At 58.8% G+C, this 65,044-nt stretch overlaps 1 protein-coding gene across 1 annotated transcript; it reads left to right on the top strand.

Moving 5' to 3' along the window:
* Window positions 1-32,642: 32,642 nt before the first annotated feature.
* On the top strand, window positions 32,643-58,278 carry SLC39A4 (solute carrier family 39 member 4). Its single transcript, XM_077810646.1, has 12 exons — window positions 32,643-32,852; window positions 36,490-36,774; window positions 48,711-48,915; window positions 49,740-49,990; window positions 52,085-52,256; window positions 52,648-52,820; window positions 54,025-54,186; window positions 54,833-54,940; window positions 55,341-55,395; window positions 56,456-56,608; window positions 56,903-57,090; window positions 58,147-58,278. The coding sequence occupies exons 1-12, from the start codon at window positions 32,643-32,645 to the stop codon at window positions 58,276-58,278; spliced, it is 2,094 nt and encodes a 697-aa protein (XP_077666772.1).
* Window positions 58,279-65,044: the final 6,766 nt, after the last annotated feature.

Genomic DNA, 65,044 nt, shown 5'->3' with positions numbered 1-65,044 from the left:
GCAGTGGATCTAATTTACTTAGATTTTAGTAAGGCGTTTGATACGGTGCCACATGGGGAATTATTAGTTAAATTGGATAAGATGGGCATCAATAGGAATATTGAAAGGTGGATAGGGAATTGGTTAAAGGGGAGACTACAACGGGTCCTACTGAAAGGTGAACTGTCAAGTTGGAGGGAGGTTACCAGTGGAGTTCCTCAGGGATCGGTTTTGGGACCAATCTTATTTAATCTTTTTATTACTGACCTGGGCACAAAAAGTGGGAGTGTGCTACTAAAGTTTGCAGATGATACAAAGCTGGGAGGTATTGCTAATTTAGAGAAGGACAGGGATACCCTACAGGAGGATCTGGATGACCTTGTAAACTGGAGTAATAGGAATAGGATGAAATTTAATAGTGAGAAGTGTAAGGTCATGCATTTAGGGATTAATAACAAGAATTTTAGTTATAAGCTAGGGACGCATCAACTAGAAGTAACGGAGGAGGAAAAGGACCTTGGAGTATTGGTTGATCATAGGATGACTATGAGCTGCCAATGTGATATGGCTGTGAAAAAAGCTAATGTCGTCTTGGGATGCATCAGGAGAGGTATTTCCAGTAGGGATAAGGAGGTTTTAGTACCGTTATATAAGGCACTGGTGAGACCTCACCTGGAGTACTGTGTGCAGTTCTGGTCTCCCATGTTTAAGAAGGATGAATTCAAACTGGAACAGGTACAGAGAAGGGCTACTAGGATGATCCGAGGAATGGAAAACTTGTCTTATGAAAGGAGACTCAGGGAGCTTGGCTTGTTTAGCCTAACTAAAAGAAGGCTGAGGGGAGATATGATTGCTCTCTATAAATATATCAGAGGGATAAATACCAGAGAGGGAGAGGAATTATTTAAACTCAGTACCAATGTGGACACAAGAACAAATGGATATAAACTGGCCACTAGGAAATTTAGATTAGAAATTAGACGAAGGTTTCTAACCATCAGAGGAGTGAAGTTTTGGAATAGCCTTCCGAGGGAAGTAGTGGGGGCAAAAGATCTATCTTGCTTTAAGATTAAACTCGATAAGTTTATGGAGGAGATGGTATGATGGGATAACATGGTTTTGGTAATTAAATATTCACGGTAAATAGGCCCAATGGCCTGTGATGGGTTTTAGATGGGGTAAGATCCAAGTTACCTGGGAAAGAATTTTCTGGGAAAGAATTTTCTGTAGTATCTGGCTGATGAATCTTGCCCATATGCTCAGGGTTTAGCTGATCGCCATATTTGGGGTCGGGAAGGAATTTTCCTCCAGGGCAGATTGGAAGAGGCCCTGGAGGTTTTTCGCCTTCCTCTGTAGCATGGGGCACGGGTCACTTGCTGGAGGATTCTCTGCTCCTTGAGGTCTTTAAACTACAATTTGAGGACTTCAATAGCACAGATATAGGTGTGAGGTTTTTTTTTTTGTAGGAGTGGTGGGTGAAATTCTGTGGCCTGCGTTGTGCAGGAGGTCAGACTAGATGATCATAATGGTCCCTTCTGACCTAAATATCTATGAATCTATGAATCTATGAATAGCACCTTCTTTCAATGTGAGGAGGTGACCGGTCGCTTCCCAGGTCATGGCTGCCTCTGCTGCTTAGCCAAAGATCTTAGCCTAAGCACAGGGCCTCAGACTGTCACAGGGAGAGGAGGCCCTTATACCAGCAGACAGTGATTTTGCTTCTTTCTTTTATACCTCTATGACTAGCCAAGTGATAAGAATACACCTAAATTCTTCAAGTACAGGCCTTTACCAACAGGCCTGAATATCTATATCCTAACAACATGAATTGCCCAGCCCCAGCGCGGGGCCCAGGAGCAGTTTGGAGAATGAGGGTTACCCCTGGGGCAAACTGGTACCCCCACCATGCCGCTAGCAACAGCCCCAGGTCACTGCTGCGAGGGGTGCTGTGGGTCCTCGCTGGGGTGCTGCTGGCTGGGCTAGCGGGGCTCGCTAGCCGTGCTGGAGTTGGGGAGCGACACGCTCTGGCATGGGCCCTGGGGGGAAAATGTCTTGTGCTGGGGAGGGGTGTAGGAAGGGCACTGAAGTGCTGCTGGGCTGTTTTGGGGTCACGAGGGTGCGGTTGCGCTTTATACCCTCCGGTCTGTGTTTCATGGACCCCGCGCAGCCGGATCCACAGGAGATGAGGCAGCTGCAGCTCACCCGTTGTATCATTAGCACCAGAGGGCCCATGTTCAATGCCTGCTATGGGTCTGACTCCATGCCCCCTACACTCAGGCTTCCCTGCCCCCACGGGGCTAACAGCAGCAGGGGTGGTGTGCGATGTGGGGGTGCAGCATTCTGGCAATCAGAGGTGCTCACTCCAGAAGCCGAGGGGCCCCGTGCAGCCCTAGTCTCATGTAAACCAAGCGTCAATTACAGCCTGCCTTGTTAGCATGTATCCAGGCAGTGCAGACGAGCCCACGGGTAACTGTACCATCCTGGCTGTCGGACGGTGGGGTGGATGCTGTGTTGTGGGGCAGCATCTTGCCAGGGCAGAGGCTAGATCCCCCTAACCTTCTCCCAGTCGCACAGCGAGCAGCCCCTGTCCCCCGCCCTTTCCCAGCTGCTCTGCGTAGCTGAATCCTGCTTGTTCCTCTGGCCTGGGCCAGAGATCAGCAGGGAGGGCAGGGCAGCCACCTGACGGTGCCATGCTGGCAGGGCATCTGGGTTTATGAGCCTCCCTCTCGGTCCCGGGGAGAGTGCAGATGTCAGCTGGTCTCTAACAGCAGCTGATGGGAGCGGGCAAAGGGCAGGTGGGGCGGGGTGGCACGGGCGGGGTGAGTTGGTGGCAGAGAGCCACCTGGGGCACAGGCATGTGTGGGGGAGGCTGCGGGCTCCCGCTGCCCTCGGTAATGGCTGGGAGAACACAGTGGGTCACGCTCCAGCCCCTGGCCTTGCTGTGGGTCTATGGGGGTGCAGTGAACATCGATCCCCAGGGAGCACAGGGCTGGCTCGCTGCTGCCTCACAGAGCAGCAGGAAGGAGCTCGTTTCCTGGTGATGGGGGCATTGGGGGAGCATATACCCAGGTGGGATTGGGAACGTGCATATCCGGGCCCAGAGATGCACACACGAGGCACACAGCGGTGAGCTGTCAGCCAGCTGTGGCTGGCGTTCTAAGGCAGCTCAGATGCCAAGGTGATGGGCCCCGTCCCAGCGTGACTGGCCCTGTCAGGTGGCATGGTGCTCAGCCCCCACCCCCCTGTGATGCAGCCCACTCACCTCCCGAGGTGGGGAAATGATGGTCATGTGCCGGATCAGGCACCTCTGGGGTAGACAAGGGTGAGGGGTAAGCAGGGGGCTGAGCTGGGAGCAGGAAGGGGCCTGAAGGGGCACTGGCGTTGCCTGGCCTGGTGTCCTGTCCCAGCCCCGGCTGGCGCACTGCACCCAGCAGAGGAGCCTGGGACCATGGGCTGCTGTCAGGGAGGTTTGGTTTTGTGTTCCAACACAGGTGGAACTGTGTGTGTGGGGGGGGGGCAGCTCAAAGGGAGGCACCAGGCACCAGCCCCTTCACCAAGAGGGAAGGGTTTGTACTGGGGGCTGGGGTTGGGGGCTGAAAACTGTGCAAAGTTCCATCAGTTAGACCAGGACGGAAATCTCGCTTTCAATAGTCTGGAAAGTGACGGGCAGCCCAGGAACGCTGTGAGGGTGGGAGTGCACTACAGTCCCCTAGCAATGCCCGGGGAGCAGGTGACATGCCCTGGGCAGGGGAACTCGCTGGCTCAGCCACAGGGGATAGTAACAAAGATTAGGAACCACAGCACCTGTGGGAGACGGGTAGGTGGCTGTCATCTGTCTGGCATGGCCCTCTGGCTGTGCTGGGCTGCTGAGTGCCCGGCTGCTAACAGGCTGGCCCCTCCAGCACCACGATCCATGGCTGAGTGGCGGCTCAGGGACCAGTCACAACACAGGAGACTGAGCAACATCCAGTGTTGTGATTTCACAAGGGCTGGGGCTGTGTGTTGTCTGCATCATTACTGGGTGTTAGCTCCTGATGGGTCCCAGTAGCTCTCAGCTGTGGGGTTAACAGCTGGGCTTGTCCCATGCGGAGAAGAGGCCTCCTCTTGCTTTTCCTTCCCCCTCCACCCCCCGTGACTGCAGAGGTGTTAACAGGCTACGTCCCTTGAAAGGTGTGTTAACTCCTTATGCTCAGTGATCTGTTCCACCGTGTATTTAGCTGTTGGCACGTCTACACTGAAACCAGGGCGTTGGCGCAGCTGGGGCACTTTAATGAAGATGCTCTGCCAACGGGGGAGAGGGTCTCCCATCAGCGTACTGAACCCGCTGCCCTGAGAGGCAGCAGCTGTGTGACTGGGCGACGTTCTCTGGCTGACAGCGCTGTCTACACGGGGAGGTTGGTGTGACTGCGTCGCTCCAGGGCGTGGATTTTTCACACCCCTGAGCAATGGAGTCATACTGACATAGGTCTGTAGTGTAGACCCGACCTGTGACACCCTGAGCACCTTTCCCAGACCTGGAGAAAAGCTCTGTGTGGCTCGAAAGCGGGTCCCTCTCCCCAACAGACCTTTGTCCAATAAAAGCTATTCCCTTCCCCACCTTGTCTCTCTACTATCCTGGGACCGACACGGCGACACCTCTGCACGTCTGGCAGCACCCGTGACACCAGCACCAGCGTATTCCCACTCGGTGTGTCAGTTGCTGGGAAAAGATCCCAGTTGCCGGTGTGTTTGTACTCACTGGGGAGAGCTGGGATGCCGTACAGTGATGTGCTTCCTGCCCCAAAACCAGTGGGCAAAAATCCGGCCCAATGAATCCATCCCATTGACATGGGAACCACCCTGTTGGCTTATTCCTTCAGCCACTTACTTCCCGGGTCCTTCTCTCATGAACAGAGAGCAACAATACCTGAAGTCCAAAGGTGCAAACAATTCGATGTTTATTGGGGTGAACTTCCAGAAAGCATGATTCCAGTTTCCTTCCTTCGTGTCCCCCTTCCTAGCTCTGACCCCACAGAGCCTTACACCTGTGTCCCTGTTCCCATTCCTGCCCTTAGCCAAACATGATTCCAATTTCCCCACCCCCATTTCCTGCCCCGCCTCACTCCCCCACTTCCTGATTGATTGCAAACTATATAGTAAAACTTGAGTTTGGCTTTGCTATACCTTAACCAATCATTTTCCTGAAATTTAACTAACCAATCCTAACATATTGTAACATGATTATGTAACCAAGTATATCCCACCACCTTAATTAGTTTACACCCAGCAAACTTAATTATACAGCAGACAGGACCAATCACAGAACCAGACAAAGATTATACAGACAAACAATTGGGAAATGGGGACTACAGTGATAGAACAAACACAGAAATGAGGATTTCACATCCCAGCTATTGATAAATGAGTTCTTGCCAGACAGGATGCTGTCAAATTAAGTTTCCTTTTACATCTTCTAGGCACTTCCCTTTCTCTGGAGGCGACAGGCACTATCAGGCCAGGATTGTATCCTAACAGCCCAATAGCACCTTCTTTCAATGTGAGGAGGTGACCGGTCGCTTCCCAGCCTATGGCTGCCTCTGCTGCTTAGCCAGAGGCCTTAGCCTAAGAACAGGGCCTCAGACTGTCACGGTGAGAGAAGGCTCTTACAGCGGCAGACAGTGATTTTGATTTTTTCTTTTATACCTCTATAACTAGCCAAGTGATAAGAATACACCTAAATTCCTAGAGTATAGGCCTTTACAGACAGGCCTGAATATCTATATCCTAACATACCCCACCAGGTGCCACTGATGCTCGAGGCCTCTGCCATGGCAGGGAACTGATTAGCTGAGACTTGCCCAGTGGATCCCCCAAGGTCCCTGCCAAGATGACCTGGAGGAAAATTCCTTCCTAATCCCAAATCTGGCCTGAGTGTGCAAGCAAGGTCCACCAGCCAGGTGTGCAAAACACAGGAGTCCCAGTCTGATCGCAGAGCACCAGTCCCTTCCCTCCCCCCCACCCCACTCACAGGAACCCTGTCTCTGGCTGGGGCAGATCTCTGGGTCTTCAGAGAAATCCAGAAAACTCCAGAGTGTGCATTGGTGACAAAATTCCCTTTTGCCCCCAGCAGGCACTTGGCTGAAGCCCTGGACCATGAGATGACCAGGACTTATGACACAGCGTTGCAAGTGTTACACGCAGGGGAGGGTGATGCAGGCATGCCTGGGCTCCCCAGGGCCCAGAAAGGAAGCAACTGACCCCGGGGGTATTTAGATATACATATTCAAGCCTGTCTGTAAAGGCCTATACTCTAGGAATTTAGGTGTATTCTTATCACTTGGCTAGTCATAGAGGTATAAAAGAGAGAATCAAAATCACTGTCTGCTGGTGTAAGGGCCTTCTCTCACTGTGACAGTCTGAGGCCCTGTGCTTAGGCTAAGGCCTTTGGCTAAGCAACAGAGGCAGCCATAAGCTGGGAAGGGACCGGTCACATCCTCACATTGAAAGAAGGTGCTATTGGGCTGTTAGGATACAATCCTGTCCTGATAATGCCTGTCGCCTCCAGAGAAAGGGAAGTGCCTAGAAGATGTAAAAGGAAACTTAGTTTGATAGCATCCTGTCTGGCAAGAACTCACTTCTCAATAGCTGGGATGTGAAATCCTCACTTCTGTATTGCTTTTTCATTATAGTTCCCACTTTGCTATTGTTTGTCTGTATCATCTCTGTCTGGTTCTGTGATTGTTCCTGTCTGCTGTATAATTAATTTGCTGGATGTAAACTAATTAAGGTGGTGGGATATAATTGGTTACAAAATCATGTTACAATATGTTCAGATTGGTTAGTTAAATTTCAGGAACATGATTGGTTAAGGTATAGCGAAGCCGAACTCAAGTTTTACTAAAAAGAAAAGGAGTACTTGTGGCACCTTAGAGACTAACCAATTTATTTGAGCATGAGCTTTCGTGAGCTACAGCTCACTTCATCAGATGCATACTGTGGAAACTGCAGCAGACTTTATATATACACAGAGAATATGAAACAATACCTCCTCCCACCCCACTGTCCTGCTGGTAATAGCTTATCTAAAGTAATCGTCAGGTTAGGCCATTTCCAGCACAAATCCAGGTTTTCTCACCCTCCACCCCCCCACACAAATTCACTCTCCTGCTGGTGATAGCCCATCCAAAGTGACAACTCTTTACACAATGTGCATGATAATGAAGTTAGGCCATTTCCTGCACAAATCCAGGTTCTCTCACTCCCTCACCCCCCTCCAAAAACCCACCCCCATACACACACAGACTCACTCTCCTGCTGGTAATAGCTCGTCCAAACTGACCACTCTCCAAGTTTAAATCCAAGTTAAACCAGAACATCTGGGGGGGGGGGGTAGGAAAAAACAAGAGGAAATAGGCTACCTTGCATAATGACTTAGCCACTCCCAGTCTCTATTTAAGCCTAAATTAATAGTATCCAATTTGCAAATGAATTCCAATTCAGCAGTTTCTCGCTGGAGTCTGGATTTGAAGTTTTTTTGTTTTAAGATAGCGACCTTCATGTCTGTGATTGCGTGACCAGAGAGATTGAAGTGTTCTCCGACTGGTTTATGAATGTTATAATTCTTGACATCTGATTTGTGTCCATTTATTCTTTTACGTAGAGACTGTCCAGTTTGACCAATGTACATGGCAGAGGGGCATTGCTGGCACATGATGGCATAAATCACATTGGTGGATGTGCAGGTGAACGAGCCTCTGATAGTGTGGCTGATGTTATTAGGCCCTGTGATGGTGTCCCCTGAATAGATATGTGGGCACAATTGGCAACGGGCTTTGTTGCAAGGATAAGTTCCTGGGTTAGTGGTTCTGTTGTGTGGTATGTGGTTGTTGGTGAGTATTTGCTTCAGGTTGCGGGGCTGTCTGTAGGCAAGGACTGGCCTGTCTCCCAAGATTTGTGAGAGTGTTGGGTCATCCTTTAGGATAGGTTGTAGATCCTTAATAATGCGTTGGAGGGGTTTTAGTTGGGGGCTGAAGGTGACGGCTAGTGGCGTTCTGTTATTTTCTTTGTTAGGCCTGTCCTGTAGTAGGTAACTTCTGGGAACTCTTCTGGCTCTATCAATCTGTTTCTTTACTTCCGCAGGTGGGTACTGTAGTTGTAAGAAAGCTTGACAGAGATCTTGTAGGTGTTTGTCTCTGTCTGAGGGGTTGGAGCAAATGCGGTTGTATTGCAGAGCTTGGCTGTAGACGATGGATCGTGTGGTGTGGTCAGGGTGAAAGCTGGAGGCATGCAGGTAGGAATAGCGGTCAGTAGGTTTCCGGTATAGGGTGGTGTTTATGTGACCATTGTTTATTAGCACTGTAGTGTCCAGGAAGTGGATCTCTTGTGTGGACTGGACCAGGCTGAGGTTGATGGTGGGATGGAAATTGTTGAAATCATGGTGGAATTCCTCAAGGGCTTCTTTTCCATGGGTCCAGATGATGAAGATGTCATCAATATAGCGCAAGTAGAGTAGGGGCTTTAGGGGACGAGAGCTGAGGAAGCGTTGTTCTAAATCAGCCATAAAAATGTTGGCATACTGTGGAGACAGCCCCGCAACCTGAAGCAAATACTCACCAACAACCACATACCACACAACAGAACCACTAACCCAGGAACTTATCCTTGCAACAAAGCCCGTTGCCAATTGTGCCCACATATCTATTCAGGGGACACCATCACAGGGCCTAATAACATCAGCCACACTATCAGAGGCTCGTTCACCTGCACATCCACCAATGTGATTTATGCCATCATGTGCCAGCAATGCCCCTCTGCCATGTACATTGGTCAAACTGGACAGTCTCTACGTAAAAGAATAAATGGACACAAATCAGATGTCAAGAATTATAACATTCATAAACCAGTCGGAGAACACTTCAATCTCTCTGGTCACGCAATCACAGACATGAAGGTCGCTATCTTAAAACAAAAAAACTTCAAATCCAGACTCCAGCGAGAAACTGCTGAATTGGAATTCATTTGCAAATTGGATACTATTAATTTAGGCTTAAATAGAGACTGGGAGTGGCTAAGTCATTATGCAAGGTAGCCTATTTCCTCTAGTTTTTTCCTACCCCCCCCCCCCCCAAGATGTTCTGGTTTAACTTGGATTTAAACTTGGAGAGTGGTCAGTTTGGACGAGCTATTACCAGCAGGAGAGTGAGTCTGTGTGTGTATGGGGGTGGGTTTTTGGAGGGGGGTGAGGGAGTGAGAGAACCTGGATTTGTGCAGGAAATGGCCTAACTTCATTATCATGCACATTGTGTAAAGAGTTGTCACTTTGGATGGGCTATCACCAGCAGGAGAGTGAATTTGTGTGGGGGGGTGGAGGGTGAGAAAACCTGGATTTGTGCTGGAAATGGCCTAACCTGACGATTACTTTAGATAAGCTATTACCAGCAGGACAGTGGGGTGGGAGGAGGTATTGTTTCATATTCTCTGTGTATATATAAAGTCTGCTGCAGTTTCCACAGTATGCATCTGATGAAGTGAGCTGTAGCTCACGAAAGCTCATGCTCAAATAAATTGGTTAGTCTCTAAGGTGCCACAAGTACTCCTTTTCTTTTTGCGAATACAGACTAACACGGCTGTTACTCTGAAACCTGTCAAGTTTTACTGTACAGTCTGCAGTCAATCAGGAAGGGGGGTGGGATTGGAATCATGTTTTGCTAAGGGGGGGAATGGGAACAGGGACACAGGTGTAAGGCTCTGTGGTGTCAGAGCTGGGAAGGGGGACACGAAGGAAGGAAACTGGAATCATGCTTGCTGGAAGTTCACCCCAATAAACATCGAATTGTTTGCACCTTTGTACTTCGGGTATTGTTGCTCTCTGTTCATGCGAGGACTAGGGAAGTAAGCGGGTGAAGGAATAAGCCCCCTAACAGGGGGAGTCACATGTCACAGCCCCACGGCCATCCCGCCTGTCCCGCCCTGTCCCCCAGGCTGATGACTCTCGCCTGGATGCTAGATTCAAGGGGAGCGTATGGGAAGCTCTCGCACCGCACCCTCACGACTCCGTGCCAGGGTGAGTCCGCCCCCGCCAGGGAGAGCCGTTCCAGCGTTTAATGACCTCCCCAGCCAGGAAGCTGATGCTTCCTTCAAGGTTAAAGTTGTCCAGCCCCAGCTGCCAGCGTTGGACCTTGTCCTGCCTGTGTCAGCAGGCTGCAAAGTCTCCCCCTCGCTAGCCGCGCGGTCCTACGTGTGAGTGCCTAGATGCAGCCACGGGGCGCTTCATGTGAGTGCCTAGACGCAGCCACAGGGCGCTTCTCAGCCTCTTCGAGAAGCTCACTAAATTCAGCTCCCAGAGCTTCCCGCTTTTCCAGCCTGTAGCGGGGTAGTCACCCGCTCCGGCCTTAAAGGGGTTAAAAGCAGCCCCGGAGGAGGGCTGAGGTTGGGGCAGGCTGATTGCGGGGAGAAGGCCCAGCTGTGGCCACGCCCCAATCAGGGCTGCCCTGGCCCTTATAAGAGGGCAGTGGACCAGGGGCAGATACTCTCTCTCTGCCCTTAGCGGGAGAAGGGCCTGGCTGCTGGGAGTGTACCTGGGTGCCTAAGGGGAAGCAGGGCTGGGGAAAGGCCAGAGGAGCTGGGGAGCTCCAGCCTGGAAAGCCCCTAGGCTGCAGGCCTAGTGGAAGGCCAAAAAGGGTACTGGGGTTGCAGGGGGTAGCCCACGGGTAGGCAGAGGCAGCAGGTCCAAACCCCCCTTGCCTGTGATGAGTGGCTTATATACTGCAGTCTGCCCCAGTGAACGGGGGCTCGATGGTGACTGGGCAGTAGCCATATATTGAGGTGAGGTGGGGATAGGGTGTTGGGGGTTCCCCTGGGAGGGGGAGAGCCAGATCTGTGGGGGCACTGCCAGGGAGCAGCACCCCAGGGAAAGGGGCACTGGGGTCCAGGAGGGACACAGGGGCCAGCGGGAGCAAGACAGAGTGTGCTCTGGAGGCTGGAAGAGCTAATTCCCTGAGAGACCAACAGGAGGCGCCGCAGGGGTGAGTCTCGCCCCGTTACACATCCCCTCACTCGTTTTTGTGGCCCTCCTTTCATCTCTTGCCAGGATCCCAGACTCCACTTCCTGTCCCAAGCTGCTGTTAACCCCTGGCCGTAGCCCACCCAAGAGGCGTGCAAGAGGCGGTTGCATGCAGGGAGCAGTTGGTGTTTGGGGGGCACTGGGAGCCACCCAGATGTAAACGCTAGCTTGATTTGTTTCTGCAGCACCTCACCCGCTCTGGGAAGCGGCTGGGGGCAGGGGTCTGGCCTGTGCAGTTCGGGGGAACAGACTCCAGGACGTCAGGGCCGTGGGAGCGGTGAATCGACGCAGCACCAACACGCACAGCACTGCACTCCTCGCACAAGGAGTACGAGCGACTGAGATAGGGACGGCAGAGGGGTAACGACCCTCCATCGGGGGGACAGCGTGGACTGGACCCAGCCCTCCAACACCCAACGACTGACCGCTACCATTTGAGCTAAAGGGCAAGGCAGCTACTAGGACAGGTAGCAGTAGTAGGTTCTTATCCTCTATGTGGCCCAAGCAGCAAAGGCTCTGTCAGCCTGTTACAGGTGCCGGGCGGAAGGTGGGGTGAAGAGAGGTGGGGGCAACGCAGGGCAGGGTGAAGGTGGCGAGGAGGTGGGAGCCAGGAGGGAGCGGGGGGAGCCTAGAGGGCCAGGGCAAGGTGAGGGGTGACCAGGCTGGCATGTGGGGCAGCATTTTGGCTGGGTGCTGGGGGGGCTGGGACCCAGCGGGGCCCGAGCGGAGGTGGGAGGGGACGTCCAGGGCACGGCCATGCATTGAAGTTGCCAGCTCAGGCTGGATTTCCAGGACGGGGTGGGGCAGCCTGGGAGCAGGTCCCCGGGCCAGGATGACGAGAGACGGGGGGTCTCCAGGCTGGCGCGAGCGGGTGGAGAGGGGAGTGGGAAGTGCAGGGGCTGGGGAGGGGCAGGCCAGGGCTGGGGAGTCAGTGCTGAGCCCAGTTAGCATCCCAGTTTGCCAAAGGACAAGGGCCGTGGGCGGGGCAGCAGGGCAGAGCCGATGCAGCGGGCGAGGCCGGGAGGAATTTGCCCTCCTGAAGGCAGCTGAGTGCAGGGGCCTCCAGGAGAAAGGCCTGCAGGGCAGGGTCTCTGCAGAGCTGCTCTGGGACTGAGTCAGCCGGGCCCATCCTGGGAGGTGCTGAGTGGGGCTGTTCGTGTCTTGCTGCCGGGATGAGGAACCCAGAACAGTGAAGGTTCAAGGCTGAGGAGAGTAATTTACCGTTTCACCTGCCCTGGCTCCACACTGAGCCACTCCGTCCCCGCTGTTACTGGGCCAGAACAACACTGGTCTAAGCTGTGGCTCCAAACCCCTGGGATGGCACCAGCCCGGCCATGGGCGCCCAGCTGCTGCCTGGGTCCCTGTGATGCAGCAGGGAGGGGGGAGTGTTGACCAGTTGTAGGTAGGTGACCTCAGGCGTTTTACGCTAACTCCGGAACCTTTTCCGGTACATCTTGGGGGCCAGCCCAAACTGACGGAGCAGGGCCTTTTTGAACAGTTCGTAGTCCCCTGCCTCTGCCCCTGTCATTCGGCTGTACACCTCCATGGATTTGGGGTCCAGTAAGGGGGTGAGAAGCTGGAGCCTGTCTGCAGGGTCAACCCTGTGCATCTCGCAGGCATTCTCAAAGGCCGTCAGGAAGCTATCTATGTCCTCCCCCTCCTTCCGCTGGGCCAGGAAGCACTTATCAAAGCTCCTTGCAGTCTTGGGTCCCCCCTCCCTCATTGCAGCCAGGGCCCCACTGCTCCTCAGCCTGGCCAGCTCCAGTTCATGCTGTCTCTGCTTCTCTTCGTGCTACCTCTGTTTCTCCTTCTCCTCCTGCTCATGCTGACGTTGCTTTTCATGATCCTCCAGCTCCCTCATTTTCATCTCCCTCTCTCATTCCAGCCGCCTCTGCTCCAGGGATCGGGAGCTCCTCCGGGAGGATCCCTGGCTGGCTGCCGGGGTCAGAGTGCTCTCGGTATTTGCTGGGCTTCCCCCAACCCCTCCCCCAGGCATAGGTAGGAAGGGTCTCGGGATGTCCTCGGCAGCAGTCTGACCCCTCCCAGCCCGGTCAGGCCCCAGGACCCAAGCTGCATCCACCGGGCAGCTTCCTTCAGGGACAGGGATCGGGTCATCGAAGCGATCCCTCTCCTCCAACTGGGCAATCAGCTGTTCCTTGGTGGACCTCCCGATGCACAGCCCCCTCTGCCTGCACAGCTCCACCAGGTCGCTCTTAAGGCGCTTAGCGTACATCTCCCTGCTGGCCACTCGCAGGCCGGGCAGCTTTCCACGGTTTCCAGGAAAAACCCCGAGGGTGCCAGTCCTTCTTGAGGTCACCACCTCTTTGCCAGGGTTGAGCTGCAGACTCCTCCGCCCCTGGGACCGCTCACTGCAATCCCCCGGTGGACCCTGTTACTGCAAAAGTCCTTCTCTCTGGTCACACATTCCCAGGGGTCAACCGCCCCCTGAAACCATCTCTCTCTGAATCTTTAGCACGCCTGGTCCCCGTCAATCCCCCTTAGTTTTACTGTTCCCCAGTCATTTACGGCAGGAAGCACCCGTTCACGGGGTGCAGTAGATCCCACTGCTACCACCAGTTGTCACGGAGTGTGGGGAGTCCAGGCCCTGCACCCCTTTTCCTGGGATTCACTGTGACTCTCAGCCAGCCAGTAAAATGGAAGGTTTATTGGACAATAGGAACACAGTCTAAAACAGAGCTCGTGGGTACAACCAGGACCCCTCAGTCAAGCCCTTCTGGGGGAGCAAGGAGCTTAGACCCCAGCCCTGGCGTTCCCTGCGTTCCACCACGCAGCACCAAACTGAAACCAAACCACCCCCCGAGCAGACTCTCTCCTGCAGCCTTTGTCCAGTTTCCCGGGCAGGGCAGAGGTGTTACCTCCCCCTCCCCATCCTGGCTCAGGTTACAAGCTCTCAGGTATCCCATCCACAGTGAAACTCCCCTGCCACATTCCCAGGTCAAAACTCCCCACTCCCTGCTCCGGTGCTTGTGGGAGAAATGTGGGGTCCGGCACAACTGGGCCTCAGCTTATCACCCCCAGTCCAATGGGCTGGTGGAGAGGTTCAATGGGATGCTAAAGATGATGCTGAAAACCTTTATGAACCAGCACCTGCAGGATTGGGACAAGTACTTACCTCACCTGCTGTTCGCGTACAGGGAGGTGCCTCAGGAGTCGACCGGATTTTCGCCTTTCGAACTGTTATATGGCAGGAGGGTGAGGGGCCCCCTGGACCTGATGAGAGACGAGTGGGAGGTGAAGGCCACTCCCGAAGGAGAGTCAGTGGTGGAGTATGTCCTGACCTTCCAAGAGAGACTGGCTGAACTCATGGGCCTGGCCAGGGAGAATCTGGCCAGAGCCCAGAAGAAGCAGAAGGTCTGGTATGACCGCACGGCGCGGGCCCGTGCCTACGCCACCGGGGATCCGGTGTTGGTTCTCATCCCCGTGAGAAAGAACAAACTACAGGCCGCCTGGGAGGGCCCTTTCAAGGTCGTCAAGCAGCTCAATGAGGTAAACTATGTGGTGGAGCTGTCGAACCGGGCGCACCACCGCCGGGTGTACCATGTGAATAAGATGAAGCCATATTATGCCAGGGGGAATGTGGTGTTGGCCATGTGTGGACATTAGGAGGAGCAGGGAGATGACCCTTTAGTAGATCTATTCCCTGGGACCAAAGCTGGCTCCCCCTGGAAACAATTCCCCTCTCGGATCAGCTAACCCCTGCCCAGCAAGCTGAGGTCAGGGGGGTGCTGCATCCTTACCGACAGCTGTTTTCCAACCAGCCTGGACGCACTAATCTGACTGTCCACCGGGTGCAGACAGGGTCACATCTGCCGATAAGATGCTCCCCCTTCCGAGTCACAGGGAAAACTGCTCAGGACCTGGAAAGAGTGGTCTGGGACATGCTGGCTTTGGGGGTGATCCAGCCATCTGCCAGCCCTTGGGCCTCGCCGGTGGTGCTGGTCCCCAAAAAGGATGGGTCGGTCCGGTTCTGTGTGGACTATCGGAAGCTCAATGCCATCACTGTATTTGATGCCTACCCCATGCCCAGGCCTGACAAGCTCCTAGACAAATTGGGAGGAGCTCGATAACTTGCCACCATGGACCTTACAAAGGGCTACTGGCAAGTGCCGCTGAATGCAGATGCCTGGCTGAAATTGGCCTTTATCACCCCTCTGGGGCTCTGAGTTCCTGGCCCTGCCTTTCGGCCTCAAGAGAGCGCCGGCCACCTTCCAGCGCCTGGTGGACCAGCTCCTGAAGGGGATGGAGAGTTTTGCCGTGGCGTATATTGATGACATCTGTGTCTTTAGCCAGACCTGGGAGGACCATGTGTCCCCGGTTAGACAAGTGCTGGACCGACTCCAGGGGGCTGGGCTGACTGTAAAAGCGGAGAAGGGCAAGGTGGGGATGGCTGAAGTATCTTACCTGGGCCATCGGGTGGGGAGCGGCCGCCTAAAGCCGGAACCAGCCAAGGTGGAGGTGATCAGAGACTGGCCCGCTCCCCACACCAAAAAGCAGGTCCAGGCCTTTATTGGGATGGCAGGATACTACTGAAGATTTGTGCCCCACTTTAGCGCCATAGCCACCCCCATCACTGAGCTATGCAAGAAGGGGAAGCCAGACAAGGTGGTCTGGACCGAGCAGTGCCAGGAGACTTTCCGGGCGCTGAAGGAGGCTCTGGTCAGTGGCCCAGTTCTGGCAAACCCAGACTTTGACAAGCCCTTTCTGGTGTTCACCGACGCCTCTGACACGGGACTGGGGGCGGTGTTAATGCAGGAGGATGAAAAGGGGGAGAGACACCCCGTCGTGTACCTGAGCAAGAAGTTGCTACCCCGGGAGCAACACTACGCGGCCATCGAGAAGGAGTGCCTGGCCATGGTGTGGGCCCTCAAGACACTAGAGCCCTATCTCTTCGGGCGACACTTCACCGTGTACACCGACCACTCTCCCCTGACCTGGCTGCACCAGATGAAAGGAGCCAACGCCAAACTCCTGAGATGGAGCCTGCTCCTGCAGGATTACGACATGGACGTGGTCCACGTGAAGGGAAGTGCCAACCTGATAGCGGATGCGCTGTCCCGGAGAGGGGGCCCCGAACTTCCCCAGGTCACTGGTCAGCGTGACCCCGCTCAGTTCAGTCTCCAAGGGGGGAGAGATGTGAGGATGTGACGCAGCAGGGAGGGGGGAGTGTTGAGAGCCTGTCACCTGAGCCAGGAGGGGGAGGGGGAGGTAACACCTCTGCCCTGCCCGGGAAACTGGACAAAGGCTGCAGGCGGGAGCCTGCTGGGGGTGGTGGGGGTTGGTTTCAGTTTGGAGCTGGGTGGTGGAACGCAGGGAACCCCAGGGCTGGGGTCTAAGCTCCCTGCCCCCCAGAAGGACTTGTCTGAGGGGTCCTGGTTGTACCCACAAGCTCTGTTTTAGACTGTGTTCCTGTTGTCCAATAAACCTTCCATTTTACTGGCTGGCTGAGAGTCACAGTGAATCCCAGGAAGAGGGGTGCAGGGCCTGGACTCCCCCCCCCACTCCGTGACAGCTCCCTCTGGCTGGGCTGGGCCAGACTCGCTCCCTATGGCAGGCTGCTGCCCCCAGTGCTCAGATCCCAGAGCTACAGTGTGACGAAGCGGGACTGTTCTTAATGTTTCCTCTGAATAGTGTAGGGGTGCCTCAGTTTCCCCTAGGCAGTTCTTAAGTATCTAGGGGGTGGGGTAAGGGTGTATGATCGTTGCAGAGCCCCAGAGGGCAGGTGTGTGCAGGAGTCTGGACACAGAGGATGGCCGACACCCTGTTTCCTGGCAACTGATGGCCTGGCCCTTCCTCCCTGCAAGGTGAGAGCTAAAGGGTTGGAGAACAAAGGAATCCAGTGACCTCCTGGCCCAGGAAAAGGACAAAGCCCAGGGAAGGAGGGGCTGGAGAGAGTTTCAGTTTGGGGCTGGCTCGGGACATGGAGTGAAGTGCAGACGTGGTTGCCTGGCTCACTGCCCCCCAAAATGGACCCAGCTGAGGGGTCCAGTTCTCTGCACCTACAAGCTCTGTGTTAGACCATGTTCCTGTCGTCTAATAAACCTTCTGTTTTACGGGCTGGCTGAGAGTCCCGTCTGACTGCGAAGTCCTGAAGACCGGCTGCTCCCAGAAAGGAGACTTCCCCAGAGTCCTGACTGGTGTCGTAGGGAGCAGTTCCAGAGCATCGCCCAGGGACTCCATGACAGACAGGTGCTGCAAAGACACGGAGCTGAGCCCTGCAGCTCCTGGATCTCAGCCGGTTTGACCTGTTCGCCGGCCCGCTGCAGCCAGGGGGGATTAAGAACATAAGAATGGCCAGACTGGGTCAGACCAAACTCCATCCAGCCCAGTATCCTGCTACTGACAGTGGCCAATGCCAGGTGCCCCAGAGGGAGCGAACAGAAGAGGTAATGATCAAGTGACCTCTCTCCTGCCATCCGTCTCCACCCTCTGACAGACAGAGGCTAGGGACACCATTCCTTACCCATCCTGGCTAATAGCCATTAATGGACTTAGCCTCCATGAATTTATTCAGTTCTCTTTTAAACCCTGTTATAGTCCTAGCCTTCACAACCTCCTCAGGCAAGGAGTTCCACAGGTGGACTGTGCGCTGAGTGAAGAACTTCCTTTTATTTGTTTTAAACCTGCTGCCCATTAATTTCTTTTGGTGGCCCCTAGTTCTTGTGTTATGGGAACAAATAAATGACTTTTTCTTATTCACTTTCTCCACACCATTCGTGATTTTATAGACCTCTATCATATCCCCCCTTAGTCTTCTCTTTTCCAAACTGAAAAGTCCTGATCTCTTTAATCTCTCCTCATATGGGACCCGTTCCAACCCCCTCATCATTTTAGTTGCCCTTTTCTGAACCTTTTCTAATGCTAGTATATCTTTTTGAGATGGGGGGGACCACTTCTGTATGCAGTATTCAACATGTGGGTGTACCCTGGATTAACCCAGAGAAAGGCAAACAGCAACTAATGCAGGGTGCTGGCAAAGGCCTGTTCTGGGTTTCCGCTCACCCAGCCCCCAGCACAATGTGTTCCAGAGCTTTGGGGGGGCCTCGTTTTAATTGCTATAGTGGGGGGGGGTGGGCTGCGGGTTGGGATTGTGGAGTGACTGCAGAACTCAGGGGCATAGGGGGAGCCCAGGGCCGAGCAGGCCGGGGCTGAGGGCCAGCACTGAGGGGCGCTGGCAGAATGGAGGGGGCAGGACTTGGGCTAGCCGGGGGCTGTGGTTTGGGATTGAGGTGTATCAATGATTTAGTGGAGGACTGGTCCTGCTTTGAGCAGGGGATGGGACTAGATGACCTCCTGAGGTCCCTTCCAACCCTGATCTTCTATGATCAGGAGGGTAGTGTGAGAAGCTACCCCGGCTGTGAGGCCAGCCCCAGGCGGGTGAGCGGGGCAGGCAAGAGCGGGGTGAGAAGCCTGCTGCGTGCTGCTCCTTTGCTGGCCAGACGGGGTAGCTCGAGAGCAACGGGGCCCAGCCTCCCGCAGGAGCACTCCCAGCCCAGGCAGGGAGCGTCCGGCCGGCCCTAGACAGGCTGCACTCTGCCAGTGCAGACCCTGGCCCCTGGGTGGGGACCTCTGCCCCGTGCCGTGCTGCCCCCAGTCAGCCCCACCCAGGGGTCAAACGGGCTCAAGCATCTCGTGGTCCGTGTGTGGGCGGCAAACAGGAGGCAGGGATGAGCCCCAGGGTCCCTGCACTAGCCCCGCACTGGGCCAGCTCCAGCCCCGAACAGCCTCGGTCCTGCTGGAGCAGGGTGACCAGATGTCCCGATTTTATAGGGACAGTCCCGATTTTTGGGTCTTTTTCTTATATAGGCTCCTACTACCCCCCACCTCCGTCCCCATTTTTCACATTTGCTGTCTGGTCACCCAATGCTGGAGGGGCGGCTTCTCCAGTCCCAGGAGCCCCGTCTGCCTCCAGCTCCCCCCTGCCCACCCCCCGGCTGTACGCCCCCTAGTGCCTCTCTCCCAGGCCCTCGCTCTTGCCAGGGCCCCACTGCTCCGAGAGGGGCCCGCAGGCTCCAACCCCCCAGAGCTCCCCAGTGGGTCCACGTGAGATCAGCCACCGGCAGGTGCCACGGCCAGGGAGCACCTGCAGCATGGCCTGTGCACCACCTGGTGCGTCTTGGTGAGCTGAGACCGGCGCCGGAGGCCCGAGGGTCAGAGGGGATCGCCAGGCTGGAGCCAGAGCCCATGGCAGCGTCCCTTGGTGTCCGCACAGCTGGATCCGCCCTGCCGGAGTTACCTGCGGGTGTACGTGTGCGCACAGCTGTGCGGCTGGGGGTCGTATTGCAGAAGGGGGTGCTCCAGGCCGGGGTCACTGGGCAGGACATACGTGTCACGGCCGGATACTGTCAGTGTGACAGGATACAGTCAGAAGCACGCAGGCGCTGCTGAGCCAGACGCCAACACGCGCAGTGCTCACGGCCCTGTGCCCAGCACTTCCACCCTGGTGCACACCCCCCCCCCGTGCGGGCACGTCCTCCGGCAGGGTACATGCTGGACAGATCAACCAGTGGCCTTAACATCGACACGGCCGGTGGCAGGGTGGGAGGAGGGACTGCGACGCTGGGCCGGTCGTCTGTGGCCTGGAGCACGTTTTGTTCAATATCTTCATTAATGATCTGGAGGATGGCGTGGATTGCACCCTCAGCAAGTTTGCAGACGACACTAAACTGGGAGGAGAGGTAGATACGCTGGAGGGGAGGGATAGGATACAGAGGGCCCTAGACAAATTGGAGGATTGGGCCAAAAGAAATCGGATGAGGTTCAACAAGGACAAGTGCAGAGTCCTGCACTTAGGACAGAAGAATCCAATGCACCGCTACAGACTAGGGACCGAAGGGCTGGGCAGCAGTTGTCACGGAGTCCCTGGGCGATGCTCTGGAACTGCTCCCCGTGAAGCCAGTCAGGACTCTGGGAAGCCTCTTTTCTGTGAGCAGCCTGTCTTCAGGACACACAGCTCACACCGCTTCCACCTTCCTGGGTCTGACCTTAGAGCATTCAGCATCCTCTGCCCCTCCGTGCGCTTCCCACAGCGAGTCCACCCAGGCGGGGTCCTGGGGAAGCCAGAGGGTCCTGCCCCCCAACTTCGCAGTCAGATGTGACTCTTAGCCAGCCAGTAAAACAGAGGTTTATTAGATGACAGGAACATGGTCTAACACAGAGCTTGTAGGTGCAGAGAACAGGATCCCTCAGCTGGGTCCATTTTGGGGGGCAGTGAGCCAGACAACCACGTCTGCACTTCACTCCTTGTCCCCAGCCAGCCCCAAACTGACTCCCCCTCCTCCCCCCCCGACTTTTGTCCCTTTCCCCGGCCAGGAGGGCACCTGATTCCTTTGTTCTTCAACCCTTTAGCTCTCACCTCGCAGGGAGGAAGGGCCCAGGCCATCAGTGGCCAGGAAACAGGGTGTCGGCCATTCTCTGTGTCCAGACCCCTGCACACACCTGCCCTCTAGGGCTCTGCAACGATCATACACCCTTCTCCCACCCCCTAGAGACTTAAGAACTGCATAGGGGAACCTGAGGCACCCCCACACTGTTCAGAGGAAACATTAAGAACAGTCCAACTTCGTCACAGCAGTTCTGCACAAAAGGTCCTAGGGGTTACAGTGGATGAGAAGCTGGATAAGAGTCAACAGTGTGCCCTTGTTGCCAAGAAGGCCAATGTCATTTTGGGATGTATAAGTAGGGGCATAGCCAGCAGATCGAGGGACGGGATCGTTCCCCTCTATTCAACATTGGTGAGGCCTCATCTGGAGTACTGTGTCCAGTTTTGGGCCCCACACTACAAGAAGGATGCGGAAAAATTGGAAAACGTTCAGTGGAGGGCAACAAAAATGATCAGGGGACTGGAACACATGACTTACAAGGAGAGGCTGAGGGAACTGGGATTGTTTAGTCTGCGGAAGAGAAGAAAAAGATAGCTGCTTTCAACTCCCTGAAAGGGGGTTCCAAAGAGGAGGGATCTAGACTGTTCTCAGTGGTAGCAGATGACAGAAGGAGGAGTAATGGTCTCAAGTTGCAGTGGGGGAGGTTTAGGTTGGATATTAGGAAAAACTTTTTCACTAGGAGGGTGGTGAAGCACTGGAATGGGTTACCTAGGGAGGTGGTAGAATCTCCTTCCTTAGAGGCTTTTAAGGTCAGGCTTGACAAATCCCTGGCTGGGATGATTTAGTTGGGGTTGGTCCTGCTCTGAGCAAGGGGTTGGACTAGAACCTCCTGAGGTCCCTTCCAACCCTGATATTCTATGTGCAGGGCAGGACCCAGCCACGGCTGCTGCCCTGGGGAAGCTCCACTCTGGGGAAATGGCCGGCCAGGGCAGCCTATGAGTGCTGGTGTAGATGAGAGGGGCTGTGCTGTGGGCATTGCAGTGGGGATAAAGAGCTGCAGGCTGGGCTCCCCCCAGCTCAGCAGCTAAGCAGAACTGGCTGGACTGGTCCTCGGTCTGGGGAAACCCCAGAGACTGCTGGGATCAGGGCTCGGTTGGGGGCACTCTCACCTCTGGGGCAGCGCTCAGCCCAGGGAAGGGCTAGGAGCTGCAGTGTCCCAAAGAGCCCCTGGCCCTTCGGAGCCAGGAAAGCTCCCCGGGGCACTTTTAGTAGAACTCACGGTGTGAACTCCGTGTCCTGGCCAATTTCCATTTCAGGCAATTCCCTGCTGCACCCTCCCTTTGTCAGGGTATGGGCAGGGTGGGGTCTGTATTTGAGTCCCTGGGTCCAGTTATGTCTTGCTGGGACCAGTTCTGGGTTAGATCCCAGCCCGGATGGGGGCTGTCCCCTGCTCCGGTGGGTGGGGCTCAGTGCACAGGGATCGTGAGAACAGCTGATTGCTGAGTCCTGCCCGCTGAGATGGCAGACAGCACTAGCCAGTTGTGTTGTGACCTCCACCCCCCCACATGACCGAACACCGACCCAGAGCTGGATCTCAGTACTATCCCCTCCAGCCCCACTGCTCCCAAGGAACGCTCCGAACACTGCCGGCACGGGCCCGCTGAAATGCAGCTGGCCCTGGGGTGAAGGGCAGCGGGGGGAGTGAACTGTGTAACAATGGGAATTGGGAGGGAAATCCAGGCCAAGTGCCATGGGGTGTAACGGCCCCACAGAGCAGAGGGGACCCCGGCTGCCGAGTTCAGTCCCAGCCAGAGCCATCACCTGGCAAGAATTCATCTCCCTTCCTCCCCAGCTCCCGGGGAGCTGCGAATGCGGTTGATCAGTTCCTGGTTGCTCGGTGCTCTGCACGTGCTGGGGGTCCCCAGGGGCCAGCTCTCCCCAGCGCGAACCTCAGGTTTCCAAGCCGCCTCCTCTGGCTGATAGTGAGCAGTGACATGCTGGAGTTCCCAGATGCAGACTGGGCTCCGGGTCCGAATCCCCGTCTGGTTCTGGGGGAGGTGGTGGGGGGTCCAGCCCATGGCAGCGAGGGCTCTGTCTGTGCAGAACCTCCCCGGAGCTTGCGGTGTGTTGTGGTGCCTGGCTATCTATCTGTGTGGCCAGGTCACTCCGGGCCCATCCCCGGGGCGTCGGAGCTGAAAACGTAACTCTCCACAGGGGAGAGCTCACGCACTGTTCCCACCTGCACAGAGGCCTCCGGGTCAGGGCCATCCCTGGGAAGATGATGATGGTTTATTATCTGTGCGACGGGTTGGGTCACAGAAACCCCCTTGGGAACTGCCCCCTGATGTGCTGGGACTACCTCTGAGCCCATTTTCCCTGGCAGCCTGGGACTTTAGAACCCTGCCTGGTTGTGCCAGACACGCCAGCCTGCTGGAAACACAGACCCAGGTCCAAACCACGTCCCCCAAAAGCTGCAGGCTTAAAACAGCTGAAGAAGTGCTCCTGTCTCCAACACCCAGATACCCAGTTCCCAATGGGATCCAAACCCAAAATAAATCCATTTTACTCTGTATAAAGCTTATACAGGGTAAACTCATAAATTGTTCACCCTCTATAACACTGATAGCGAGATATGCACAGCTGTTTGCTCCCGCAGGAATTAATCACTTACTCTGGGTTAATCAATAAGTAAAAAGCGATTTTATTAAATATTAAAAGTAGGATTTAAGTGGTTCCAAGTAATAACAGACAGAACAAAGTAAGTTACCAAGCAAAATAAAATAAAACATGCAAGTCTAAGCCTAACAGAGTAAGAAGCTAAATGCCGGTAAATCTCACCCTCAGAGATGTTCCAATAAACCTCTTTTACAGACTAGACTCCTTCCTAGTCTGGGTCCAGCAATCACTCACACCCCTGTAGTTATTGTCTTTTGTTCCAGTTTCTTTCAGGCATCTCTTTGGGGTGGGGAGGCTATCTTTTGTGCCAGCTGAAGACAAAATGGAGGGGTTTCTGAGGGGCTTATATAGCCTCCCTCTTGTGGGTGGAGACCCCTCTCTCCCCCTGTATAGAATCACAGCTACAAGATGGAGTTTTGGAGTCACATGGGCAAGTCACATGTCCATACAAGACTCAGTTCTCTACAGGACTTTCCCAGGAAAGCTCAGATGTGGACTGGCATCTATCAAGGTCCATTGTTAGCCAAGTACTTCCATTTCTTGAATAACCCCTTCACACTATGTTGACCAAATCTGCCTTAGGTGCTTTCTACAACAAACATCTTAAATACAAGCATAGAGCCAACGCTCATAACTTCAGATATAAACATGATACATGCCTACGAATAGGACGAATACATGCAGTAGAACATAACCTTTGCAAAGATATGTTACATGACATATCTAGCATAAAACATATTCCAGTTATGTCATATTTACAGTCACAAGCATATTTCTATAAAGCATTATGAGGCGCAACGTCACAATCTGTACACCGCGGTGCCTGGGAGCCCCCCTCGCAAACCAAGCCCCGACTGGGCTCAGCACTGCACAAACACGGACTACAAAGACAATCCCTGCCCCGAAGAGCTTCCAAACGCAGGACGAGATGAGACCACAGGTGGAGCCGGCCGGCCGGATGGAGGGGGGAGTGCCAGGGCACCATGGGGGTCAGTGGGGCAGGCAGGTATCTCAGCATGGCAGCAGCCGAATACAGTAAGAATCACTGGTTTCCTAGCTGTGCTGGCAGAGGAGGGCTTGACGTCAGATACGATGAGCTGACGGGGTCCGTGCGGGCCGGTCCCGAGCAGTGTGGGGCCCCAGAGGCATTTCCTGAGCGATGCCCCCTGCGCCGTTGCCTGTGGGTCTGCAGCTGCCCCGAGGCAGAGAGGAATCAATAGCAGCTGCCCTCCTGCCATGGGGTCCAGGAGCTCCAGGGAGTCCCCTTGCCTGGTGGCTAAACGCGGCTGACGAGGGCTATGGCCATGGAGCCCAGCATGGGAGAGTCTGAGAGAGCTGCGGGGCCTCTGGACCAGTCTGGCAAGGAACGGAGTGTGCCAGTTCCCTGAACCAGACAGGCTCTAATGGGACTGGCCCAGGGACTGCCCTCTCCTGGCTGCTGGCACCTGATGGCGGCGGGCTGGAACGATGTGTCTCGTGGGGGTGCTGAGAGCCACTGAGCCAGACTGTAAACCCTGGATATGATGGAAACCACTTCAAGCCAGGGGGTGCTCCTGCACCCCCAGCACCCCTAGTTCCAGCACCTGTTCCTGATGGTCTTTCTCTTCCCCCGTCAGCCTGAGGGGTGGGGCCAGCAGGACCCAGCTCTCCGTCCCCGTGGGGGCTGCCAGACTGCTCCTTCCCAAAGGCCATCAGGCTTGGGCCTCAGGCGGGGGTCCGCGAGGGTAGGACAAGCTCCCATGTGCTATGGAGGAAGATGGGGCCAGGATGGAGGGGGAAGAACTGGGCTGGGGGCTCCGTGTTTCAGCTGTGGTCCCAGGCTGGGAGGAAGCGGAACGGCTCAGCCGCAGGGCATGAAATTCCCCCTCCCCGCCCCCTGGAGCCAGCCTAAGGCCCAGAGCCCAGCTGAGTTGCCCAAGTAGGACTTCAGTGGCCCCAGGTGGATTTCCCCAGGGAGGCTCCCGTCAGGTTGTTCCCGGAGCTGCGTGTGGGTCGAGCTGGTGTCCAGGCTGCTCCCGACCGACCTCCGCCCGTGGCTGCTAAATACCAGCCCCTCCGGGGCCAGGGCCTCCGATACCCCTTCCCCGGATATGACACGGCGTCCCGGACCTTTCACTATGAACATCAGACACAAACAACTGACGCCCTGAGCCCGGGGTCCCTCCAGCTGGACGTTACCAGAATGCAGCCGACCGGAGCCTTGGCTTTGCCCCAGACTCGGCTGGTTACGCAGCCTGGGAGCAAGGCTGGCCTGCCCCTCAGGCACTCACGGCGGGCATGGCCCATCTCTGGCGCCCTGTCCCCGAGCGCAGCAAGTGCTCTCAGAGCAGTCTGGCTCCGTCTGCGCTCTGCGGTGTTCTCCGGAGCACGGTGGGCTCTCCCCGGGTGCCGGGTCTGCTGGCTCCTAAGTGTGTCCTGTCCCTTCGGATCCCTCATCCTCTCGCACAGTCACCAGGTGTGAGCCAGGTCCCTGGCACCCCCACGACTCCATTGGGTGTCTCTGGCCGGCTCTGCATAGGAGCGCCTGTCTCCATGGCTGGCAGGTCCTTGGCTGATGCGTTGTACTCCAGGGCCAGCCATCTCCTGTCAGTGGGTCTCCATCCTGGCTGCAGCCGGTCTCCCATCGTTGGTAACAGGTAGGCAGGCCGTTCATCCAGCTGTAAACCGGACAGTCCTCTTGGGGCACCTTATGCCCCGTCCAGCACGGAGACAGAGACAGGCGTGGTTTGATCCGGTATCACACAGCAGATGCCATAGTGAGGAGCACATCGCTCTGCACCCGCCGGTGTGACCTTGCATGCACAAGGCTGTGGGGTGGGGTCATGCCGGCTGGGGTGGGCCCTTGCCATTCCCAGAAGTACCAGACCCTCCGGTAAGCTGGGAGCGCAGGAGTAGCTGCCCTTGTGAGAGGCTTGGGCCCCTCACCCCGTCAGGGCCTGTACCCGGAGACCCCGGTGAGGAGCTGGTCCTGGGGACAGCTAACCAGGGCCTGACCCAGAAGAAACAGCCTTGCGGACGAGTCTCTCAGCAGCTGTCACAGCTGATTCTGCTTCCCGTTACTCGGTGGGTGTGCCGGGCAGGTGGGCGGTGGGCAGACCCCCATTCCTCTTGAATTCTTCCCGGGCAAACTGGGGTCCATTGTCGGTGGGATGCTGTATCTGCAAAGCGGCTGCCAGTTCACCAGTCACTGCCTTGCTGCTTGTGTCGGGCAGGGCCTGGACCTCCCGAACGTTGGCACAGTCTCTAGTGCACTCAGGTACTGCTTTCCCTGGGGGGTAAGTCCACGCCCAGCTTTCCCCGTGGAGGAGCGGTGCCAGAGCCTCTTCCTGCTGGCGGTTATCACGTGGCCGGCAGGCAGCAGGCCCCTCTGCTGAGGAGCAGAGCTGGGTTTCATCCTGGCCAGGACGCTCACCCTTGAGCCCATCTCAGACAGCGGGCGCTGCCCAGGTGTGGGGCAAGTGTATTTTACATAACGAGGTGGGGACAACAGGTGTGTGTCTGCAAAATACAACTCCATCCTGCCCACTCGGCTCCTCTTCTTTTGGAAATACAGTTCTGCTCCTCCTGGTCCTTGGCTTTGGGCTTTTGTCCCTCGCCCCAGCTAGGGTCGTGCTCTGGTTCCGCAGCCTCTTTGCCATCCATCAACTTTTCTCCTGACTCAGGGAGACAGCGCAGCCTGTCGGTGGATTCAGTGGCCCTATCTCCTTCCTGCAGCTCACCGACGCCGGGTAGTCGGGCCCTGCTCCGGGTGCCAGCTAATACCAGGAATCATCCTGGACAATGGCTGATGTCTGCCTGGTAGTGCTGGAGAAGCTGCAGCCTCTTTGGACCACAAAGAAGGAGCTCAGGGGACAAAGGGGTCTGTGAATGGTGGATCCTTGTGGCCGGAGGGCTGGAGGTGCTGGGAGCTTGATGCACGTGAGGAAACTGCTTAGACAAAGGTTGTAACTTGCAGTAAGTAAGGTGTAGTCCCCAGGAAGAGTGTTATTTGGGTTTGATTTGTAACCTGCCCTGTCTCGGGCTCTCTCGCTCAGTGGCACTGAAATCTCTGTTCCTTAGTAATAAACGTATGCTTAGTTTGCTATTGAGCCATCCCACTGCCGCGTATTAAGGTAAAGAGCATGTCCTCGGTGAGCCAACAGGCTGGTGTCTGGGCTCTGGCTCTTTGCAGACAGGGGATTTCTGTGGGTGTCTGGGGGAGGGACTGGACACTGCAGAGTCGTCTCTGGGGACCGCGGGTTCACTGGGCAGTGCCTGCCAGGCGAGGGTTAGCCAGGAGGCTTTTGCTGGCGAGGTGGACAGACTGGTGTGACCGGGGCTGTCGCGCAGGTTAAGCTCCAGCCAAGCTCCCCCTTGCTGAGGCAGGGAGAGGGGTTCCACAGGGGCTCCCCGAGGAGAGTGTCACGCTCCCCTCCAAATACCACAGCCAGCAGCGTTTGTTCTGTTTGGGGTGCCCTTGTTCAGACCCTGCTGGCACTCGGCTGGTGTAAGCGACTGGCTGCTCCCGCGGCAGAGCTCCACCCAGTCCTTTCTCCCATGCAGCATCTGGGGGTGGCAGTGGCTCTCCTGGCTGGTGATGCTCCAGGACAGGGGCATCCAATGTCACCCTGCCTTGAGCTGGCATCTGGGTTCCGTTCCTGCAGCCAGGGGTGGTCAGAACTTGGACAGACAATGGATCAATAAGAACATCAGAACGGCCAGACTGAGTCAGACCAAGGGTCCATCCAGCCCAGTCTCCTGTCTACCGACTGTGGCCAATGCCAGGTGCCCCGGAGGGAGTGAACAGAACAGGGCAACCATCGCGTGATCATTCCTACCAAGCACTCTGCCCCTGTCACATCCATTGCAGCTGGCCTGTCTCTGACTGTCTTGGTCCAGCTGGGACCTGCTTTTAGTCCCTCTGCCCTGAGCAACACCTGTCACCTCATGAAGTTCGGGTCACATTTTGTCTGGGCTGAATTTTAGGCTCTTGTCCTTAACATCACTGTAGAAAAGTCTGGTCATTTTCAGCCAGGGTCTCGTTCCGTGTCTGTATCATTGCTCCCTTCACCTGCATGGAGGAGAACGTCTGCAGGTATTTTCACCCCAGGTAGCCCTTCTGGTGCTTGGGTAAGTTGTGATGCTGACAGATCAGGTGCCAGCTCATGCCAAAGTCACCATGTCTCAAGGGAGCTTGCTGAACATAGAAACTTCTACGACTTTTTGGAACTTAAGATTGTAACTCATTTGTGTATCTATGGTTACCTGCTTTAATCTTGTAAATCTCTCTAACTTCTTTTTCCTAGTTAATAAATCTGTGTGTAATTTATTATAGGACTGGCTACGGGGCCTGTCCGTGACTCCCAGGTTAGGCTGCTGCAGGGCCTGAGGAGCTCACACCTGGTAACTGGTTGGTGAAATCGAATACAGAGCTCACAGCCAATGGGGGGTTGGTGCCGGGTTCCCAGCACTCTGCCCTGAGGCTGGCATGCACGCCCTGGGGTCACGGCAGGCAGCGTTACATGAGCCTTCTCTGGAACACCTCTGGTGCTGGGCTTGTGCCCGTCCGCATGCGCAGCCATGTGCAACAACCAGACAGTGTCGCACAGGTTGTCAGCACGCTGGACTCTATCCAGGCTGACGTGCCAAGCCCCATTCCTCCCCTCCCGGCCCGTACAGATTCTGGCTTTGGAAAGTTCTGGCAAGATGTCATCAGCTGTGGCCAGTGGATAGTGGCATCTTTACAATGCCTGGTCCAGAGGCTTCAGGTCTCTGCAGATGCGTTATTTATCTGATGGTTTCTTACCATCATCATGCTGCTAACTCAGCCTGCATTGGCCTCTCCAGGTGTTAAAAGAAAAGGAGGACTTGTGGCACCTTAGAGACTAACCAATTTATTTGAGCATAAGCTCATGAAAGCTTATGCTCAAATAAATTGGTTAGTCTCTAAGGTGCCACAAGTCCTCCTTTTCTTTTTGCGAATACAGACTAACACGGCTGTTACTCTGAATCCAGGTGTTAAGTATCAGAGGGGGAGCCGTGTTAGTCTGGATCTGTAAAAGCAGCAAAGAGCCCCGTGGCACCTTATAGACTAACAGACGTATGGGAGCGTAAGGTTTCGTGGGTGAATACCCACTTCGTCAGATGCATGTTTTGAAGACCATCCGACAAAGTGGGTATTCGCCCACGAAACCTTATGCTCCCATACGTCTGTTAGTCTGTAAAGTGCCACGGGACTCTTTGCCACTTCTACGTGTTAAGATACCGCTCCTCTTCAGCTTGCAAGCTCCTTGCGTACTGGAGTGCGCAGTGCCACTGGAATTTCCCTTCGTGGTAAGCTCACAGGTTCCACTCGCAGCTTTCCTTCGAGGCCCCCGCTGCCTTGGAAAACACGCCCCCCCCGTGCTTCTCAGATGGGCTCCGTTGCCCAGGGGACTCCTCCTTTTGCTACCTGCACTGCAGCGCTGAAATCCTGACCCTGCACCCTGAGAAGCTCCATGGCTTGTATGGCTGTGTGTACGTGGGTGTGTGCAGTGTGGGGTGTGTGGTGGGGGGTGCAGTGTGTACATATGTGACACAGTGTGGGTGTGCAGTATGTATGTCTGCACGTGTGCGCAGTGTGTATGTGTGTGTGTGTTTGTGTGTGCAGGGTGTGGGGTGTGCAGTGTGTCCGTGTGTGTGTGTGCAGGGTGGGGTGTGCAGTGTGCTCCCCATCCACCACTGCAAACTTCAGCTGTCACTGCCTGTTGCTTTCCGGGTTAGTTCTCACTTTAGAGTCATAGAATCATGGAAGATCAGGGTTGGAAGGGACCTCAGGAGGTCATCTAGTCCAACCCCCTGCTCAAAGCAGGACCAAGCCCCAACTAAATCATCCCAGGCAGGACTTTGTCAAGCCTGACCTTAAAAACCTCTAAGGAAGGAGATTCCACCACCTCCCTAGGTAACGCATTCCAGTGTTTCACCATGCTCCTAGTGAAATTTTTTTCCTAATATCCAACCTAAACCTCCCCCACTGCAACTTGAGACCATTACTCCTCGTTCTGTCATCTGCTACCACTGAGAACAGTCTAGAGCCATCCTCTTTGGAACTCCCTTTCTGGGAGTTGAAAGCAGCTATCAAATCCCCCCTCATTCTTCTCTTCCGCAGACTAAACAATCCCAGTTCCTTCAGCCTCTCCTCATAAGTCATGTGTTCCAGACCCCTAATCATTTTTGTTGCCCTCCGCTGGACGTTTTCCAATTTATCCACATCCTTCTTGTAGTGTGGGGCCCAAAACTGGACACAGTACTCCAGATGAGGCCTCACCAGTGTCGAATACAGGGGAACGATCACGTCCCTCGATCTGCTGGCAATGCCCCTACTTATACATCCCCAAATGCCTTTGGCCTTCTTGGCAACAAGGACACACTGCTGACTCATATCCAGCTTCTCGTCCACTGTCACCCCTAGGTCCTTTTCAGCAGAACTGCTGCTGAGCTGCTCGGTCCCACTTTCCCATGGGCTGCGTTCTGCTCTCTCTGGACGTGCGTAGCTTGCGCCTGCTCTTTGTGATAGGTGAGTTTGAGTCCCGTCCCTGCAGGAATCATGCTGCAGGAGGCTCTGCCCCCACAGGGCATTGCCTGTCACCGTCGCTGTGTGCACGGAGGGTGGGATTGTCCGTTGCTGCTGTCCTGGCCCGGCAGTCTGAGCCTGCTACGCTCTGGGACTCCAGGAGGGTCGCGATGTCATCGCTGCTGTCTGACGGGCCCTCCCCCTCTTGCACCAGGCTGAGCTCCTCAGCTCTAGGGGTTCCTGGCAGTGCTGTCCGGGGCGGGCACTTCTCCTTTACCCGCCCAGACGCCCGCAGACAATGCATCTCCCCAGGGGGCTGGAACATGCCACCTTCTCGCCTCTGCTGGGGTCTCCCTGGCGGTATTCCTGGGGCTGTCCTGCCTCCCTGGGCTTCCATCCCGTCTCCTGAGACTTCAGCTGCGTGCCCCACGGCTGATCATCTGTCTAATGTGAGATCGTCTTCCCGGAGCAGCTGCTCCCGCAGGGCCGACTATGCGGTCTGGAATTAGGGCTTCTGTCAGCTCCCCGAAATTGCCCGGCGCAGCCCGTGTGCGTAAGGCAGTAACATAGAGGGCTGTCCCCTCCCCTTCGGGCCCCAGGGACCCGGGATGCTGGGAAGCTCGAGGCAGTGGTGTCTCGGCCTCGCTCCCCAGGAAGGTTCACTAACAGCTCCACTGTCCTGCCGTTGTCACCCTCCTGCACGGCCAGGTCTGCGTGCGGCTGGAACGCCTCCTCCCACCGGGTCCATCGCTGGCCTACGCCTGTGTCTGCACGACCCAGGGCTGCAGCCCGAGTGCCATGGCTCCCAATGCCGGCCCTGCCCTGGAGAGAGCTCACAGCACACAGGGCAGCTGAGCGCAGGTGGAAAGTCACTAAATCCTGGGCTCTGCTCTGTCCACATGGCCCCATTGCGCCCAGCCCTGCTCCCCGGGTCCACTGGTGCCCACTCAGCAACAGACCCTCCCTCCACGGGCCCCCCGACTCCAGTGCCACTGATCGGGGTACATGGAGGACCCTTCCAGCCCCAGCCCAGAATGAACGGGACGCTAAAGAGTCTGCTGTGGAGTCTAGTGGGATAGAGCTGGGGGGCTGAGAGCCAGGACTCCTGGGTTCTATCCCTAGCTCTGGGAGGAGGGTGGGGCCTAGTGGGATAGAGCAGCGGGGGCTGGGAGCCAGGACTCCTGGGTTCTGTCCTAGCTCTGGGAGGGAAGTGGGCTCCAGCAGTCAGAGCCACAGGAAGGATGAGTCGGGGGTTCCTGGCTCTGGGAGGGGAGCGTGTCCTAGTGGTTACAGCTGAGGGCTGTGACATCAGGGATTCTAGCCCCAACTCTCCACTGATTCACTGCATGACCCTGTGTGAGTCACTTCCCCAGGAGCCCATTCCCCGGCTGTGCTGCGTGCTGGGGCTGACGAGGCCGGTGTGGCGGTCGGGGCTTGCCAGGGCAGAGTGAAGTGCCCGTCTCCAGCAGAACCATCCCTGCTGTTCACAAACCCACACCGTCCCCATGTGGGAGACAGGGCTTGTCCTCCAGGGGAGGGAGTTAAGGCACAGAGGGGAAAGGATTGGCATAGGTTGGCGGTGGAGCGGGGACCAGGAGCCTGTCGTCCATGCGTCTGCCCCGTGCAGGCCTTTCCTTCCTCGTGGAGGAGCTGGGGCCACTGGGTGAATGAGCTGTCCTGTCTCCAGGGCCGGGGCTGGAGCCGTGTTGGGCAATAGCCTCAGAGCAGGTCCTGCCTGCTCATTTCCTCCCGGCGGGGGCAGCTCTGCTGACGATGCTGGAGCGGGGCCGTGCCCGCTCTCCTGGCAGAGCAGAGCCCCGCCACTCCCTGGCTGGGCTGGGTAACTCGGAGCCACCTTGCCCTGCCCCTATCGCAGGAGGATCTGCAGAGCTGGACGGGTTCTGTGGAATGGTTAACCCGAGGCAATCTCACCCTGAGCCAATCACAGCCGGCAGCAGCAAATACCTGCCGGATTAGAGCCACTGCTCCCCACAGCTCTGGCTCTCTGGCCCCGGGGAGCCTGGCCGGAGCCGCTGCGTCTCCCCGAGCCCGTGCAGCCCTCGAGGACGCTGCCATGGCGCTCCCGGTGCCCCTGGTTCTGCTCTGCCTGGGGGGGGCCATGTGCCTGGGGCGAGGGGCGCCGGTGCCCAGCCAGGAGGAGGTGCTGCAGAGCGTGTGGGCCCTGCTGGCGTCGGGAGAAGGCTCTCTGCCCCATGCTGCCCTGGACTCCCTCTTAAGTATCGTGGCGGCCCGTGTGCAGTGCCCAGCAGTGCCGTGTGGAAAGGTAAGGCTGCAGCCAGGCGCAGTCTGCTCCCCTCCTTCTTCTGCGAGTTGGGAGCAAAGGCTGGGTCAAACTCCAGCCCGGGCGGGAGGGGCGAGGCAGCAGGAACGGCAGGTTCCCACGGGCTTCACGGGGAGTGCCCCGCCTTGGGGTGGGAGAGGCGGGGGTGCCACGCAGTGGGGAGATGTTAAGGGCGGGGGAGCAGGGATGGCTCCGGCCGGAGGAGCATCGCCCTGAGCGATGGGGGAGCCTAGTGCGTCCAGTACTGCCAGTAGCATGGGGGGGGCAGGGGCGGGAGGGTCTCCTGGCTGCCCCGGCTGGCGGCTGGGATCCAGGACAGCTCCGGCACCGGGAGGGGCGGGGAGGCAGCTCCTTGGTTCCCAACAGTTTGCCATCCCTTAACCCCCTACGCCCCTGCCGCAAACACAGGGCGTCTGTCCCCAGACACAGAACCGGCCCCTCGGCCCCTTTCCCGGGCAGGTTCCTCCCCCGGGGTGTTGCCTGCACCGGCCCAGCGGCAGCCCGGTGGGAGCTAGTGTAGACGGGAGCAGGCGCTTCAAGCCCCTTGTGAGCAGAATCAGCCCAGACTGGCCGGGGCGGGTCTGCAGGAGCGGGGTGGAGCCGGGGACCTGCACAGGGCTGGGGCAAGTGCCAAGGGGCTGCCAGGGCAGAGCCAGCCTGTGGCCTCGATTCTACTGCGTCTGTCTCAGCGGCGCCTGGCGGGCTCCGGCCGTTGCCCAGGGCTGCAGTTACTGAGGTGACTCGGACTATTACCATCGACTGGGCCAAATCCTGGGCAGCTTCTGGTCAGGGAAATTCCCCAGGAAGTCAGTGGGAGTTTGGCCTGCACTGCAAGGGAGCAAGGCTCAGAATTCGGGAGCCTGGCACACCTGCTTCGCCTGCGTGTCCATGGCCAACCGAGGGGCAAGGGAAGGGGCACAGGGCCTGTGCGCCGTCCAGTGGGTGAGTGTGCGTGTGCGCACTGCACTCTGTTTGCGTGGTCCCCTTGTGTCTGGCATGTGAGCACTGTGGCAGTGTGGGGTGTGCACTGTTTATATGTGTGTGTGTAGCATATGTAACCTACGTGCGTTTGTGCGCAGTGTGGGGTGCGCAGTGTGGACGTGTGTGCGCGTGTGCACACTGTGGGGTGCGCAGTGTGTGTGTGCACGCAGTGGGGGTGGGCAGTGTGTGTGTGTGTGTGTGCAAGCAGTGCGAGTGTGCAGTGTGTACGTGTGTGTGCACGCAGTGGGGGTGCACAGTGTGTAGGTGTGTGTGTGCACGCAGTGGGGCTGGGCAGTGTGTACGTGTGTGTGCGTGCACACAGTGGGGGTGCGCAGTGTGTAGGTGTGTGTGTGCACGCAGTGGGGGTGGGCAGTGTGTAGGTGTGTGCGTGGATGCAGTGGGGGTGCGCAGTGTGTAGGTGTGTGTGTGCAAGCAGTGGAGGTATGCAGTGTGTGTGCACGCAGTGGGGGTGCGCAGTGTGTACGTGTGTGTGTGTGCACGCAGTGGGGGTGCGCAGTGTGTAGGTGTGTGTGTGCACGCAGTGGGGGTGCGCAGTGTGTACGTGTGTGTGTGTGCACGCAGTGGGGGTGCGCAGTGTGTAGGTGTGTGTGTGCAAGCAGTGGAGGTATGCAGTGTGCGTGCACGCAGTGGGGGTGCGCAGTGTGTACGGATGTGTGCACGCAGTGGAGGTGTGCAGTGTGTGTGCACGCAGTGGGGGTGCGCAGTGTGTACGTGTGTGTGCGTGCATGCAGTGGGGGTGGGCAGTGTGTAGGTGTGTGTGTGCACGCAGTGGGGGTGCGCAGTGTGTACGGCTGTGTGCACGCAGTGGAGGTGTGCAGTGTGTAGGTGTGTGCGTGGATGCAGTGGGGGTGCGCAGTGTGTACGTGTGTGTGTGTGCACGCAGTGGGGGTGGGCAGTGTGTAGGTGTGTGTGTGCACGCAGTGGGGGTGCGCAGTGTGTACGGATGTGTGCACGCAGTGGGGGTGCGCAGTGTGTACGGATGTGTGCACGCAGTGGAGGTGTGCAGTGTGCGTGTACGCAGTGGGGGTGCGCAGTGTGTAGGTGTGTGTGTGCACGCAGTGGGGGTGGGCAGTGTGTAGGTGTGTGTGCGTGCACGCAGTGGGGGTGCGCAGTGTGTACGTGTGTGTGTGTGCATGCAGTGGGGGTGGGCAGTGTGTAGGTGTGTGCGTGCACGCAGTGGGGGTGCGCAGTGTGTACGGATGTGTGCACGCAGTGGAGGTGTGCAGTGTGTATGCACGCAGTGGGGGTGCGCAGTGTGTAGGTGTGTGTGCACGCAGTGGGGGTGGGCAGTGTGTAGGTGTGTGTGCACGCAGTGGGGGTGCGCAGTGTGTAGGTGTGTGTGTGCATGCAGTGGGGGTGGGCAGTGTGTAGGTGTGTGTGTGCACGCAGTGGGGTGCGCAGTGTGTACATGTGTGTGTGCACGCAGTGGGGGTGCGCAGTGTGTACGGATGTGTGCACGCAGTGGAGGTGTGCAGTGTGTAGGTGCGGCCAAGCCGGCGCGGCTACACGGCCATTGTCCGAGGCTGGAGATCTGGCCTCTGAGACTGGCTGCCCGGGGGGGGGGGGCGTGTTTTGCACTGTAGATGAATGCAGTGACTCCAGCTAGAGCAAGCCGGGAGCTGGCCGTTCCCTGCTGCCTGGGGCCGCGCATCCACACACGATGCCCAGCCAGCCTTGCTCGCCTGATAAGAGCTGCCGAAGGTAGATAAGAGGCAAACGGTCCCCTAGGACAGGGCTACCCTGGGGCCAGGTTAGCAGTAGGGTCCCTTCCTGACCTGGCCACCGTCGGACCTGTCCCCAACACGCGGGTGTCTCAGTGCATCGGGCCTGGCAAGAGCTTGGTGTGCGAGCTCACGAGCGAGCCCAGCCTTACCCCCACCTGACATGGGGAAACCGAGGCATGAGGTGGCAAACACAACCGGCCTGCTGGACACAGGTGCCCGGTGCCCACCGCCCCCGAGAGCTGCTGGGTGCTCAGCACGTCCCAGAATCCGGCCCCGCGTCCGGGTGCCAATGTCAGGTGTCCGACTGTGAGACCGTCCTGGTGCAGAACCCCAGCAAGAGCCACTTTCTTCTGATGCAGAATGAGAACTTTGTTAGAATAAGGGAAGCCCTGTGATCCCCAGGGCTGCTGCTTCTCAGAGGGATCTCAGCCAGGGATGGTGCCCAGGGGCCACCCTGTCCCCCTCAAGGGATGGGAAAGGTTGGAAACCCTTGGCCTAGACCCGTCCCCAGCTCCTCGCTGCTGACTGGAAGCAGCCGGGCCCAAAGCTCACACAGAGACTCAGCAACGGCCTGGAGCCAGGCCCTGCGCTGGGGATCCCAGCTCCTCGGGCCCCAGGCTCACTGCCCCAAGGGCACCAAGGTCTGAAGCTGGGGTAAAATGCCCCCTTTGACTCCAGGGCCACACGTCACCTCAAGGGGCTCACCACCCCACAGATGGATCGGGGTAGTTACCGCAGTGCAGCCAAGGGCAGGCGTGGCAGGGCACGCTGGGCATTCAGTGGGCTCTGCAGTCCCCAGGCCATCGTCACAGCTTGTCACCGATGGCCAGAGGCTGCTGGGTCCCAGTGCGGTGTGGTGCATGCCAGCCCCAGCTCTGCCCCTCTCCCCACAGTGCATCACCGTGCCGGACGTCTTCACGCTTGTGGGCAAGGCAGGGACAGGCGACGCCAACCTCACGGCTGCGGAGCTCCCGCAGCTGGGCGCCGGCGTATTGCTCTACCTGACAGACCCCGCGGCCACCTGCGCTGCAGTGAGGGGCGGCCGGTGGGTGGCCGAGGCCGGGGCCTTCCTCACCAGCTTCTCCAGCGGGAATCCCACTGCCGGGCCCACGGCGGAGAAAGTGGCGGAGCTGCTGGGAGGCATGCGGGAGAATTACAGAGACGCAGACAGGCACCAGGTAAGAGTGTGTGTGTGTGTGTGTGTGACTGCCCCCTGCTGGGGAATCGTGTGTGTGTCACTGCTGCCCCCTACTGCAGGGAATGAGATCTGTTTATTATTATTGTTATTGCCCCTTCTGACCCCAGTTTCGCCCTCTGCCAAGTGGCAGCAGATATCTGGTGCTTTGCAGGTCAGCTTCTCAGTGGAAGAGAAATCAGTGACACGGGGCCTCGGTCTATTCTGAGAGTGACTTGTTTATTCACATACATGCACCGGTCCTGGAAAACGGGGGGTGGGGGGAGAAGGGGGTCAAACAGTGTACAGGACAATCCCTTCTTCAGGAATCTGATTCCGGTTCCCAGGGAGCTACTGTGCCTCAAGAACTGACCCTGATACAGAGCAAACTCCTGCAGCTCACACAGCTCCACAAACCCAGGACCCAAACAGTTCTCCCAAGACTGGACCCCTTGCTCACTCACCGCAAACTCGGCAAACTGTGCATCACAGTGTCACCGAGTGACGCCTGTTAGAGCATGATTATTTGTATTCAGCAGCACTTAGGGTGTGTCTACACTGCCTTCTCTCTGGGACTTGGGCACACGTGATTCCAAGCCTGCTCTTCAGCGTCCACACTGCATTGTAAACCTGGGCTTACCATTGCTGGACCCGGGTCTCCCAGTCGTGCTAACGGATCCGTACCGCACTATGGGTCTCACAGCCCAGTCAAGAGCCAACAGGTCCATACTGCACTACGCAGCCCTTTTGACTTGGTTCTGCAGCTTGAGCCAAGTGACAGGGCTGGGACCTGGCTCACCGCGGGACTCGGGCTGGGACCCACCCTCTAGCAGCTCCTGAGTGGTGTCTGACCCAATTCAGATTGGCTTGCGTGTGGATAGATGGGGGGTTTGGGTACGAAGCTGAGTGTCCAGTGTAGACGTAGCCAGGCCCCATTGCACTGGGCTCTGTACTAACATCACTCCCTGCCCTGAAGAGCTCCCCCTCGAGGACGGGCAGAGACGGCAGGTGGAAAGCGCAAACGGGAACAATGAGACGATCGCGGAGTGAAGCAGCCGTGCTGCCGTACGCAGCCTATTCACGACATGCGCGTGCGGGCGTGTGCCCCCGGCCAGGCCCTGGCTGAGCAGTGCACGAGCAGACACGGGCTCAGGGACAGGTCACTGGACAAACCCATGGGGGAGGCAGGGACCCTGCTGCATGGCACCTTGGGACCAGCGCTGGGAGGGCGCAGAGCGAAACCGCTGAGCACGCCCACAGCCGGGTACCGCGAGGGAATGACGCGGGAGGGAGGGGAGGCCAGAGCATCTCTTCACGGAGCCCTAACCAGGGCCCCAAATTGCGATCCCCCTCGAAGGCCGGTTCAGATAAATCCCACGACTGGACAGCTTTGGGACTAGATTCAAACTGGCTCCTCCCGGGCTCTGTGTCCCATGCCCAGCCCTGCCAGTCCTCCCACCCTGGGGCCGGATCGGAGCCGGTGCCCCCTGTTGAGGCAAGGCCCCGTGTCCCTGCTGTCAGCTGGCGTGTGCGTGTTCGGCCTGCGTGCGGTCCCCGCTCGGCGCAGGTCGCTGGATCAGCTGACGAGTCGTTGCCTCGGGAGCGCTGCTTTGGCTGCTCAGTGCGTCCAGCCCAGGCGCTGCCGTGTTCCGGGGCAGCTCCGCGGACGCGGCTCAGTGACCACGGCGCTCGGCCCGCTTTCGTGCTCTCACGCCGCAGTCCATGCGCTCCCCGGCCCGCGAGCGCACGAGGGCCCTGGGGCGAGGAGCGGCTCCGTCAGCGGCGGGACTCGGCGCTGCCCCTGCGGCCGAACCAAGAATGAAGGCGAAGTCCCCCGACTCGTACAGACCAAACCACACAGCCAGCGTACCCCGTCCTGGACAAACCATCCCGAGCCGTCGTCCGCTGAACCGTCCTAGCTTGTACCCGACGGGGGCGGGGGGCGAGAGGGGCTGTACTGGCTGGAATATATTCATGGAAATATCTAGAGCCTGGGACACTAGCAAGAACTTTGCCCCGTTCATGTACTGGACCAGGGCTTAAATCCTCAAAGACTATTTCCCAGAGCCCAGCGGCCCCCCCCGCCCGCCATTCCGGGCTCATGGCTTTATCCCTCGGGTGGGGGCAGGACTTGGGCTTTAACCCTGTGCGGGGGGTGCCAGGGCTCAGGACTTTAGCCCCACAGGCAGGGTGCTGGGGCTCAGGCAGGGTGAAAGGAACTTAAGGGACTTGCCCGTACGCAGGGCCGGGGTCCTGAGTGGCAGGGGGGCTCAACCAGAAGGGGCTGGGCCTCGGGTGAAGGGGGTGGGGCCTTTAAATCTCTGGGCCCTTTAAATCGCCGCCGCTACCCCAAGACTCCCGCAGTGATGTAAAGGGCCCGGGGCTCTGGGCCCTTTTAAATTGCCGGCCTGGGGAAGCTGCCCCCTGCCGATATGGTTGGCTGCGTACTGGCTCTTGCCGGTACGCCATACTGGACAGGACTGGCTGACTTTCACCTCTGGACTCAGGGCTTTAGCCCCATTGGGCGGAGAGGGGCACCAGGGCTCGGGGCTTTAGCCCCATGGCGGGGAGCATGGGCCTGGAGAGGTTGGGTCTGGGACTTTGACTGCGGGGTATAATTCTCAGTTGATTCGGAGTAACTAGGCTATTTGCCAGTGCTGTGTCTATAAGAAGCAAAACAGGCGTTTGGAGCAGGGACATCACAAAAGAGCCCTTCACTAGAAGTGCCATGTCACTAGTTCGACACAGCACTGTCCAGCCATGTGATGGGTTGTTCTTGCTGCGGGCTGTTACCATCTGGGAAATTTTGCTGGGCAGGAAACAGGAGCGACCCCCTTCTTTGTTCCACTGGATTGGGCCGGATTTTTGTGGCCACACACTGGAGTCGGGATGTTAACACCATTTCTAGCACAACAAGCTGGGTGCGGTGCTCTGTAGGTTTGCATTGCTCTGCAGTGCACCAGTCGCTGACGTAGACTGCGTTGTATTTTTGTACAGTCCCATTCTCCGTCCTCCCCAACCCCCTGCCCAGCACTGACTATTAAACTCAAGTCATGCAAGCCCCGTGGCACGGCTCTGCTGTGGTCCCTGGCAGAGGTGGGGCGCGAGGTGTGTGTGGGGGGGAAGTCAGCTTAGAGTCCCTCTCGGAAAACACCAACGCACAGTTGAGGACAGCACTCACAGCCAGGTCCGATTGCCCAGCGGTTCTGTGTGCCGGGATCCTGGCCCATTCCAGTCCCAATGCCCTCTGCTCACGAGCCCTGCGCCCTTCAGTGGAGTGGGGATGGGGCCAGGAGTCTGTCACCCGCCCACCTGCCCCAGCAGTCACCCCTGCTGACTCGAGACACCGTGTCTCCGCCTGGCTGCCCCCGTCACTGGCTGGTTGCGTTGCCCCGGAGCAGCTCAGGCGAGGCCATGGGACAGTCCGTGTGGTGCCAAGGGCCACCCAAGAGCTGGAGCGAGGCGGCTGCGTGAGCCGGGCCCTTTCCAGCCAAGTGACGCTGCCAGGGCTGCTGGCGAGAGAGCTGGGACTGCGGCCAAGGAGGAAATTGGCTGGTTACACTTGTTAGCAAACAGCGCCTGGGGCTGAGGCTGGAACTGGCTGGCAGAGCCCAGCAGGGGAATCCAAACCACAAACTCTGACCCCCCCTCAACACTGGGTAGGGAGAGGGGCTGAGGTCCCCCCCCCCCACAGCCTGTGGGACACCCTAGTCTGTCGCTGTCATGGTAACGCCTTGCCCCCCTCCCCCTATCACCAGATCTCACCTCTAGGGCACTGTGAGGATGTGACGCAGCAGGGAGGGGGGAGTGTTGACCTGGGAATGTGCCCTGGGGATGGGAGACCTGAGAGCCTGTCACCTGAGCCAGGAGGGGGACGGGGAGGGGGAGGTGACACCTCTGCCCAGGAATGTGAACAGAGGCTGCAGGAGAGAGTTGCTGGGGGGGTTTAGTTTCAGTTTGGGGCTGGGTGGAGGAACGCAGGGAACCCCAGGGCTGGGGTCTAAGCTCCCTGCTCCCCCAGAAGGACTTGACTGAGGGGTCCTGGGTGTACCCACAACCTCTGTTGTGGACTATGTTCCTGTTGTCCAATAAACCTTCTGTTTTACTGGCTGGCTGAGAGTCTCAGTGAATCCCAGGAAGAGGGGTGCAGGGCCTGGACTCCCCCACACTCCGTGACAATAGGTGGCAGCAGTGGGATCCACTGTACCCCGTGACCGGCGCTTCCTGCAGTAAGTGACTTGGGAACAGTAACACGAAGGGGGATTGACGGGGACCAGGTGTGCTGAAGATTCAGAGAGAGACGGTTTCAGGGGGCGGTTAACCCCTGGGAGTGTATGACCAGAAAGAAGGACTTTTGCAGTAACAGGGTCCCCCGGGGATCGCAGCGAGCAGTCCCAGGGGCGGAGGAGTCTGCAGCTCGACCCTGGCAAAGAGGTGGTGATCTCAAGAAGGACTGGCACCCTCGGGGTTCTTCCTGGAAACAGTGGAAAACTGCCCAGGCCTGTGAGTGGCCAGCAGGGAGATGTACGCTAAACGCCTTAAGAGCGACCTGGTGGAGCTGTGCAGGCAGAGGGGGCTGTGCATCGGGAGGTCCACCAAGGAACAGCTGATTGCCCAGTTGGAGGAGAGGGATCGCTTGGATGACCCGATCCCTGTCCCTGAAGGAAACTGCCCGGTGGATGCAGCATGGGCCCTGGGGCCTGACCGTACTGGGGGGGGTCAGACTGCTGATGAGGACATCCCAAGACCCTTCCTACCTATGCCTGGGGGAGGGGTTGGGGGAAGCCCAGTGAATACCAAGGGCACCCTGACCCCGGCAGCCAGCAGGGGATCCTCCCGGTGGAGCTCCCCATCCCTGGAGCGGAGGCGGCTGGAATGAGAGAGGGAGATGAAAATGAGGGAGCTGGAGGATCATGAAAAACAACGTCAACATGAGCAGGAGGAGAAGGAGAGGGAACGTCAGGAGAAGGAGAGGCAACGTAGGCATGAGCAGGAGGAGAAGGAGAAACAAAGACAGCATGAGCTGGAGCTGGCCAGGCTGAGGAGCAGTGGGGCCCTGGCTGTGGTGAGTGCGTGGGGACCCAAGACTGCAAGGAGCTTTGATAAGTGCTTCCTGGCCCAGCGTAAGGAGGGGGAGGACATCGATAGCTTCCTGACAGCCTTTGAGAATGCCTGTGAGATGCACAGGGTTGACCCTGTGGACAGGCTCCAGTTTCCAGAGTATAAAAATATTGCTCGGGCATGTAGGAATGAAATTAGGAGGGCCAAATCGCACCTGGAGCTGCAGCTAGCGAGAGATGTTAAGAGTAACAAGAAGGGTTTCTTCAGGTATGTTGGCAACAAGAAGAAAGCCAAGGAAAGTGTGGGCCCCTTACTGAATGAGGGAGGCAACCTAGTGACAGAGGATGTGGAAAAAGCTAACGTACTCAATGCTTTTTTTGCCTCTGTCTTCACGAACTAGGTCAGCTCCCAGACTGCTGTGCTGGGCATCACAACATGGGGAATAGATGGCCAGCCCTCTGTGGAGAAAGAGGTGGTTAGGGACTATTTAGAAAAGCTGGACGTGCACAAGTCCATGGGGCCGGATGAGTTGCATCCGAGAGTGCTAAAGGAACTGGCAGCTGTGATTGCAGAGCCATTGGCCATTATCTTTGAAAACTCGTGGCGAACGGGGGAAGTCCCGGATGACTGGAAAAAGGCTAATGTAGCGCCCATCTTTAAAAAAGGGAAGAAGGAGGATCCTGGGAACTACAGGCCAGTGAGCCTCACTTCAGTCCCCGGAAAAATCATGGAGCAGGTCCTCAAAGAATCAATCCTGAAGCACTTACATGAGAGGAAAGTGATCAGGAACAGTCAGCATGGATTCACCAAGGGAAGGTCATGCCTGACTAATCTAATCGCCTTATATGAAGAGATTACTGGTTCTGTGGATGAAGAGAAAGCAGTGGATGTATTGTATCTTGACTTTAGCAAAGTTTTTGACACGATCTCCCCAGTATTCTTGTCAGCAAGTTAAAAAGGTATGGGCTGGATGAATGCACTATAAGGTGGGTAGAAAGTTGGCTAGATTGTCGGGTTCAACGGGTAGTGATCAATGGCTCCATGTCTAGTTGGCAGCCGGTGTCAAGTGGAGTGCCCCAGGGGTCGGTCCTGGGGCCGGTTTTGTTCAATATCTTCATAAATGATCTGGAGGTTGGTGTGGATTGCACTCTCAGCAAATTTGCAGATGATACTAAACTGGGAGAAGTGGTAGATACGCTGGAGGGCACGGATAGGATACAGAGGGACCTAGACAAATTGGAGGATTGGGCCAAAAGAAATCTGATGAGGTTCAATAAGGATAAGTGCAGGGTCCTGCACTTAGGACGGAAGAACCCAATGCACAGCTACAGACTAGGGACCGAATGGCTAGGCAGCAGTTCTGCGGAAAAGGACCTAGGGGTGACAGTGGACGAGAAGCTGGATATGAGTCAGCAGTGTGCCCTTGTTGCCAAGAAGGCCAATGGCATTTTGGGATGTATAAGTAGGGGCATAGCGAGCAGATCGAGGGACGTGATCATCCCCCTCTATTCGACATTGGTGAGGCCTCACCTGGAGTACTGTGTCCAGTTTTGGGCCCCACACTACAAGAAGGATGTGGATAAATTGGAGAGAGTCCAGCGAAGGGCAACAAAAATGATTAGGGGTCTGGAACACATGACTTATGAGGAGAGGCTGAGGGAACTGGGATTGTTTAGTCTGCGGAAGAGAAGAATGAGGGGGGATTTGATAGCTGCTTTCAACTACCTGAGAGGTAGTTCCAGAGAGGATGGTTCTAGACTATTCTCGGAGGTGGAAGAGGACAGGACAAGGAGTAATGGTCTCAAGTTGCAGTTGGGGAGGTTTAGGTTGGATATTAGGAAAAACGTTTTCACTAGGAGGGTGGTGAAACACTGGAATGGGTTACCTAGGGAGGTGGTGGAATCTCCTTCCTTAGAAGTTTTTAAGGTCAGGCTTGTCAAAGCCCTGGCTGGGATGATTTAATTGGAGATGGGTCCTGCTTTTGAGCAGGGGGTGGACTAGATGACCTCCTGAGGTCCCTTCCAACCCTGATATTCTATCATTCTATGATTCTATGATTCTCACCCCGTTTCTGGACCCCAAAGCCGTGGAGGTGTACAGCCAAATGAAAGGGCCGGAGGCAGGGGACTATGAACTGTTCAAACAGGCCCTGCTCCGCAAGTTTGGGCTGACCCCCGAGATGTACCGGAGAAGGTTCCGGAGTCAGCGTAAAACGCCTGAAGTCAACTACCTACAACTGGTCAACCGGATGCAGGGATATGCCGGCAAGTAGACAGCTGAGGCCCAAGCTAAAGAGGACCTGCTTGACCTAATCGTACTGGAGCAACTGTATGAACAGTGCCCTTCCGACCTGAGGCTGTGGTTGGTGGACAAAAAGCTAGAGAACCCCCAGCACGCAGGGCAGCTGGCCAACGAGTTAGCGAACAGTCGGTCAGGGGGTAGCCGGGAGGAGTCCCAAAAGAACAGGCCCCCCCGATGCAGAGAGAGAGTCACCATGGGGCCTCCCAGTGGGGAAATAGGGAGAACCCCCTCCCAAGGGGAACGCCTGGCGTCGGGACCCTCCGACCCGCTCGAGGGGACCGACGTGACCTGAGCTGCTATCACTGTGGCCAGAGAGGCCACGTACGGACCCAGTGCCCCAGGCTCAGGGACAGACTGAGCGGACCCAACCTACCCAGGGTTAACTGGGTAGGGACCCAGATGGATGAGGGGAAGATGGCTCAGGCAAGGGGGGCTGCCAGTTTACCACCTGCTCAGGAGGGAAGAGTACCCCAGGCCAGCTCCGCCAGAGGGCTGGAGGCTCTGGACTCAGGGTTCTCGGTTTACAGGGTGGGCGCGGGGCTGTCCCTCCGGAGAGAGTGCCTTGTTCCCCTGGAGGTGGATGGGAGGAAGGTCAATGGATACTGGGATACGGGTGCGTAGGTGACGCTGGCCCGGCCCGAGGTGGTGGCCCCAGATCGGGTGGTGCCCAACACCTACCTGACCCTGACAGGGGTGGGCGGGACCCCATTTAAGGTGCCCGTGGCAAGGGTACACCAGAAATGGGGGGCCAAGGAGGGCCCCAAGGATGTGGGGGTACACCACCATTTGCCCACTGAGGTTTTGATGCGGGGAGACCTAGAGGACTAGCCAAGCAAGCCCCAGACCGCCCTGGTTGTGACCCGTAGCCAGAGCCGGCGAGGGGCACTGCGCCCTGATCTCGGGGAGGGTACCACACCGGAGGCGCAGGACCCTTCCCTGGTGGGGAGGGAGCAACGAGGGGCACGGCTCAGAGAGGCGGAGGCCTCAGACCTGGCCACTGAGGGGGAACCGGGCCCCATCCCTTCCCCAGCCGCTGAGTGCCAGGCCGAGTTGAGGAAAGACCCCTCCTTGTAGAAGCTCAGGGACCTGGCCGACCTCAGTGAGGGACGGACCATGAGGAGAGGCTGCCAGGAGAGGTTCCTGTGGGAGAAGGGGTTCCTGTACCGAGAATGGGCTCCCCCAGGGGAAGTGGAGTCCTGTGGGATCAGGAGGCAGCTGGTGGTCCCCCAGAAGTATCGCCGCAAGCTACTGTACCTGGCCCATGACATCCCCCTCGCAGGGCACCAGGGAATCCGGTGCACCCGGCAGAGGTTGCTACAGAACTTTTACTGGCCTGGGGTCTTTACCACGGTCCGGCAGTATTGCCGATCCTGTGACCCCTGTCAGAGGGTGGGGAAGGTCCAGGACAAGGGAAAGCGGCTTTGAGACCTTTGCTCATCATAGAGGAGCCTTTCCAGAAGGTGGCCATGGACATCGTGGGGCCTCTCAGCAAGACAACCCGGTCGGGGAAGAAATACATTCTGGTGGTGGTAGATTTTGCCACCCGCTACCCCCAGGCAGTGCGCTTAGCTTCCATTGAAGCAGACACCGAGGCAGATGCGCTCCTGACCATTTTCAGCCGAGTGGGGTTCCCCAAGGAAGTCTTGACAGACCAAGGCTCCAACTTCATGTCGGCCCTGCTCCGGTGCTTGTGGGAGAAATGTGGGGTCCGGCACAACTGGGCCTCAGCTTATCACCCCCAGTCCAATGGGCTGGTGGAGAGGTTCAATGGGACGCTAAAGATGATGCTGAAAACCTTTATGAACCAGCACCCGCAGGACTGGGACAAGTACTTACCTCACCTGCTGTTCGCGTACAGGGAGGTGCCCCAGGAGTCTACTGGATTTTCGCCTTTCGAACTGTTATATGGCAGGAGGGTGAGTGGCCCCCTGGACCTGATGAGAGACGAATGGGAGGGGAAGGCCACTCCCGATGGAGAGTCAGTGGTGGAGTATGTCCTGATCTTCCGAGAGAGACTGGCTGAACTCATGGGCCTGGCCAGGGAGAATCTGGCCAGAGCCCAGAAGAAGCAGAAGGTCTGGTATGACCGCACGGCGCGGGCCCGTGCCTACGCCACCGGGGATCCGGTGATGGTTCTCATCCCCGTGAGAAAGAACAAACTACAGGCCGCCTGGGAGGGCCCTTTCAAGGTCATCAAGCAGCTCAATGAGGTAAACTACGTGGTGGAGCTGTCGAACCGGGCGCACCACCGCCGGGTGTACCATGTGAATATGATGAAGCCATATTATGCCAGGGGGAATGTGGTGTTGGCCGTGTGTGGACAGTGGGAGGAGCAGGGAGATGACCCTTTAGTAGATCTATTCCCTGGGACCAGAGCTGGTTCCCCCCTGGAAACAATTCCCCTCTCGGATCAGCTAACCCCTGCCCAGCAAGCTGAGATCGGGGGGTGCTGCATCCGTATCGACAGCTGTTTTCCAGCCAGCCTGGACGCACTAATCCGACTGTCCACTGGGTGCAGACAGGGTTGCACCCGCTGAGAAGATGCTCCCCCTTCCGAGTCACAGGGAAGACTGCTCAGGACCTGGAAAGAGAGGTCCGGGACATGCTGGCTTTGGGGGTGATCCAGCCATCTGCCAGCCCTTGGGTCTCGCCGCTGGTGCTGGTCCCCAAAAAGGATGGGTCAGTCCGGTTCTGTGTGGACTATCGGAAGCTCAATGCCATCACTGTATCTGATGCCTACCCCATGCCCAGGTCTGACGAGCTCCTAGACAAGCTGGGGGAGCTCGGTACCTTACCACCATGGACCTTACAAAGGGCTACTGTCAAGTGCCGCTGGATGCAGATGCCCGGCTGAAATCGGCCTTTATCACCCCTCTGGGGCTCTATGAGTTCCTGACCCTGCCTTTCGGCCTCAAGGGAGCGCCGGCCACCTTCCAGCGCCTGGAGGACCAGCTACTGAGGGGGATGGAGAGTTTTGCCGTGGCGTATATTGATGACATCTGTGTCTTTAGCCAGACCTGGGAGAACCACGTGTCCCAGGTTAGACAAGTGCTGGACCGACTCCAGGGGGCTGGGCTGACTGTAAAAGCGGAGAAGGGCAAGGTGGGGATGGCGGAAGTATCTTACCTGGGCCATCAGGTGGGGAGCGGCCGCCTAAATCCGGAACCAGCCAAGGTGGAGGTGATCAGAGACTGGCCCGCTCCCCACACCAAAAAGCAGGTCCAAGCCTTTATTGGGATGGCAGGATACTACCGAAGATTTGTGCCCCACTTTAGCGCCATAGCCACCCCCATCACTGAGCTATGCAAGAAGGGGAAGCCAGACAAGGTGGTCTGGACCGAGCAGTGCCAGGAGGCTTTCCGGGCGCTGAAGGAGGCTCTGGGCAGTGGCCCAGTTCTGGCAAACCCAGACTTTGACAAGCCCTTTGTGGGTGTTCACCGACGCCTCAGACACGGGACTGGGGGCGGTGTTAATGCAGGAGGATGAAAAGGGGGAGAGACACCCCATCGTGTACCTGAGCAAGAAGTTGCTACCCCGGGAGCAACACTACGCGGCCATCGAGAAGGAGTGCCTGGCCATGGTGTGGGCCCTCTAGGAACTAGAGCCCTATCTCTTCGGGCGACACTTCACCATCTACACCGACCACTCTCCCCTGACCTGGCTGCACCAGATGAAAGGAGCCAACGCCAAGCTCCTGAGATGGAGCCTGCTCCTGCAGGATTACGACATGGACGTGGTCCACGTGAAGGGAAGTGCCAACCTGATAGCGGATGCGCTGTCCCGGAGAGGGGGCCCCGAACTTCCCCAGGTCACTGGTCAGCGTGACCCCGCTCAGTTCAGTCTCCAAGGGGGGAGAGATGTGAGGATGTGACGCAGCAGGGAGGGGGGAGTGTTGACCTGGGAATGTGCCCTGGGGATGGGAGACCTGAGAGCCTGTCACCTGAGCCAGGAGGGGGACGGGGAGGTGACACCTCTGCCCAGGAAAGTGGAGGGAGACTGCAGCAGGGAACTGCTTGGGGGGGGGTTTAGTTTCAGTTTGGGGCTGGGTGGAGGAACGCAGGGAACCCCGGGGCTGGGGTCTAAGCTCCCTGCTCCCCCAGAAGGACTTGACTCAGGGGTCCTGGGTGTACCCACATACTCTGTTGTGGACTGTGTTCCTGTGGTCCAATAAACCTTCTGTTTTACTGGCTGGCTGAGAGTCTCAGTGAATCCAAGGAAGAGGGGGGCAGGGCCTGGACTCCCCCACACTCCGTGACAGGCACATCTCATGGTACCTGGGGGGGTCCTAAAGCTCCAGGCCCTGGAGTCAGGGGATTACGGGAGACTCGCAGCGCAAACACCCAGCAGCTTCCAGACCTGTGGGCTGCTGAAAAAAGCAGGAGACGTTCCCCCCCGCCCCGATACCCCCCTTTGGTATTTCTCATCTCCTCTTGGTGGGCGCTTTCTCGCTCTCCTTACCCTGTGTGTCCCACCCCCCGCACCGCGAATCCACCCGTCACAGCTGCTGGGGGAGCCCAGACCCATGGGGCGGAGGTGGGGCTGGGCTGGGAGCCATTCTCATCGGCACTCTCTCCCCAGCCGTGCCTGGACGCGGGCCATGTCCTGCAGGAGAGCGCCGCGGTCTCTGGCCGGGTGACGGCTGACGTGGCCGGGAAGATGCTGGTGATGGTCATGTACCACGCGCTGCTGGGGGACTGCTTCCACGCCCTGCCGCCCCCCCATTATTTCCTGGGGTACATCTTTCGTCACTACGGCAACGAGTCCCAGAACCTGACGCTGGCAGGTGAGTTGGGGCAGCTGTGGCCAGGGGTAACCGAGGGCTTGGTTCTCCTCCCCACCCCCCCAGGCTCCTCCTTGCAGGGCCCCAGAGTCCTTTGCAGCAGGCCACTGAGGGAGGGCTGGGTCCCCAGGGGACGGCTGGTGGGGACGGTGCTTTGCTGAGCCCCCACCCCGTGGGAAAGGATGGCACAGGTGGATGGGTCCTGCAGCCCTTCAGCTCCGTGGCCAGCGGGCACTTGGCACGGGTTTCCCTGCCAACGGGGCGTGTGCCATCTGCTGGCTCCAGGTGTGAGCAGGGCGCTCTCCGGTGGTAGGCTCAGGGACAGCCATGAGCCCGGTCCCTGCTGTCGCTCCAGGCCAGGACTGGTGCCAGTTCTGAGCGGCCCCCGGGCAAAGCCCTGCTCCGGCCCCCGGCAGGCCGATGGTGTGACGCAGGCTAATGCGTCCCCATTGCACCCCAGAGACCTGGGCTCCCGACAGCCTGGCTGGGCTCTCCCCACTCGCCACGGGAGCCGGGTCCAGAGGGGGAAATTCCTGCAAAGCCCCATCCCAGCCCCCGCCTCAGCAACGCCCTCTCCAGGGTGCGGGGGAGCAGCTGGGATGAATTTCCCCGACCATGTTCCACTTGACAACGTCAATGGTGCCCGGCTGCCCACTCCTGGAGCTCTGGGCAGCTTGTGCGCCAGCATCCCCGGGCCCCAGCCAGCTCTGAGCCCTGGGGTGAGGGAGGATTAGAAGGGGACAGGGCAGGAGGCTGCAGGGGAAGGGCCGCTCCTGCCCGGGGGCGACTGGGCAGGGAGCTGGCATGACAGGGTTGCCCTGGGACAGGCCTGACTGCACTGATGGGCCATCTGGCCTTGGGGCCAGAGGATGAGCACGCGGACCACCACCATGGCAATGAATCACACGCCGATCACCACACGGAGCCCGCATCAGCTCCCCATGACAGCCAGCGCCACGGCGATCACACAGACCCCGACGATCACTTGGACCCGCACCCCGGCGACACGCTCAGGAAGCTGAGACGGAGCCTCCCCGGGCAGCGGGCGCTGGATGATCCCGGTCTTGTCTGGGACACGGTAGGCAGCAGGGCCACTGCTCTCCCCAGGTCAGCTGTCCGAGGGACCCAGAGTCCAGGGCAGGGGCATCTGGAGAATCACTGGGTTAAAGGCCAGAGGGACCCAGATCATAGTCTGACCTCCTAGGTGTCACAGGCCTCCAGCACCCCCATGCGAACCCCACAGCTGAAACGTGACCGATGCACCCCAGCCCACAGGCAGAGCACAGCAGGGACTGAGGGGTACCGGTGCCCGAGGCCCCGCAATGGCCCAGTGAGCTACACCCAGCGAATCCTGGCAAGTGACCCACATGCTGCAGGGGAAGGTGACCCCCCTGAGGTCCCTGCCAGTCTGACTGGGGGGAAACTCCTTGCCCACCCCACATGTGGGGATGTCAGACCCTGGGCATGTGAGCAAGAACCAGCCAGCCAAACACCAGAGAAAGGGACTGCCATCCCCAGTGCTTGAGGAAGGAGATAAATCCTCCAAGGATACACTGGGACAGATCCCTTCCTGAACCCGCCGGTGGCCGGCTGAAGCCCTGAAGCATAGACACAAACCGGAAGTGAGCCCTGGGCTGCCGAGCCCTGCCCCCACCATCACCAGCCACCCACCAGAAACGCATCCAGCTCTCTCCTTCCTAACCCCAATTCAGTTGCTCTCCCCAGAACCACTAGTGGGAGGCTGTCCCACAGCCCAAGAACAGAACCCAGGAGTCCTGATTCCCAGGCTCCCTCTAGCCACACTCCCCTCCCAGGGCTGAGAACAGCCTTTCTCAGGGCAGTGAGTACTGCCTGGAAGCAGTCTGGCTGGGCAGAGGCCTGGGGGCAAAGCTGTGGGATAGGGAAGTTTCACACCCACGTTTCAGTTTGGGGCTGGAGTCGTGTCCTGCTGTCTGGTGCGCAAAGGGCAGTCACAGACCTCGGGGCAGGTCTCAGTGGCAGGAAGCAAAGAGCGTGGACTGCACCCTCAGCAAGTATGCAGATGACACTAAACTGGGAGGAGAGGTAGATACACTGGAGGGGAGGATAGGATACAGAGGGACCTAGACAAATTGGAGGATTGGGCCAAAAGAAATCTGATGAGGTTCAACAGGACAAGTGCAGAGTCCTGCACTTAGGACGGAAGAATCCCATGCACTGCTACAGGCTAGGGACCGAATGGCTCGGCAGCAGTTCTGCAGAAAAGGACCTAGGGGTGACAGTGGACGAGCAACTGGATAGGAGTCAACAGTGTGCTCTTGTTGCCAAGAAGGCCAATGGCATTTTGGGATGTATAAGTAGGGGCATTGCCAGCAGATCGAGGGATGTGATCGTCCCCCTCTATTCGACATTGGTGAGGCCTCATCTGGAGTACTGTGTCCAGTTTTGGGCCCCACACTACAAGAAGGATATGGAAAAATTGGAAAACATCCAGCGGAGGGCAACAAAAATGATTAGGGGACTGGAACACATGACTTATGAGGAGAGGCTGAGGGAACTGGGATTGTTTAGCCTGCAGAAGAGAAGAATGAGGGGGGATTTGATAGCTGCTTTCAACTCCCTGAAAGGGGGTTCCAAAGAGGATGGATCTAGACTGTTCTCAGTGGTAGCAGATGACAGAAGGAGGAGTAATGGTCTCAAGTTGCAGTGGGGGAGGTTTAGGTTGGATATCAGGAAACATTATTTCACTAGGAGGGTGGTGAAGCACTGGAATGGGTTACCTAGGGAGGTGATGGAATCTCCATCTTTAGAGGTTTTTAAGGCCCAGCTTGACAGATCCCTGGCTGGGATGATTTAGTTGGGGTGGGTTCTGCTTTGAGCAGGGGGTTGGACTAGATGACCTCCTGAGGTCCCTTCCAACCCTGATAGTCTATGATTCTATGAAGAGCCACCAGCCCAGGCAGTGTGGCAGCAAGAGCATTATGCTTGGGCCTCGGGCTGGCAGCGAACCAGGGCAGAGCAGGCTGAGAAGCAGGAAACCTTCTGAGGGTGGGCTAGACCCATGTCGCTGGAGCCGGGACAAAGCCCTGGAGAGGCCGCTATCCACTGGCTGAGGGCCCTGGGCCGTGGGGGGCTCAGATCCGTGGCTTGGGTGCCCCTGACTCCGTCAGTAACTCACCATCTGTGTTTCCAGATGTGTCTGAGTCCCGGCGACCTCCTGGAGATCTACAGCCTCGAGCCTGACGCAGGGATCTCTGGCCCGGACTTCACCAGCCTCAGCCCAGCTCTGATCCAGCAGCAGCTCAGCGGGGCCTGCTCTGTCCTTCACCTGAGCGTGCCCAGCGGCCGCCTGACCGTGGCAGAAAGTGAGGCCCTGTCTCCTGTACTGCTTTCTGTGCCGAGCCGGGGCTGCCGGGCGAGAGGGGCCCTGTGGCTGGGCTTGGCGGTGCTCGTGTGTTATGTCCCGCCTGGGTTAGAACAAGGGGCAGCCCCCGGGGCGTGCGGAGATCTCTCCATTTCCAAGCAGCTGGTTGTGGGGCAGGATGCGGTGGCCCCGGTGCCCCATGTCCCCACAGCCGCTAAGAGCGAGTGCCCCCCCCCGCCCCCTCCCACGTCCTGTGCCCTGCGGGGGCAGACCCCAGCTCCTTCCTGCCTCAAGTGCCTGGGGGAGGAGCTGGGCGGGGGCATCGGGCTGGCTGGGAGTACCGCGTCCTGCCCTGTGCGGGCCGGGGTGGGTGACACCCGCTCTCTGCGCAGGGTACATCTATGGCTCGCTGGCCACGCTGGTGATCTGCCTGTGCGCGCTGCTGGGCATCGTCCTGCTCCTGTGCACCGTCTGTGCCAGCACCTACCCTTACGTCATCCAGGGCTTCGTCAGCCTGGCCGTGGGCTCGCTCACCGGGGACGCCCTGCTCCACCTCATCCCCCAGGTGAGCTGCCGGGCCAGCCGGGGGTCCGCGCCTGGGCACTGCGTGCACAGCTCGGAAATGGGCGTGGGTGAGCACCCCAGTGGCTGTGTGCGTGGGCACAGGGGCGGGTGCACATGGGTGTGCGTACGGGCATGTGGGAGTGTGTGTGGGTGTCACGGCGTCCCTGGGCGCTGCTCTGGAACTGCTCCCCATGAAGCCAGGCAGGACTCTGGGGCAGTCGCCTTCCTGTGAGCAGCCTGTCTGCAGGACACACAGCTCACCCGGCTTCCCCCTTCCTGGGTCTGACCCCGGAGCATTCAGCCTCCTCTGCCCCTCCGTGCACTTCCCCCAGCGAGTCCGCTCAGGCGGGGTCCTGGGGAAGCCAGAGGGTCCTGCCCCACAACTCCGCAGTCAGACGGGACTCTCAGCCAGCCAGCAAAACAGAAGGTTTATTAGACGACAGGAACATGGTCTAACACAGAGCTTGTAGGTGCAGAGAACAGGACCCCTCAAGCTGGGTCCATTTTGGGGGGCAGTGAGCCAGACAACCCCGTCTGCACTTCACTCCATGTCCCCAGCCAGCCCCAAACTGATTCTCCCTCCAGCCCCCACCCCTCCTCTGGGCTTTGTCCCTTTCCCCGGCCAGGAGGGCACCTGATTCCTTTGTTCTCCAACCCTTTAGCTCTCACCTTGCAGGGGGGAAGGGCCCAGGCCATCAGTGGCCAGGAAACAGGGTGTCGGCCATTCTCTGTGTCCAGACCCCTGCACACACCTGCTCTCTAGGGCTCTGCAATGATCATACACACTTACCCCACCCCCTAGATACTTAAGAACTGCCTAGGAGAAACTGAGGCACCCCCACACTATTCAGAGGAACATTAAGAACAGTTCTGCTTCGTCACAGCGGGCATGTGAGAGTGTGTGAACATGGATGTACGTATGGGCACGTGGGTGTGCATGTGGGTGTAGCTATGGGCACGTGGGTGTACATGTGGGCACGTGGGTGTACATGTGGGCATATGCGAGTGCGTATGGGCACGTGGGTGTGCAGACGGCTGCATGCGTGCTGGCCAGTGGCGGGGCGGGGGGGAGAATGCACATGGGTGTGTGGCAATGGCAGGGGCGTGTGCTTACACACGGGGAGTGCGTGGACAGAGAGCGGGAGTCCCAGCGTGCCCAAGCGATTCCCCGCCCCGGCTGAGACTCCCTAGTGCTGTCGTTGCAGTTCCTGGGCCTGCACTCGCACGCGGACGAGGGGCACGCGCATGGGGCTGAGGAGGCCGGGCCCAGGGACACCACCTGGAAGCTGCTGGCCGTGCTGGGTGGCATCTATGCCTTCTTCCTCCTGGAGAAGTTCTTCAGCGTCCTGGGGGGCGACGAGCCCAAGGTTTGGGGGGCGATGGAGGCAGGGGGCAGGTGGGGGAGGGAGATGGGGTATTTTGGCGGGGCGGGATTCACAGAAAAAGCAGGTGCTCTCCCCTGGCAGCCAGCACTGACCCCAATGCCCCAGTGCGGCACTAGGGGGTGCTGTGGTGCTGGGAGCAGAGCAGGGGCTCAGCAGGGGGCGCTGAGGTATAGGGAATGGGGCAGGGGCTCAGTAGGGGGCGCTTTCCCCTGGCACTCAGCCCTGACCCCAATGCCCTGGGTGGGGTAGGAGGTGCTGTACTGCAGGAAGGGGGCTCAGCACGGGGTGCTGGGAGGGGGGCTCAGCAGGGGGCGCTCTCCCCTGGCAGGCAGCGCTCACCCCAATGCCCCAGGGGGTGGGGGTAGTGGGAACTCTGCTGCTGGAATGGGTTAAAGATCTCCTGGCCCTTTCCCCGTGTCTTAGCCAACACCCCGTCAGGCGCTGCCTGGCTGCCTCCCTGCCTCCCGTTGGGCATAGGTGGTGCTGGTGCTCCATGCCCTGGGCTGCGGGCGGCTGTTGCACCTGCCATGCCCCCGAGGCGGGTGCCCGCGGGGCCCGGGGGCCGCTCCCTGTCGGTGCCATGGCGGGCGGGAGGGCGCTGGGTGAGCTGTGTGTGTTGTTCTGGCAGGAGGAGGCTGGCGGGGGCCACCCGCACGACCACGCCATGACCTTGCAGCTCTACCAGGCAGAGCAGAAGAGGAAGAAGCAGGAGAAAGGAGCCTCGCAGGCCGACCTGGTAAGGCCCAGCCCCCCGGATGGTGGGGGGGGATGACGCAGGCTGCAGGGCGGGGCCAGCCAGGTGGGCCTCACCCGTTGGGCAGCGCCAGGTACAGCCCGGTGAGCACGTCCCTGAACGTCGCCTCCCCCTTGCTAACTTTGCAGCCTGGCACAGCTCTGGGGCTGGCCTGGCAGTGAAGGGGTTAGGGGCAGTTCTGGGTCCTGCTCACGGCTGCCCTCTGCTGGGTGGAGTGGGGCGCGTGCCTGGCCCTGCTGGGGGTGTGGCCAGGGGTCCCAGGGTCACTGCTCGGGTGGAGGTCTGGGCCCCACAGGGCATCCTCAGGCAGCTGCTGCCAGCAGAGGGCTCCCCCAGGTGAGGGCCAACCCTCATGCTCCCTGTCCATCCCTCCCTCCTCCAGGTCACCGCGGAGGAAGCCAGTCTCAGCAAGACGGGGCAGGGGAGACGCACCCGGGGTGAGTGAGTTAGTGCCTCTACCCCGCAAGGGGCGCCAGCCCTGTGAGCCCCTCGGTGCCACTCTCCAGCCCCAGCACCCCCCAATCAGACCCCACCCAGCCCAATGCCCCCCAATCAGACCCCCCCACCCCAACCTGGGAACCCCCAATCAGACCCCACCCAGCCCAACGCCCCCCAATCAGACCACCCCAACCTGGGAACCCCCAATCAGACCCCACCCAGCCCAACGCCCCCCAATCAGACCCCCCCACCCCAACCTCGGAACCCCCAATCAGACCCCACCCAGCCCAACACCCCCCAATCAGACCCCACCCAGCGGGGGTAGGATCAGCTCAGGCACTGGAAGGCTGGAGCAGAGGAAATCCCTGGGGTAGGAGCCACCCTGTGTCTGGGGGGCCAGGGCAGGTGGGACCTACAGCCTCTTACCCGCAGCCCCGGGGCTTCATCTTTCTGCTGCTGCTCCTGCCTGGTGCCCCCGGCACTTCGCTGCCCCTGGTGCACTCACCCCCCAGCTTAGCGGTTTGGGAAAAGCAGAAATATTTGTTGCTCCCCCAACCCAGGTGGGACTTGAACCCACAATCCCCAGCTCCGGAGGCTGGTGCCTTATCCATTAGGCCACTGGTGTGGGAGCTGCTCTCACACTCACACAGTGACAAGGGCTTGACATTGTTCCACCCCAGCAGAGGCACCAGGCCTGGGGCCACCTGGGTCTTCGGGGCTTCATGACCCATCCCTAAAGTATCCGCCGTTCACTGCTGTCAGAGACGGGCACCAGGGTCGCTGGGCTGAGCCTGTGCAGGAGGGGGCGGGGATCCTGGCAAGCTGGGCCTGGGGGTCTGGGTGGGTGGGGCCGGGGATCCCAGGCTGGCTGGGCCTGGGGCTGTGGGCAGGGCAGGGGACTCAGGCTGGCTGGGACTGGGGGTGTGGGTGGGGCAGGGGACCTGGGGGTTGGGCCTGGGGGTCTGGGTATGTGGGGTGGGGGGCCCCAGGCTGGCGGTGGTCTCTCCATTGGGAGGGGACTGGCCCCTGGCCCAGCCCTGACTGCCCTTCACTCCACAGAGCAGCGCATGATCCCCTACATGATCACCATCGGAGACGCCATCCACAACTTCGCCGACGGGCTGGCCGTGGGGGCCGCCTTCTCCACCTCCTGGAAGACGGGGCTGGCCACGTCGCTGGCCGTGCTGTGCCACGAGCTGCCGCACGAGCTAGGTGGGCGGCTGCCCCGGGGGGTGGGGGAGTCGCCGGATGCTCAGCCAGCGCTGGGCTGCCCCAAGGCCGTGCTGCGGGGTATTCAGCCCAGACCCCCAGGGGAAATTTCCCAGGGACTCCGGCCCGGGACCGGCTCAGAGCCGCTCTTACCGGGCTAGCTGCGGGGTGACTCCAGGCTCCGGCTGGGCCAGCCAGGGGAGGTGACGCCCAGCCCAGGCTGGCGTGGTGGGGGGTGACCGGCCGCCCAGGCGAATGGCAGCCCCCGCTGACGGGCTCTCGTTCCCGCCCTGCCAGGGGACTTCGCGGCTCTGCTGCACGCGGGGCTAAGCGTCAAGAAGGCCTTGCTGCTGAACTTCGGCAGTGCCCTGACCGCCTTCCTCGGCCTCTACATCGCCCTCTCGGTGACGACGGGCGAGGAGTTCCAGGCCTGGATCTTCACCGTGGCCACGGGCCTCTTCCTCTACGTGGCCCTTTGCGACATGGTGAGCGGCTCGCACGCAGGCTTCCCCTGGCTACGGACCCCTGCCCTGCCCCCATGCCCAGCTTGCGAGAGTCCTAATCCAAGGGTCCTGCTGAGAGCTGAGTCTGGGGGTGTGGGGAGCCCAGGGCTGAACTAGCAGGGGGCTGCGGGTCGGGATTGAGGGGCATCGGCAGAGCTGGGGGAGTGGGGAGCCCAGGGCTGGGCTAGCAGGGGGCTGCGGGTCAGGACTGAGGGGTGTCAGCAGAGCTTGAGGGAGGGGGGAGCCCAGGGCTGGGCAAGCAGGGGGCTCCGGGTCGGGATTGAAGGGTGTCGGCATAGTGGCATGGGGGGTAGCCTAGTACTGGCTTTCTCCACAATGCCCCTCGTTTTCATTAGCCCTCCCCCGCCGTTCCCTGTCACACCCGCCCCCCTCCGTCCAGCCCATGGGCACCGACCTCCCGCTCCCAGCCGGGGGTTCCGGCAGAGCTCCCCAGCTCCGCGGGCTGGCCAGGGCGTCCCATGGCTGGGAGCCCTGCGGGGAAGCCGGGGCAGTGCAGCGAGCACGCGCCCCGTCAGGGCGGATCCCTGTGGGCTGTGGTGCCGAAAGCGGGGTGGGGACTTGCTAGGGGGCGCGCTCCCTTCAGGGTCCCTAATGGCTGTGGTGTGCCGGCCCAGCGCGACGGGGCGCTGCCTTTCGGATGAGACGTGAAACGCAGGCCCCTGCTCTCTTGCACTCAGCAAAGCTCCCAGGGTACTTTCCCGCTGCTGGGGCCTTAGCCCCTTGTCCTGGCCGAACCCCAGTGAGGGCGCTTCCCTTCGGCCCCCCCTGCAGCTGGGATTTATCTGGGCAGTGGTGCTGTGGCCGTGAGCCAGTTGCCCTGACCCACCCCAGAGGTGGCTGCATTTCAGTGGTGGGCGCTGTGAATCCTGCTGGGAGAGCTGTGGGCCCTGCAGTGCTGCAGCCTCTGACCGAGTCGCCCTCACAGTGCAGGGCTGCCAGGGCCACGCGCCCCAGGCTGCGGCTCCGTACCGGGCACGGTGGGTGCAGGCCCTGCCCTAACCCCCCTTTCCCTTCCAGCTGCCCACCATGATGAACGTGAAGGACAAGCGGCCCTGGCTGCTCTTCGCCCTGCACAACCTGGGCCTGCTGGGGGGCTGGGCCATCCTGCTGCTGCTGTCCCTGTATGAGGAGAACCTTACCCTGCTGTGACCCCTGCCCGGCCCCCCATGGACCTGAGCCCACAGGGGGAGGTGGGGCTGCTTCCAGGGGGGAGGGCCACAACCAAGCAATGGGCATGACTGAGGGGAGGCTGCTCTTCAGCGATGCCCGTGGACTGTCTGCAGAGCACCCTGTACCCCTGTCTGTTTGTGCTATTTATTGGGAGAGCAACACCCCCTGGGCCCTGGGTGGGCACTCAGAGGCATGGCACCGTTCACACCCAGCCCCCGGTCCCTGGGTGGGCACTCAGAGGCATGGCACCGTTCACACCCAGCCCCCGGGCTCTGGGTGGGCACTCAGAGGGATGGCACCGTTCACACCCAGCCCCCGGTCCCTGGGTGGGCACTCAGAGGGATGGCACCGTTCACACCCAGCCCCCGGTCCCTGGGTGGGCACTCAGAGGGATGGCACCGTTCACACCCAGCCCCCGGTCCCTGGGTGGGCACTCAGAGGCATGGCACCGTTCACACCCAGCCCCCGGTCCCTGGGTGGGCACTCAGAGGCATGGCACCGTTCACACCCAGCCCCCGGTCCCTGGGTGGGCACTCAGAGGGATGGCACCGTTCACACCCAGCCCCCGGTCCCTGGGTGGGCACTCAGAGGGATGGCACCGTTCACACCCAGCCCCCGGGCTCTGGGTGGGCACTCAGAGGCATGGCACCGTTCACACCCAGCCCCCGGGCTCTGGGTGGGCACTCAGAGGGATGGCACCGTTCACACCCAGCCCCCGGTCCCTGGGTGGGCACTCAGAGGGATGGCACCGTTCACACCCAGCCCCCGGTCCCTGGGTGGGCACTCAGAGGGATGGCACCGTTCACACCCAGCCCCCGGTCCCTGGGTGGGCACTCAGAGGGATGGCACCGTTCACACCCAGCCCCCGGTCCCTGGGTGGGCACTCAGAGGGATGGCACCGTTCACACCCAGCCCCCGGTCCCTGGGTGGGCACTCAGAGGGATGGCACCGTTCACACCCAGCCCCCGGTCCCTGGGTGGGCACTCAGAGGGATGGCACCGTTCACACCCAGCCCCCGGGCTCTGGGTGGGCACTCAGAGGGATGGCACCGTTCACACCCAGCCCCCGGGCTCTGGGTGGGCACTCAGAGGGATGGCACCGTTCACACCCAGCCCCCGGGCTCTGGGTGGGCACTCAGAGGGATGGCACCGTTCACACCCAGCCCCCGGGCTCTGGGTGGGCACTCAGAGGGATGGCACCGTTCACACCCAGCCCCAGGGCTCTGGGTGGGCACTCAGAGGGATGGCACCGTTCACACCCAGCCCCCGGTCCCTGGGTGGGCACTCAGAGGGAGGGCACTGTTCACACCCAGCCCCCGGGCTCTGGGTGGGCACTCAGAGGTGAGGCACCGTTCACACCCAGCCCCCGGGCTCTGGGTGGGCACTCAGAGGGATGGCACCGTTCACACCCAGCCCCCGGTCCCTGGGTGGGCACTCAGAGGGATGGCACCGTTCACACCCAGCCCCCGGGCTCTGGGTGGGCACTCAGAGGGATGGCACCGTTCACACCCAGCCCCCGGTCCCTGGGTGGGCACTCAGAGGGAGGGCACTATTCACACCCAGCCCCCGGGCTCTGGGTGGGCACTCAGAGGGATGGCATGGTTCACACCCAGCCCCCGGGCCCTGGGTGGGCACTCAGAGGGATAGCACCGTTCACACCCAGCCCCCGGGCTCTGGGTGGGCACTCAGAGGGATGGCATGGTTCACACCCAGCCCCCGGTCCCTGGGTGGGCACTCAGAGGGATGGCACTGTTCACACCCAGCCCCCGGTCCCTGGGTGGGCACTCAGAGGGATGGCACCGTTCACACCCAGCCCCCGGTCCGTGGGTGGGCACTCAGAGGGATGGCATGGTTCACACCCAGCCCCCGGTCCCTGGGTGGGCACTCAGAGGGATGGCACCGTTCACACCCAGCCCCCGGTCCCTGGGTGGGCACTCAGAGGGATGGCATGGTTCACACCCAGCCCCCGGTCCCTGGGTGGGCACTCAGAGGGATGGCATGGTTCACACCCAGCCCCCGGTCCCTGGGTGGGCACTCAGAGGGATGGCACCGTTCACACCCAGCCCCCGGTCCCTGGGTGGACACTCAGAGGGATGGCACCGTTCACACCCAGTCCCCGGTCCCTGGGTGGGCACTCAGAGGGATGGCACCGTTCACACCCAGCCCCCGGTCCCTGGGTGGGCACTCAGAGGGATGGCATGGTTCACACCCAGCCCCCGGTCCCTGGGTGGGCACTCAGAGGGATGGCACCGTTCACACCCAGCCCCCGGTCCCTGGGTGGACACTCAGAGGGATGGCACCGTTCACACCCAGCCCCCGGTCCCTGGGTGGGCACTCAGAGGCATGGCACCGTTCACACCCGCCCCCGGGCTCTGGGTGGGCACTCAGAGGCATGGCACCGTTCACACCCAGCCCCCGGGCTCTGAGTGGGCACTCAGAGGGAGGGCATTATTCACACCCAGCCCCCGGTCCCTGGGTGGGCACTCAGAGGGATGGCACCGTTCACACCCAGCCCCCGGTCCCTGGGCGGGCACTTAGAGGTGAGGCACCGTTCACACCCAGCCCCCGGTCCCTGGGTGGGCACTCAGAGGGATGGCACCGTTCACACCCAGCCCCCGGTCCCTGGGTGGGCACTCAGAGGGAGGGCACTGTTCACACCCAGCCCCCGGGCTCTGGGTGGGCACTCAGAGGTGAGGCACCGTTCACACCCAGCCCCCGGTCCCTGGGCGGGCACTCAGAGGGAGGGCACCGTTCACACCCAGCCCCCGGGCTCTGGGTGGGCACTCAGAGGGAGGGCACCGTTCACACCCAGCCCCCGGGCTCTGGGTGGGCACTCAGAGGGAGGGCACCGTTCACACCCAGCCCCCGGTCCCTGGGTGGGCAGTCAGAGGGATGGCACCGTTCACACCCAGCCCCCGGTCCCTGGGTGGGCACTCAGAGGCATGGCACCGTTCACACCCAGCCCCCGGTCCCTGGGTGGGCACTCAGAGGGATGGCACCGTTCACACCCAGCCCCCGGTCCCTGGGCGGGCACTCAGAGGGATGGCACCGTTCACACCCAGCCCCCGGTCCCTGGGCGGGCACTCAGAGGGATGGCACCGTTCACACCCAGCCCCCGGGCTCTGGGTGGGCACTCAGAGGTGAGGCACCGTTCACACCCAGCCCCCGGGCTCTGGGTGGGCACTCAGAGGGATGGCACCGTTCACACCCAGCCCCCGGGCTCTGGGTGGGCACTTAGAGGTGAGGCACCGTTCACACCCAGGGCAGCCACCCCAAACACAGATCTCAGGGACGCTCTTCCCCCACCCCAGGGATCGCCCCTCCCACGGCACTGCTCACCCAGCGTGGCTCCGCTCCCTGGGGCTTGGCTCAGGTCCTGCCGCCCTGCCCCACCCCCTCCAAACTACCCCAGGTGCCCTGCAGGCCATGCAGCTGGGCAGCCCCTCTGGACAGGGATGGCCTGGGGCTCTCTGGAGCAGCCTGTTGCTTGCTCAGTGCCCGGCCCAAGGGGGCCCGATTTCTGCCGGGGCCTCCCGGAGCCACCATCTCACACAGCCCAGCCATAGACCCCAAACTCCCCCCACAGACCCTCTGCCCCACGCTGATCCCACACGGCTGCTCAGTGAAGGAGCCTCGTGCCGCCCCCTGCTCACACTCAGCCCTGCCCCGCAGGAGTGGGAAGAGCAGAAGGGGCTGGGAGGAGGCCACTGGCTTGGTTGTGTCGGGGGATCCGTGATGGCTCATGCCAGGCCCGAGTCCCGCAGAGCTCAGCCTGCCCCATGGACAATAAAACGATGCGTCTCCCAAGCTCTCTCTGCCTTGCTGTGGGCGAGGGCTGGGGCTGTGACGGGCCCGGGGCAGGGGGGTGGGACGTGCCCAGGCACCTGTGCCAATGGGGCCCGTAAGTGGCTGAAGGTTCCAGCCCCCTCTGCCCGCTGCTCAGAGGCCGTGCCAGGGGCTGGCAGCTCACAGGGCCGGTCCCTGGGAAGGGGTACAGCCTATGCACTGAGTTTTCTTTTCCCCCAAGGGGTGCTCCATCCCTGCTCTGCCCCAAAGTCCTGCCCCACTCTGCTTCTGCTCCGCCCTCATTGTGCCTCTTCCCACTTCTGACCCACCCCCTTCCCTGAGGCTGCACCTCACTCCACCTCTTCCCACCCTCCACGCCCCACCTGCCCACTGCTCCCTGCCCTCCGCCCTCCCTCCCTGACCTGGGAGAGATTTCCTGAGACTCTGGCCCACGTGGCTCCTGGCCCAGGGCCTGCGGTGCTGGGGGTTGGGGCCATGCCCCATATGCACCAACTCCAATTGGGTGCTCTGCACCCCCCAACCACAGCTGTTCGGATGGCTCGGGAGGGAGCCCTGGCAGCCAATGAGCCCTGGCTGAACACGCATGGTCCCCTCCATGGGCATAGTTTGACGTCTATTTGGGGGGTCAAGGGGGTTTAATAATATATAGAGGCCTAATTTCTGGATTTACCGAATGTTAGTGGTAGTTAAATTATAATGGACTTGAAATCACAAATACAGTTTACATTAATTATTTAATCACCTTTTTTATTTTAACATAATTATTTGCCATGTTTACCAGCTACCACTGAGAAATCAACATTAGCATAGAAACAAATTCTTGAATAAAGAGAACCGAGCACTCTCATGTAATTATGAATCATGTCTCCCTCGTCTGAGAGTTACATAAACATTGTCTTACTATAGAAATACTGTCTTTATCTTCATGTAGAAGCAATCGTCTTCCCTTGGGTTAGCTTTTCTTGGTTTTCGAGTAAAATAATTTGATGGGCCTAAATTAAAACAGAACAATATTTTACTCAAGTTCAAACTTGTAGAGGTCACAGTCACTTCTCTGTAGGTACTTTGCATCACCCTCTAGGGTCTAATCAAAAATGTTATCCCTGCCATAGGTTTTTAAAGTAATTTCTCAATGCGCTGGATCTAATTCCCATGGAAGTCAATAGGAGTCTTCGGCAAAGTCTACACTACACACTTGCTGTGGTATAATGACGTCACTCGGGGTGTGAAAAATCCACACACCCCCACGCTACATAGTTATAGTGACCCAACCCCCCCCCAGCCCCGTAGGCACTGCTGTGTCAGTGGGAGAGCGTCTTTCTTCCATTGGCTTAAAGCATTGTGACGAAGTGGGACTGTTCTTAATGTTTCCTCTGAATACTGTAGGGGTGCCTCAGTTTTCCCTATGCATTTCTAAAGTCTCTAGGCGGTGGGATAAGGGGGAGTAATTGTTGCAAAGGCCCAGTGTACATAAATGGCCGACACTCTGTCTCCTGGCAACTGATGGCCTGGTCCCTTCCCTTCCCCCCTGCAAGGTGAGAGCTAAAGGGTTGGAGAACAAAGGAACTTGGTGACCTCCTGGCCCGGAAAAGGGACAAAGCCCAGAGGAGGAGGGGCTGGAGTGTGAGTCAGTTTGGACAGGCTGGGGACGTGGAGTGAAGTGCAGATGTGGTTGTCTGGCTCACTGCCCCCAAAATGGACCCAGCTGAGAGGTCCGGTTCTCTGCACCTACAAGCTCTATTTTAGATCGTTTTCCTGTTGTCTAATAAACCTTCTGTTTTCCTGGCTGGCTGAGAGTCACGTCTGACTGCGGAGTTGGGGGGCAGGACCCTCTTGCTTCCCCAGGACCCCGCCTGGGCAGACTTGCTGTGGGAAGCGCACGGAGGGGCAGAGGATGCTGAATGCTCCGAGGTCAGACCCAAGAAGGTGGAAGCCGTGTGAGCTTTTTGCCCTGCAGACAGGCTGCTCCCAGAGAGGAGCCTTCCCCAGAGTCCTGCCTGGCTTCACGGGGAGCAATTCCAGAGCATCGCCTGGGGACCCCGTGACAAGCATCTTCTCCAGACCCCTACAGCAGTGCAGCTCCATCTGTGAAATTGACAAGAATGAACATGAATTTAGTAGGGCCCTACCAGGATGTGTCTAAAGACACCTCTTGATTCTGTACAACTGCTCCATTTAGGTGTCCAGCGAACCTGGGTCCGCTTGAAAGCGAGGACCTGAAATCACAGGAACTTCCGTTGAATTCAGCTTTCAGTTTGTCCCCAGACTCCGGGCAAGCAGGCAGGAAGGGAAGAAAAGGGAAAGAAACATCTACAAAACAAGATTTGTATGGCCCACTCCAAACTGAGTTCTCCTTATGGCACCCGTATCTTACCCTTTGCACGAAGCAGATCTGCCTGCATCGCTTGCCACAGAGTTAATGGTATTTTTAATAACCACATTGTATTTATTATCCTTACAAAATGGAAATAAAACCCTTATATGACATATGATCAAATATGTCTTTCAGAAAGACCAGGAGATAAATTTTCTCTTTCCCTGTGTCATGTTTTCCTGGAATGGGAGGGCTGCTATCTTTTGTTGCTGTTCAGTAAAACAAGTCTAACTGTTTTTTCAGCCCAAAACAGACCATGCCCAGTGTAATGATGCTGGTTCTGGTGGGACCCAACTGAGAGTGCCAATTCAGGACAAATTGCTTCAAGCAGGGCGGTTACAGCCCCAGGCTGGGGTTTCTGTGCACACCAAGGCAAACCAAACCAGCCAGACAGAGAAGACCTTGGTTTTACCTCACTGGCTAACCACAAGTCACACAAGCAATTCCCTTAGACACTCCAGTTTCCCAGTATCACCACCAGTGCCCCTCGTTATGGGGACGAATGGTTATGAAAACCAATACCCCAGTAAAAGAAAAAGATTCTCTCGATCCCAAAGGACCAAGC

Source organism: Eretmochelys imbricata, chromosome 2 (genome assembly GCF_965152235.1).
Source record: "Eretmochelys imbricata isolate rEreImb1 chromosome 2, rEreImb1.hap1, whole genome shotgun sequence".
In the NCBI taxonomy this organism is placed as follows: domain Eukaryota; kingdom Metazoa; phylum Chordata; order Testudines; family Cheloniidae; genus Eretmochelys; species Eretmochelys imbricata.
The sequence above is the reverse complement of the archived record's forward strand: the minus strand, read 5'-3'. Positions and strand labels throughout refer to the sequence as shown.

Coding starts and splice junctions, on each gene's coding strand:
- SLC39A4 (XM_077810646.1), top strand. CDS start 32,643: ATGGCGCTCCCGGTGCCCCTGGTTCTGCTCTGCCTGGGGGGGGCCATG. Junction 36,775..48,710: donor GAGACGCAGACAGGCACCAG/GTAAGAGTGTGT, acceptor CTCTCTCCCCAG/CCGTGCCTGGACGCGGGCCA. Junction 48,916..49,739: donor CCAGAACCTGACGCTGGCAG/GTGAGTTGGGGC, acceptor GCCCTGGGACAG/GCCTGACTGCACTGATGGGC.